Below are 72,089 nucleotides of genomic sequence, written 5' to 3' on the forward strand. Positions count from 1 at the left end.
TGGGGAATACATTATTGTGAACAAAATGCGACTACCAATTGCAATATTAAGCATGGACCATCTAATTTATGTATGAATTGTCTACCTAAACTAAGTGTAGCACAACCCATCAATTTTAAGCATGACCCATCTAAGTAGCAACAATTGTAGTACACATCAATATAGAGAATCATGGAATTTGCAATAATAAGCCACGGAATATCTAAGCAAGTATAGATTGTCTACCTACCTACAAGCATGAATTAAATTGTAGAACAACCCATCAAGCATAAGTATAATCCATCAAATTAATTGACAAACCCATCTAATAAAACCCATGTCTAGCCATCACTAAATCTTTAATTAATCACACATAGATATGCAACCAACATAGAGAATCTAGTGTAGAGATCAATTCCCCAAATAATCACACATAAGACAACATATAATTAAAATAGAGAATCATAAGGAAGAATTAAACCATATGAATCATGTGAGACATAATTCCTAATTTAATCACACATAGACATGTAAATAAACTAGAGAATTAATAGGAAGAATTAAACCAGAGAAATCATAGAAATATACCAAGATTCATTAAATTCACAAGGCTAGAACACTAATCACAATAATAAATATAAATCCCCAAAAATAGAAATATAAGAGTTTAAATTACACAAGACTTAGGGCTCATCCAAGCCCGAAGTGTAGATCTAGCCAATCATGGAGGAGGTAGATGTGGTCATAGAATCAAGCTCCAAATATGGCTCCATGTTCTTCTTTTTCTTCTTCTTTAGAGCTCTAGAGATGGAAAGAGAGAGTGGTCTAGAGATGGATCTTAAGATGTGCCTCCACTTCCCCCTTTTCTTCTAACCCTAATCTCTAACTTTGCTAGAGAGAGAAATAAAAAATACAATGTAAAAAATAAAAAGATAAAAAGCTTATTTACAAATGGGTCTCTTCCCTTTATATAGAAGGTTCTTTTCTTAGTCACTAAGTCAGGAATATAGCCCCAAAAATATCTAATCCCGTACTATATGACAGGTGGACTTTTAGGCACCCACGGATTAAGGCAGCTCGCTGCCAGCAATGTTCGATCGATCAAAGAAAAAGTTGAATCGATCAGAGGAAAAGTTGGATCGATCAGAGAAGTTGGATCGATCAGAGAAAAAGTTGGATCGATCAGAGAAAAAATAAAAAGTTGGATCGATCCAACTTGGCAGTTTTTCAGCATTAGCCTCATTTTGCTCCAAATCAGCCTCTTTTTGCTCCGGATCATCACTAAGACTTAGTTTAACTCCAAAAAGGCCTTAAGAATCCATTTTTAGCCCATTTTAACATTATTGACCTGAAATAGACAAAAACACAAATAAGTACTAAAATGGGAAAATAAGATAGATAAAGGACCTAGAACACTCAAGCTTAAGGGGTTTAAAAGTGTACTTTTCAGCGCTCATCATTAAGTTATGATTTTGATGGGGCTTCCTTGGGGGTTACGTTCATCGTGTTCTCCCTGACATAACCTAGGAGTTTCGTCGAATTCGGAGCCATTTCAATTTAGTGGGGATTTGAGATTTCATCTCAAAATGAGGTAGGGGATGTCTTAGGTTTATATTAATATTATATTGATTGTTATATAAGCATATACAACTTATAAGCATGCCTTTGTTCAAATTTTAGAATTTAATTTAATTATTTTCTATGATTAAGATTTAATTCACATGGATGTATGTTGCTTAGAATTAAATTGTGACATGCTAGTAATTTAGGCCTTGGTATACTTGTTAACATATATTAAATTTGGAGCATTTGAATAAGAATTGCAAAACTTATTTAATATTTATTTTTTATGAAACATTAATTCACATAGTTGTAACAAGCATGAAATCAACTTGTAATGTGATATTAAAGTAGACCTTGATGAGTTCCTTAACATATGTTAAATTGAGGGCATTTGGATAGGTTTGAAAATCTAGAGAAAAATTAATTAATTAGCTTAATTAATTTTGTTTTAAATGTTCTAGTCGATTAAATTATTTTTGGGTATAATGTATGTGAAGACCATGTTATGACTTTTAACATATATTAATTTCAGCCTAGTTGGAATTGACTTGAAATCTAGAGACTTTTCAAGATTAGGTTGATAATCCCTTGAAATGGAATATGTTTAATTACTATGTGAGCATGCTACTAACTTGTTGTAGAATTAGTACTTGTAATCTCTAAAGATGGTAATTTAACTTAGCAAGATAGGTGATATCATTGTCTTGAATAACTTGTTTAAATATATCTTGTGTAAGTATATAGTTTGTTAGAATATTACAATTGTTTATCTTGAAAGCTTGATACTAAATTGTAGCCTATTTAGTACTTGTGGCTTAGGAGGGTAATGTGGCTCAATTGTTGTAAAATATTCTTGTCTTGTGTATAAATTGCATATTAAGGACATGACATGTCATATGCTATTTAGACTTGAATTCTAGGACATGAATTGTGTGGATTCAACCTTATTTGTGCATGGAATGTGGTAACTTGCATTTGATTTTGTATAAGTTTTGAACTTATTGATTTTGGAAAGCTTGTGAGGACATAATTTATATGATGGCTAGGGTTTGGCTCTAGTACATGGACAAGTGTCCTCTAAGTCAAAAGTGCGCACTAGGTGGTACCTTGTGGGTCGTAATTACCCAAAAATACCTGCATGGTCTAGCGACCACATGTCCTAGTTTTTCGACTATTTGATTTCGCATTTAATTTCAAGTTGTTAATTATGGATTACTTGTAGCTTGAGAATTGATGCTTGCTTTGAATATTTGAATCCTATTTAGTATACTTGAACTTGTATATTTGTTCCGTGAGTTTAACTTTCATTTAGTATACTTGTGCCATGTATACTTGTTTTGTGTGCATTTTGTTTAGCTTAGTATACTTGTGTTCGTATACTTGATTTACGAGATTTCTATATAAAATGTATGCTTGGGTAATATGCTTAGCCATTGTGTGACTTGTCTTAATTTGGTTTAGTGTACTTAGAAATGTATGCTTGTATGTTGTATAACATGTTTGAACATTACTTAGTATACTTAAGCATGTATACTTGTATGCCGTTGTTCACTTTAAATTGCATGAGTAGCTTAAGATGATCCCTAAGTGTCATTTTGACATAGACGTTAGGTGGCATAAGCCCCTTTAACATGCTTCACCTTAAGGTGATAAAATTGTAAAATACTAGGTCGATGCATGCTCATCTCCTACGAGTAGCTTTATGTTACTCACCCACGTAGTAGGGACATTTTTCAGGTACAGGGACCTTGATTTGGGATGCACACTATGCTATGGAAGTTTCATAGACTTGAAGTATCATTTTCATGAAAGTGTTAGCATAAAATGCTATTAGTAGCTCATATGTCAAAACTTGTATTCTTTGAGTCCATATATGTAAAGTGTACCTAAGTACACTTTTTTCAATGTATTTGACATGTATGAGATGAGGCCGGAGGCCAATGACATTTATATTGCATTTTATGTAATTCTTGACTTCACGAAATATTATGAAAATATTAAAAAATCACAAGTCATTATCTCACCATGGTTGCATCGGGTGTGGGAATTCCATTTTTATTCTTTCATAGGGTCTTATTAATCATGTATGAAGTGTGGCCAAGGGCCAAAGGGTAATTTGAAATCATTTGTTAATTTTAGTTTTTAAATTTTTCATTTCTAGTTCATTTTTGCCTCTTTGGCCGTTGGGGGGTCGGATTTTGCATCGGTGTTATTTTTAAGCCATGGACCATTGTAGCGCATCCTAATAGGTATATTAGGTCTGTGTGCATGATCGTTTCTGGGAAAAACCCTTTCGTTTGTATTTTGAGCCTCCCATGGACTCATTTCACATTTTTGTTGAAAATTCTAGCTTAAGGGTATTTTGGGTATTTCCTTTGAGAAATAAATCCCATTCTTGACTCTATCATATAGAAAATGTGATTTTAGGGGGAGTTTCTTTTTTGTGTTTTTCCAAAAAATGTCATCTTGACCTCGTAAACCGCGTTGCAAATCCATTTTTCTGCATTTTTTTACTGTTTCTGCAATTTTCCCATGGGTCTGCCCATTTGGGCTGGTGCCCGCGGGTTCTGGGTGGGCACCCACATTGCTTCTGGGCTGCCCAGCACCTTTCCCACGGTTCTGCCCATATGGGCAGGCGCCCGCGGGTTCTGGGCGGGCGCTCGCTTTGCTTTAGGACCTTGTACATCCAAATTCAGATCGTTATATCTCACTCATTTCAACTCCGAATTGGTCAATTCTTGAGTCTAAACTAACTGCGTCGAAATAAGCTTTCCAATGGTACCAATTAGAGCTTTAGATTATATTTGTATCTCAAGATATTCAAGTTTTAGTAAGGTAGTGTCTGTTTTTGGTTCGAACTGTGATAGGGTTTCCCTTCCTTCGACTTCAAAACTTAATATCTTTGCCATCTGGACTCCGAATCATGTGATTCTTGAGTCCATCTTAGTTAATTTTTCATTGTCTATCCAATGGTGTACACGGGGGTACTCATTTTAGTTTAGAAATGACCGTTTTTCCCCTGGGGCTTAATTGTTATCTTTCCAATCTCCTGCTTCCGCACTTATCCATTTGGGTTCCATGACCTTATGGAAGGTCATCTTAGGGTCTTAGAGGTGTGTTGTGCCTTGGGAGACTATTTTCTTATTTCTAGCTTCTATATCTTGGATCCAGTTCGGGTCATCACTGTAATGACCCGGTCATTTTCTTCATTTTCCCTTTTTCTTCAAATTTTGCGGATAAATTTTTTTTTTTCATTATCTTTTCCTTTTCGGGTTCGATTTCCCGCCTCTTAGTGTCATCTCGAGTGCTCAGAAATGGTTTCTGAGACTCTTTCCTTTGGATTGACAACTACCTTTGAGGACTGAGTCATTTCCACATTTTTTTGTTTTTTGACACTATTCATTTTTCGTCTTTTCCTTATTTCGTCCTCTTCTCGTTTTTCACTTTTACTTGCATAACCTCATTTTTTGTGCTCGGATTTGATTCTAGTTTTGCATACGTTCATGATATTTAAATTCCATGACATCTACATTTTTACTTTTGTAGAAATGCATATTAAATGCTTACTTTCTTTGTAAAAGCCATGAAAACAAGACTTTTTGCAATTATCCATAACTTGAGGGGTTTTTGGGTAATTAAGTAAAGTAATTATTTTTCGTCTTAGGGACCATTTTGCAATTAAATTTGGAAGATATTTTTAAAAAGGACCTTTTTGTAATTTTTGAAAAGTGTGACAAGTGTCACACTCTCATTGGTCCACTTGTTGACATTTGTGTGGAAACACTTTAATGCATTGGATGATGACATTTGGAGGGTGAGGATTCACCCACTTGTTGTCCTAGGATTGGTGCACTTGTTGGCATGGATGGTTGACAAGTGTAGGGTTAATATTTAATCTTGGAAGCTTACTTGGATTCATGACAAGTGTAGGACTCACATTTACTCTTGCATTAGTGTGTGTGAGAGAGGTAGTGCAAGAGCGCCTAGTGAGTGGAGAAGCCCACCAATTTAGCTTAGGGTTTACACATTTTAATTCATTCATCACTTTCCTCTCAAGAACCCTAAGGAAGCCACCATTGGAGAAAAGCTTGACTAATAGCTTTGACTTCATTTTTGGTGCCCTTTCACTCACCTTAGAACTTTGAACTTGGAATACTTTTTGTTCCCCTCATCCTCCTCTTCAAAACCCTTGAAGGATCTAGCCTAACTCCCAGTTTTGCTTTGGTATCTAGATATTCAATTCTCTAGTGAGGTATTGATCTATTATTTTGAAGTATTTTTATGTCATTATTGAGTGTTTTATATGCATGGAAGAGAAGGACTTGTATTTTGCCCTTAAACTATTTTAACTTGAAATTAATCTTGTCAAATTAAATATAGAATATGAAAATATACTCAATTAGCTTTCATTTAGTTTTGGTTTCATGTAATTTGGATTTAAAATGAATTAGTTATGAATTTTTGAAGTTGCAAACTAGTTGCTGGAAATTTGAAGCTTTTCCTTTTCAGTCCGAAAATGATTTTTTTATATGGAGCTGTGTTGCTTCAATTGCCTTAAAATTTTTACTAGAACTTCCCCCATAGGTTTGACACTACTCAGAATTTTTTTACGATTTTAGAGCATTTCTAAATTTTTTTAAAAATCCGAAACTATCTGCTGTCCATGTTTTTATTGTAGCTGGAAAACATATTTTTAGATGATTTATTTCACTAACCTTTTGACATTGGATCATGGGTTAAATTTTCAGTTTTACACTCTCATATGTTTACTTCCAAAATAAATTAGGTTTGCCCAATTTGGATGTGAAATGAATTTTTCATGAATTTTCAAAGTTGGAAGCTACAGGCTGAAAATGTGTTTTCAGGGCAGAAATTGTTTCAAAGTTGTGGGGAAAAACTGTTCCAATTGGGAAAATATTTTATTAAACTAAATTGATATTATCAAATTACAGTGTTTAAGCTTTCATTGGGCTTTGGATTCATTCAATTTGGGTTAGAATTGAATTTTTTATGAATTTTACAAGTTGAAGGTAGCAAGCTGAAAAATCTGTTTTGCGGACCGAAAATTTGGGGCGATTTCATTTCGGTGGTAATTGGGATTTTAATTCCAATTGAGGTAGGGAATGTTTTAGGATTATTTGTGTGTTGTATTGTGTGTTTGCCATGATTATACAACATATATGTATGCCTTGTATCAAATCTAGAAAGTTAGTAATTTTTATTTCTTTGTATAAGATTTAAAATTTATGATGATGTATAACTTTGATTTGAATTGTAACATGCTATGAAATTATGCTTAGATATGTTGGTTAATATGTATTAAATTTGGATCATTTGATTAAGAATTACAACTTTTATTTAATATTTATCTTTAGTGAAAGTTTAATTCACATGATTGTATCAAGCATTAAATCAAGTTGTAATGTGGTATTTAAATAGGCCTTGGCATGTTCTCTAACATAGATTAAATTGAGGGCATTTGGAATTGTTTAAAAATCTAGAGGAAATTAATTAATTAGCTTGATTAATTTTGTTTCAAGTGTTTTAATCACTTAACTTGTCATTTGATGTTATATATATGATGACCATGACATGTCTTTCAATATATATTAAATTGAGTTTATTTGGATTAACTTGGAATTTAGAGAATTTAACTATTTATGTTTAATTAAATTCTACTTTATTACTCCATGGATTTAATTGCATTTTGGAAATTGTTTCTATATTTAAATCATGGATTTGGATTTGATGTATGTTCACTTGATTACTTTTGAGCATTGGATAACATAGTTGTTACTTTTATATTCATGAGAATAAGTTTTTCCTTATTGAATATATTGTTGCTATGTGTAAGGAATTGCACATTTTGTATTTGACATCTTACATGCCATAGTACTTGTGAATTTTGAGCATGTATTGTATAAGTTTCCAAAATTTGGATTGTGCTTGGTAAATAGTTGATATCTTGTATATACATGTTGATATATATACGTTGTTGCATAATTTGTTGATTTTGGAAACTTGGGGATGTCGTTGTTTGGCTACGGCTAGGACTTGGTTCTAGTACGGGAGATTGTCCCTCTATACAGTCTAGTGCGCACATAGGGAGGTTACCCATGGGCTAATAATCCTAAAGTAACTATGTTGTCGGTCTGATCCGGCGTGACGTCCGAGTATCCACTTTGTTTGATTTTGTATTTCATTTCAAATTGATAACTAGATGATATCGTAACTTGTTGTTCCTTATTTGATTTCCTATTTTGAGCTTAAGATGTAGCTTTCTGAAAGCATGCTTCATGCGTTGTATTGGAAGTTCCATTGTTGGTTAAATTACATCGATATCATAATTTGTGTTTTGATGTTCAAATGTAGTTTAGGAATGACCTTATAGATTCATTTTGAACATAGACGTTAGGTGGCATGACCCACACTTGTTTTCATATTTTGGATTTCAAGTTGAAGACTTTGAGAATCTATATCTTGTTGCCTTGTATAACATGTTTCCATATTGTTTGAATTGCATGAACAATGTGATTATGATATAAATGATCTAGGTAGCTTAGGATGCTCCCTAGGTCTCATCTTGACATAGACGTTAGGTGGCATGAGCCCCTTTAACATGTTTCACCATAAGGTGATAAAATTGTAAAATGCTAGGTCGATGCATGCTCATCTCCTACGAGTAGCTTTATGTTACTCACCCCTACGATACTGGGGCATATTTTGGGTACAGGACTCAGGATTTGAAGATTCCATTGCTCCTTGGATGGCTTACAGTTTCTAAGTTTCTATTTTATGCAAGTGTTAGCATACGATGCCTCTTTGTAGCCTTATTTGTTTAAACTTGTATTCGTTGATTCGTATATGTAAAGTGTACGTAAGTGCACTCTTTTCAATGTATTTAACATGTATGAGATGAGGCCAGAGGCCAATGACATGTATCTCGTTCTCTATGCACTTTTGTTTTCAAAGTTTATTATGAAAATATTGGAAAATGTTAAGTCATTGTTTCATAACTTTGGCATCGGGTGTTGGAATTTCATATCTTTTCTGCCCGGACTCAGAATCAGACGATTCTTGAGTCTAATTTTGTTCATTTTTCGTTGTCCTTCCAATGGTGTGCACGGTGGCACCCTTTTCAGTGAGAAATGACCATTTTGCCCTTAGTTCATCTCTTTTCGGGTTAGGCATTCTTGCTTCATTTGCTTGGCTCATTTGAGTTCTGTGGCTTCATGGAGAGTCATTTTGGAGCCTTAAGGATTATGTATATCTCTTGAGGTCATTTGGCTTCTTTCGCTTCCGTATTTTGGGTCCGTTATCGGGTCAACTTCCGGTTCATCACTAACGCACCGGGTTGAGAAATCTGAGTCGTTACAATCACAGGACACACTGGGTTGAAAAATCCAGGGTCGTCATAAGTGGTATCAGAGCTCCTAGGTTCGAAAACCTTAGGACGACGGGTTTTGGGTGCATATAATGCTTGTGTTGCCATGCCCCATGTTTTTAGTTACTTCTTGATAATATGTTTACGTGCTTATGTAGACGTATGTTTAGAAGTTTACTGTAACTGTCTCAACATGATACATGCGCTTGTCTGTCTGAGTACATTGTATATGTCTGTTTGTTTTAGCTTATTGTATGTACTTGTCTGTCTTAGCATACTGTATATGCTTGTCAGCTTCAGTACATTGTATTTGCTTGTCTGTTTTAGCATGTTGATTTACGCTTGTCTGCTTAACATGAGGGTTATGCTTGTTTGCTTTAGTGTATTGCATGTGCTTGTTATTCTTAGCATGATTGTATGATGCATACATCGACATGCCTATGTGATCCTTTACTACTTGTGTAAGTGTGTAAATTATTGTTATATTACGTGTCAACTGCTTACTTTTATGTCTTGTTTAGGCATTGTTGTTCCAGCTTGGTTGGTTGAGATTGATGCTAGGGCATCATCTCTTGGGATTTCGTGGTGACCTTGGTGTGATGACGTCATTGGGATCTTTTTTCTAAAGTCATGGGACGACGAGTCGGATTAACTCAAGTCTTTCCTTGGGGATTGGGAGGTTTGTTTTCTTGAGCCTCAACAGCGAGGTTCGCGTGTCTTTTCTTCTTAGAGTGATGGTTAGGGATTTGATAGGTGTGTTAACCTGGAATTCTTCTTGTTTTGGCTTGGACAGCTCTTACGAGCTTAGGTTGGGTGTGAGTGTTTTCGTGTAATTAATTGCATCTCTCCCTCGTCCCTAAAGACTTGGGATTTTGCGTTTATCCGATAGGATCCCATGGAGTTCTCATCGAACTCATTGGCGTCTTGAGTTGAGTTCTCTTGTTAGTGTCTTGTGATGGTTAGTATTGGGACTATCCATTGCATCATTTTGTTTGTGTGGCGTTAGGATTCCACCTTGTGTTGGGGCCAGTCTTGCGAAAGACTTGTAGACTCTTTGTTTCAGGAACCTTAGTATTCATTCTAGGAGGTGATTCATTTCCTCGCGGTGAGGGATTGGACTCATCCAAGTTTTTGGGATTCACTTTCGATGAGTTTGTCCTTCTGAGAGGCATTTCATCCCTTCTTGCTTATGATTTTACGGGATTGTTATTTGCATAGTCATTCTTTCATGTTTATATGCCTTGTTGTTTTGAGCATTCCTTAGAAACATGTTAGGGGATGTGACTATTTGGTGGTTGTGTAATGATATAGATGATGTGTTTTTCAATTACTACATCTGCTTGTCATGCTAGCGTCATAGGTGATGTGTAGTGTTTCTTTATTGCTTGACCCCTATGTGATAGGTAACATATTTGATTGCCCTTGTACACTATGTGTTTAGTTGTATGGTGCGTGCATTTTCATTTACGTTTAGTATACTTGTACCTAGTATGCTTGCACGTTGTTCATTTCATTTCGTTTTGGTTTAGTATACTTGAGCTTGTGTACTTGTATGCCATGGATTTAGTACTGCTTAAGTATACTTGGGAATATATACTTGTGTATAGTTATATATGTGTTTTATGACTAATTGTTCTAGTTAGTTCATTTCTTTTATCTCCTGTACTGTGCCTGGGGTTGTATGACCTTGGTTATCGGGATTGTATGTGAGCTTGATCTGGTGTCTCGATTCCTAGGCGTAGCCTTGTAGTAGGTCAGCTTTAGGATGACGTGGAGGATTTTGGGTGCATTGTCTTGTTAGGAGTCGTTGTGACTAGGTTGGAGGTGAGGTTGTTTGATTTTGTAAAGTCCGATCCATTGGCTTAAGGGAATAGACTTGTCAGGCTTTGGATTTGAGGCTGATGTGGTTGACAATGGTGTTTTGAGACTTGGGATTGTCAGTTTTTTTCCCAGTATTAAGGATTTAAGGCCTTAAGCGTAGCGATACCTATGACATTGTTGTCAGAGTTTTGGGATTGGACAGAATGGTCCGGCTGAACATTTTTGGACCATATCTCAACTCTCACAAAATGCCTGGTTTCCGTGGTGCTTTTGGTAATGATCAATTGACATTGATGTCATTTGTATCGATAGGTTTCACGAGTAAGCTTGTTGGGGGCAGGTGATGAATTAGGGCTTTATACTGTCATGCTACCGTACAAGTTATGTGTGGTGGGCGAGTGTTAGTTGTCGTCGATGCTACCTTGCATTACCTAGCTAGTAATGTAAGTGTGGGCGGGCGCTTGATGCTGTCAATGCTACCGTACCTTGGGTACGTTGTGGGCGGGTTCTAGTCAGTATTCGTGCTGCCATGTTGCTTCTGGTTGTGTTCCTTGTTTAGTTATATAGTTGTCTTGATCTCCTTTGGGTGGTTGACATTGGGTCAGTATGTCAATTCGTTGGGATAGGTATCTCACTGTTCGCGATTTTGTGTCTATTCGTTGATCTTGAGACATTTAGAGTTGTCCTTAGGTACTTTATGATCTGTTCCTTGGTGTAACCTTGTGTACGGTCCTAGTTTGGTTCTTCTAGGAATGTTCCTAATTTGGGGGACGAAATTTCCTTAAGGAGGGTAGGTTGTAATGACCCGATCATTTCTTTCCTTTCCTTTTTTCCTCAGAATTTTACGGATGAATTTTTTTCGTTGAAATTTCTTTTCTAAGTTCAGTTTCTCATCGCTTAGTGTCGTCTCGAGTGCGCGGAAATTTTTTCTGAGACTCTTTCCTTTGGATTGACAACTTCCTTTGAGGACCGAGTCATTTCCACATTTTTTGTTTTTCGACACAATTCACTTTTTGTCATTTTCCCTGTTTTGTCTTTTTCCCTATTTTGTCTTTTTTCCATTTGTCACCTTGTTGGCATAACCTCACTCCTTGTGTTCGGGGTTAGTTGTTGACTTCATGTATCTTCATCCTTAGTGGTTTCCACGAAATACGTATCTTTACTTTTGCAGAAAAGTACTCTGGTTGCTCCCGGTGTCCATAAGGGCATGGATGCAAAGTTCTTCAAGAATATTTTTATTTCTTGGGGTGTTTTTCGTAAATATCTTTTGGAGATATTTTATTTCAGGGATTTTTAAGAAAATATCTTTTAGAAGATATTTTCATTCCAGGCCAGTTGCGGAGTTCTCCTTTTGTGTAGAGGCCTTTGTGCAATTAATGAAAGTTAATTGCTAAGTGTTTTCTTGGGCTTGAATCCTCGTACGGGAGTCATTTTCACGTTCGTCGAGTCGTGTACTCTTAGAATTGTCTTGCGGTCGAACCCTACAGTTTTTGGGTTTTCGGCCCTAGTTGCTGCCAAACTTGTTTGGGGCATATCTTTTTGCTCGGGACTCAATTTTTGATACTGTTTCTTCTGTTGTTCATTTTTTCTCATTTCGGTTCTTTTTCATTCACAGAGTTTTGTTGTTTGAGCGCGTTTGCTCAAATTTCAATTTTCCGGACCTAGTAGGACCCCGTTCGGGGCACTTTTTGAAATTCTATAAATAGGGGGTGCTAGAAATAAAAAATCAAGCTTCTTCTCTCTCTCCCATGGCCGGTCAAGCTCCCTCCCATGGCTGCCATCTTCTCTCTCCTCTTTTGGACTCCTTTTCTTTGTTAAAAAGTGGTGATGCCGTAGGCTTTATTGTTCACCTTAACGAGGCCTTCAATTCCAACCGATTGGAATTCCGTTTTGCCCATTTTTCGAGTTTGGGTTTGAAGTCAAGTTGTGATTTTGATGGGGATTCCTTGGGGGTTACGTTCACTGTGTTGTCCCCTACATAACCTAGGAGTTTCGTCGGATTCGGAGCCGTTTCAATTCAGTGGGAATTTGAAATTTCATCTCAAAATGAGGTAGGGGATGTCTTAGGTTTATATTAATGTTATATTGATTGTTATATAAGCATATACAACTTGTAAGCATGCCTTTGTTCAAGTTTTAGAATTTAATTTAATTATTTTCTATGATTAAGATTTAATTCACATGAATGTATATTGTTTAGAATTAAATTGTGGCATGCTAGTAATTTAGGCCTTGGTACACTTATTAACATATATTAAATTTGGGGCATTTGAATAAGAATTGCAAAACTTATTTAATATTTATCTTTTATGAAAGATTAATTCACATAGTTGTAACAAGTATGAAATCAACTTATAATATGATATTAAAGTAGGCCTTGGTGAGTTCCTTAACATATGTTAAATGGAGGACATTTGGATGTGTTTGAAAATCTAGAGAAAAATTAATTAATTAACTTAATTAATTTTGTTTTAAGTGTTGTAGTCGCTTAAATTGCTTTTGGGTATAATGTATGTGAAGACCATGTTATGACTTTTAACATATATTAATTGCAGCCTAGTTGGAATTGACTTGAAATCTAGAGACTTTTCATAATTAGGTTGATAATCCCTTGAAATGGAATATTTTTAATTACCTTGTGAGCATGCTACTAACTTGTTGTAGAATTAGTACTCGTAATCTCTAAAGATGGTAATTTGACTTAGCATGATATGTGATATCATTGTTTTGAATAGCCTCTTTAAATATATCTTGTGTAAGTATATAGCTTGTTAAAATATTACAATTGTTTACCTTGAAAGCTTGATACTAAATTGCAACCTATTTAGTACTTGTGGCTTAGGAGGGTAATGTGGCTCAATTGTTGTAAAATATCCTTGTCTTGTGTATAAATTGCATATTGAGGACATGATATGTCATATGCTATTTAGACTTGAATTCTAGGACATGAATTATGTGGATTCAACCTTATTTGTGCATGGAATGTGGTAACTTGCATTTGATTTTGTATAAATTTTGAACTTATTGATTTTGGAAAGCTTGTGAGGACATAATTTATATGATGGCTAGGATTTGGCTCTAGTACGTGGACAAGTGTCCTCTAAGTCATAAGTGCGCACTAGGTGGTACCTTGTGGGTCGTAATTACCCGAAAATACCTATTTGGTCTAGCGACCACATGTCTTAGTTTTTCCACTATTTGATTTCGCATTTAATTTCAAGTTGTTAATCATGGATTACTTGTAGCTTGAGAATTGATGCTTGCTTTGAATATTTGAATCCTATTTAGTATACTTGAACTTGTATATTTGCTCCGTGAGTTTAACTTTCATTTAGTATACTTGTGCCATGTATACTTATTTTGTGTGCATTTTGTTTAGCTTAGTATACTTGTGTTCGTATACTTGATTTACGAGATTTCCATATAAAATGTATATTTGGGTAATATGCTTAGACATTGTGTGACTTGTCTTAATATGGTTTAGTATACTTAAAAATGTATACTTGTATGTTGTATAACATGTTTCAACATTGCTTAGCATACTTGAGCATGTATACTTGTATGCCGTTGTTCACTTTAAATTGCATGAGTAGCTTAGGATGATCCCTGAGTCTCATTTCGACATAGACGTTAGATGGCATGAACCCCTTTAACATATTTCACCTTAAAGTGATAAAGTTGTAAAATGCTAAGTCGATGCATGCTCATCTCCTACGAGTAGCTTTATGTTACTCACCCACGTAGTGGGGACATTTTTCAGGTACAGAGACCTTGATTTAGGATGCACACTATGCCATGGAAGTTTCGTAGACTTGAAGTATCATTTTCATGAAAGTGTTGGCATGAAATGCTATTAGTAGCTTATATGTCAAAACTTGTATTTTTTGAGTCCATATATGTAAAGTGTACATAAGTACACTCTTTTCAATGTATTTGACATGTATGAGATGAAGCCGGAGGCCAATGATATTTATATTGCATTTTATGTAATTATTGACTTCACGAAATATTATAAAAATATTAAAAAACCACAAGTCATTGTCTCACCATGGTTGCATCGAGTGTGGGAATTCCATTTTTATTCTTTCATAGGGTCTCATTAATCATGTATGAAGTGTGGCCAAGAGCCAAACTGTAATTTGAAATGATTTATTAATTTTAGTTTTTAAATTTCCCATTTCTAATTTATTTTTGCCTCTTTGGCCGTTGGGGGGTCGGCTTTTGCATCAGTGGTATTTTTAAGCCATGGACCATTGTAGCATGTCTTAATAGGTAAGTTACGTCTGCGTGCATGATCGTTTCCTAAAAAAACCCTTTCATTTGTGTTTTAGGCCTCCTATGGATTCATTTGACCTTTTTGTTGAAAATTCTAGCTTAAGGGCATTTTGGGGATTTTCTTCGAGAAATAAATCCCATTCTTGACTCCATCATATAGAAAATGTGATTTTAGGGGGAGTTTTTTTTTTGCGTTTTTCCAAAAAATGTCATCTTGACCTTATAAACCGCGTTGCAAATCCATTTTTTTGCATTTTTTTACTGTTTCTGCAATTTTCCCATGGGTCTGCCATTTGGGCTGGCGCCTGCGGGTTTTGGACGGGTGCCCGCATTTCTTCTGGGTTGCCCAGCGCCTTTCCCACTGTTTTGCCATTTGGGCGGGTGCTCGCGGGTTCTGGGCGGGCGCCCGCCTTGCTTTAGGACCTGCACCTCCAACTTCGGATCGTCATATTTCACTCGTTTCAACTCCGAATTGGTCCGTTCTTGAGTCTTAACTGACTGCGTTGAAATAAGATTTCCAATGCTACCAATTAGAGCTTTTGATTCCATTTGTATCTCAAGATATTCAAGTTTTAGTAAGGTAGTTTCTGTTTTTGGTTCGAACTGGGATAGGGTTTCCCTTCCTTCGATTTCAAAACTTGATATCTTTGTCATCCGGACTCCGAATAATGTGATTCTTGAGTCCATCTTTGTTAATTTTTCATTGTCTATCCAATGGTATACAGGGGTACTCATTTCAGTTTGGAAATGACCGTTTTGCCCTTGGGGCTTAATTGTTATCTTTTCGATCTCCTACTTCCGCACTTATCCCTTTGGGTTCCGTAACCTCATGGAAGGTCATCTTAGGGTCTTAGAGGTGTGTTATGCCTTGGGAGACCGTTGTCTTGTTTTTAACTTCTACATCTTGGATCTAGTTCGGGTTATCACAGGACACACTAGGTTGAAAAATCCAGGGTCGTCACACATATAATCAATTAAAATGTAAATTAAATAATTAAATAAATCATTTTTAAATTCTCAAAAAATTAGGGATATTGCATGCCCTTCAACACAAATGGCAAAACCGGGAGAGGTTCCTTAGCCCCAAAAACTCGACTCACAAAAAATTCTAAAAATGATCCCATAAATTCTAACATGCTTAAAATAATTAAAAATGTGTTTCTAAAACTCTCGGCTCAAGAAAATAACTTAAATGGCCCTAGAAGCCCGCATGGCACGTAAAATGAGGCACAAAAAATAAAAAATAAAGAGAAATAAAAAAATATACGGGACATTACACCACTGCCATTGGGGCCGTCGATGTAATCCAAACCTCTACGTCTACCTCTACCGCCACTGCTTCCCTCGTTGAAGCCACACCTATCACCCCCTCTTCCATCACCGTTGTGGGTAGTACCTTGGATTGGCAACTCGTTTGGGCCGGTGACGTCGACAGCTCTGATACGAGAGTCCCAACCATGGTTGACCAAACACTTTACCAACTCGCCTTGCATATGAATCTGAAAGCCCCCGGATCGGATCGAGGACTTGAGGAACAATAGATCACCGCTGCCAATGTCTAGTCTGAAGAACCCAAAGCCCCCCCTCTGTTGTGGTTTGTGGAGTCTAATCGCGTGTTGATTACGTAAAGGATTTTAGAGTTTCAAATTAGCTGATTTTGGTGTCTAGTTTTAGCTACTGGCATATTGGAATAGTTTCTGTGTAATGGAACGCGTTCTGCGTGTGGCGTTGCAAATTTTGATTTTGGCTACTAACAAATCGAAACAAGTTCTGAATTATAGAATAGGTTCCACTTAGAAAGTGAATTATTCTACGTAGGTGTATGACAACCGGAACATGTTTCATATAGTGTGGAACATGTTCCACTCAGTTAGGAAGTTGCGAAAAGTGTTTTCCTTATTGGTTTTGGACTATAAAAGGCAAGTTCTTGTAAGACAAGTTTGGTTATATTGTCTAGGACTATATATATACAACCATAATCAGATTTTAGGGTATTATGACTATGATGATCATTATTCTTAGGATATGAGAGGTAAGATTTGTGCCAACATAAGAGAGAGCAATTGAGATAAATTGAGAGAAAATTCTCCATTGTACTCTTTATCTTTTTCGTAGTAGAATTGTTCGGTGCGCTCCATGGATGCAGCCTTAATCTTTGGGTGACCATGTATATCTTGTGTACTTGTGTGTGATTATTTTTATTTTTCGTGTTTTCTTGTGTTTATTCCTCGAACAACATTGTTTTTTTTGTGTTTTTTCGCTAACAGCTAGTGTCAAAGCCTTTGGTATCAGAAGGTGTTTGATGAAATCCTAGAAGTATTTCATACCAGAAATTTCCGTTCGAGTAGGAGTAATGGCATCAGAAGATAAAACATCCATATCCATGATCGACAAGTTTGATGGCACAAATTTTGGATTCTAGAAGATGCAAATTGAGGATCTATTGTTTGAGAATAATCTGTATCAACCTTTGGGAGAGAAGCCAGAGGATACAAATGATATGGATTGGGAACTACTTGATAGGAAGACTCTTGGCACCGTCAGATTGACGTTGTCAAAGTTAAAAGCCTCAATATCAAGAATGAGAAGACAACGACTTCAAAGACGAGATTCGAGCACTGCTAATTCTAGGGCAATTACCCTAGAGTTGGAGTGGCACAGTTACAACGACCAGTAGCTCTGCAGGGAAGACCAAGTTGAAGTTTAATGAAGTTGTGAGCATGATTCTATAATACCCTTAATTTTTAGAGCATTTAATTTATTATTTTAACTGTATTTTAGTTATTTTAGTTGGTTAATTGTTCTTATTAAATGATTAAGTGGTTATTTGATTAATTTGGTTAATTAGATTATTTAAATAATTTAATGTGTTTTACTTGTCATTATTTGCTTATGTGAAATTTGCTTATTTAATTAATTATTTTATTTTATTTTAAGTAATCATGGTTTGGGCTAATTGAAGAAATTTTAGATAAGTTATTTAGAATTATGGTCCATGAAAAGGTATATATATTAATAAATATATAAATATATTTATATGTGTGTGTGTGTGTATATATATATATATATGTATGTATATATCATGTGGATATTGATTTGGTAAAATAATATGTATGGGGATATTAATATTACTATTATTATTTTAGTTAGTTTTAGGTTAGGATTTGTGGGTTGGTATATATATATATATATATATATATATATATATAGTGGTAGTTAGAAGAAGAGGTTTTTTACATATACGTGAGTTATAAAAGAGGCAAAGATCTAGAGAGAGAGAGGGGAGAAGAGGAAAAAGAAGGTGACTATATATATATGTGTGTGTGTGTGTGTGTGTGTGTGTGTGTGTGTTTCGCATTTTTTTCTATTTTTCTAGTTTTTTTTTTCTAATTTTTCAGATTATTTTATTTTTGTGCCTCGTTTTACATGTCATGCATCGGTTAGCGTACCACGAGGGTATCAATAGTTATTTTGAGTATTTATTTGAATTTAGGACTTTTAGAAATATATTTTGGATTATTTTTGCATTTTTTGAATTTTTGGTCTGTCCCGAATGGGTCCTATGCCTAGATTTACGTGTTTTGAATTTTTTTTTTAAACTTATTTAAATGTTTTATATATTATTTGAAATGTATTTATGTGGTTATGTGCTGAATGGTATCATTTTAACATATTTAGTGCATATTTTGGTCTAAAGAGCATTTTAGTCATTTGGTAATCTAAGGTGGATCCACCATTGACCAAGGCATTACACAGAGGACTGAGAGTCCATTTTCTGCATAAATTCTTCTCCTCCCAGCCACAGCCTTCTTCTCTCTAGAAAGCATGTTTAGTGCATTATTAGGCCCAGAGGGGCATTTTAGTCATTTGGTGGTCAAGGTGGATCCACCCTTGACCAAGCCACTTCATACGGTACCAAAGGAGTCCATATTCTCCAGATTTCTACTTCCTTCTAGCCGCAGCTCCTCCTCCTCCTCTCTTGAATTCTCTCTCTCTAGAACTCCATTTTCAAGCCCATTTTTCTTCCTTTTTTTCTTTAGTTTTTTATCTTGCCATTGAAAGCAAAATTGATGAGCTCATTGAGAGCTTCATTTTGATTGGAGCTGATTCTCAATTTGGCAACCTTGGATTTTCGAATTTGAGGGCTGTTTTGGGGGTTTTTTGCTTGATTTGATGTAAGGAATTTTCTAAACCTCAATTCCTTTGTTCTTCGTGAATTTTCTTCTTTAAATTTGCACTATAGCATGTTCAGATTTGAATTCCTCTTCCGGTTGTTAGGGTTTGAATGTAGTAACATGATGATTGTGTTCTAGGTGGTTAACGTGCAATTTACATGTTTAATTGAATAATAATTGTAAGAGGTGTGAATGTTTTGAATCAATACATGTTTTCTATGTTTAAGTTGCCATGGTTGTGATGCTGATTTTGTGCCAAAAAAAATGGTTATGTTTGCTATTTGAAAACTGCCATGTTAATTTACTTGCAAGGCATGAGTTACTTAATTGAATCATTGTAAAGAGGTATGAGTGTTTTGAATCAATACATGTTTTCTACGTTTAAGTTGCCATGGTTGTGATGCTGATTTTGTGCAAAAATGGTTCGGTTTGCTATTTGAAAACTGCCATGTTAATTTACTTCCAAGGCACGATTTATAGAAGTGGGTTTTGATTTAGAAAATTCTAACTGACATAATGGAGTAAATCACTTTTATTAGTGGAGGGGTTTTTTAATTGTAATGGGGATTTATGCATAAATTGAAAGTACAAGGGAGTTTTGTGATTTCCTCCCCCCACCATTTTTTTTTTTTTGACTTGTCTCCAATTTTGATTATCTAAAATATGAAATGTATACTAATTGACCCAAGTTTTTGAGTTTTATTTATTTTTCATTAATATATCCATGCTTACCACACAAAAAAAAAACTTGTATATATATATATATATATATATTGCAAACCATGTGAACAACTTTTATAATAATCTGTTGTAAAATATGAGTGGCCTACTTGGGCAAATTACACTAAATTTGACCTTAATCATGGGTTAAACAAAGCATTCAGGAAACAGACTATTCGGATCCCAAGAAAAATAATACTATTGAGATTAAAAAAAGAAAAACATAAAAAGGAAAATTAAAAAAAGAAAAACATAAAAAGGAAAATTAAACCTTAATCCTTTTACAAGACTGGTCGAAATAATATTGGATATAATTATGTAACAGCTCAACTATTTTCTATACAATTATTTTCCTATAAATTCTTCAACAGATCAAGTGTCCAAATAAATAAACTATAATTGAGTGTACGTTGTTGAGTTTATGTTCTTGATGAAATAAAAGTCTAGCAACAATCAGCACAGACTTAATAGTAACTTCAGGGCTCCCAATCAAAAACATTTACTATTAGTCTGTAAAAGGAGTTTATGTTCTTGATGAAATAAAAGTCTAGCAACAATAAGCGCAGACTTAATAGTAACTTCAGGGCTCCCAATCAAAAACATTTACTATTAGTCTGTAAAAGAGACTAATTTCATATGTTTTAGAGTTTATAGCATAAACGAGAAACTAAGTCACTTCAATACTGACCAGGTCTTGGAAAATGAATGGCCCATTACCTATTGCCTACAGAAGATAAGCATACTTCATCTATTTCACTTGATCACTGGCTGAATCAAAAACATCAACATCGAATTGCCCCTCTGGTCCTTCAATGTTTGTTATGCCTATTGTAGAGATATCCACCTGGAATAGAAATATCAAGCAATTTACGATAAGCATGCAATCAGTAAAGCAGCATGATGCAATCTAGGAATATTTTTAAAGCTTCAGAAGCAGGTCATACATCTAGTAGGTCTTTGGCAATCAAGTACTCCTTTATTGTTCTCGCGTTCTCTAATATCTTATCAGCAATTCCCTCTGGTGCAGGTCCACCATCTGCGGTGTTGTATTTAATTCCCAAATCCTGTATAAAAATGACAATAAGAAACAAAAAAAGTATTAGAAAAAGAATCAGAGATTAGCTATCTGAAAACTCTAATTGAAATTTTTTGCTATTTCACTGCTCAAACGGCAGATCAAACATCATTGTTTTCTCCTTAGAATAGACATTCTATCTTTCAACATCAAATGTGTGTCAAATATAGATAGATGAATAGACATCAAATAAATAATAGATATAAAAATACAATCCACAAATAAACAAAAAACATAATATAACCAACAATATGGCATTGTATCATATATGGATTTATGTTAGGTATATGAGTCATGTATTGGCAATTTCACTCAAAACCTAGGTTGCATTGTGTCAAAGAGTCATGACCTTAGATAACCTAGCTTTGATATTAGTGAGGCCCAGAGTGTTAGTTCAAACTTGTTTTTGAAAAATGACTTTTCAAAGTATTGAAATCTGAAGAGGAGGTTCTAAACTAAAGTCTTTATTGAAGAACAATGAGCATTGAGCAGGCAATTGACAAAAACACAAGTGCTTGGGCCACATTTTTTCTTGCCCCCCTATGAAGACCATTACTTTTCTCCGATCATAAAGCTCCCTGATCCCTTTATTTGTCTTTCATCCCCCCTGAATAAATGTTCTTTCTAATTCAAAAAAGGATAATAGGGGCGCAAGATCTTAAACTAAACGATTGTTTAGTTCTCTTGGGATGCGGTCCCCTTTTGATCGCTTTTCTATGCAATCTTACCTACCAAAAAAAAAAAAAAAAAAAAAAAAGGATCTTAAACTAAACTAAATGACTCCAGTGTAAAAGTATTTCATACCACATTAATCAAACATTTTGAAGTAACCATAAACATCCAAACAGAGGTTTTCAAGCAAAAAATTATTGGCAATGACATAACTCAGCAAACAAAGAATGTAAGTTGCATGCTGATGTTAAGAAGTCTACTTTAGGAAATAAAAATTAGTCCATTAACGTGTTATTTGACTTACAGATAACGTGTAAAACAAATTAAACAATAGATGCCTTGTATAAAATATAAGGACCAGAAAAAAATTATTGGCAATGACATAACTCAGCAAACAAAGAATGTAAGCTGGATGTTAACAAGTCTACTTTAGGAAATAAAAATTAGTCCATTAACATGTTATTTGACTTACAGATAACGTGTAAAATAAATTAAACAATAGATGCCTTGCATAAAATATAAGGACCAGAAAATTAAATAAAAGACATTGTTCTCCCAGCTGTGAAACGTGACAAACATGGAGCAATTGTTTTCAATTACTGCACCCTTCAAGATTTTGAATAGACAATCTTTGCATCCCCTAATCCAGAACATAATGTGACAGAATGTGCTAAATGCGAGATGCATTCCACCACTATCTACCACCAATGATAGATCACCAGTTTCGCCATATAAAAATTAATGAATGAAGCAAATTTGGCTAGTAGTACCTTGGGACCACCTGGGTTATGAGTTGCTGTCAAAATGAAAGCTTTTATTGGCTTAGATCCCTGCATTGAAATTTACAGAAGTTCATAGGTTGTGACTTACTTTTTAAAGTTGCAAGATTCAAATCCAATAATCTTACATTTGAACCAATTCTTTCACGTATAACAGTTGATGCAGCAGGAGTGGAGAGCAACCCATTATGACCAACCCAAACATGTCTCACTCCATTAGCAGCTGCCATCTTAATTATAATCTACCATTTTTTTCAAAACAGAATAAGTAGATCATATGACAAGGTCAGGTCAATAACCAAAGGCAACCATTATTCAAGGAAACAAGGTCTATTAAAATGTAAGTGAAGGGCGTGATCAAGATAAACATTGTTTTGAAGTTATACTGTAATTAACACCATAAGCAATGGAGAAAAAGATTGTACATGTATATATATATATATACACACACATATATATTTATATTAGTGTAAGAGGGACCTTTATTCTAAGAGAGTGGAGTTGCAGTTGTAAGAAATACTTTCTCCAACCTTCTTTGACAATCTCAGACATGGTAATATCAGTTTTCTCTCTCTCTCTCTAACTAAAAACACTCCTGACTTTATTATATTGCTTCAGCAGAGAAACGATAAGAGAAAAGAGGAGAGGGGTTCAACGAACCAGAAAAGCGTTCAAAAGAGGAACGCGTCCCTAATACAAAAAACGAAAGCTGAATCTAAGGACCAATAGAGTCCAAAAGATCAACTAAGTCATCAGTCGAGGAGCAAGCGTTACCTTTCACATAACAGAAAATAGAACGAAGAATATGAATTTTTAAGGTCGCCAAAAACGATTCCTTTCCTTTGAAATTTATGTTATTCCTCTCTCTTCAAATACACCACCAAACACAGTGTGGAGCTATCCTCCAATATTCACGAGCGTGACTTTTCATTGAGCATCTTCTCCACGCGTTAATCAGTCCTCCATAGGACTGAGGCATTACTCAATGTACGCCAAAAATGCCGAAGATGAGGTTCCAACTATCATACGCCACAGGACAGTGCATAAGAATGTGATCCACAGACTTGCCATCTGTTTTACATAGACAGCACCAATTGACAATAGTGTTGCCCCTCTTTCTCAAATTGTCCAACGTCAAAATCTTGCCCCAGACGTCAGTCCAAACAAAGAATGCGACTCTAAGTAGAGCCTCAGAATGCTATATAGTCTTCTATGGGAAACCATGACCAACGAAATTGGACAGACACAAGAACATGGACTGAACACCAAATCTACCATGGGTGGAAGGGACCCACAAAATGTCATCACTACCTCTGCCAACATCCTTCTACTACCGATACAAAAAATCCAAAAAAACACATATCTCGTCCATCTCCCAATCCTGAAAAGAACGCCTAAAACGCACATTCCACGTAACCCAACTGCTATCAAGCCAATAACAATCAGCTACGCAAGCGTGCCTATTTTCGGCAATACTATAAAGTCTAGGAAAAGAATAAGACAACAACTGATCTCCACACCATAAATCCTCCCAAAAGCAGACACGCCTGGCGTCACAAACCTTGAATCTGATGTGTGAGGAAAAGACATCCCAGCCTTCCGAATGAATTTCCACACGTCGACGCCTCCCGCAACAGAGACTGGACTGGAGGACCAGCCACCACTCTCCTCTCCAAAACGACACAAGACAATCCTTCTCCACTGGCGATATCGTTCCCTACCAAATCTCCATAACCACTTTCCCAATAAAGCTCTATTAAAAGGAACCAACTTAAGGATGCCTAAACCGCCTAACTTCAAGGGTTTGCAAACTTGCTCCCAGTTAACAAGATGATACTTAAACTCCTCTCCCCTTCCACCCCATAGAAAGTCCCTTTGAATTTTTCAATCCTTTTAGCGACAGAGCATGGGATTTGAAATAAAGATAAAAATAAAAAGTAAGTGGGAAGGGACGAGAGAGTACTCTCATGGGATTTGAAACAAAGATAAAAAGTAAGTGGGAAGGGATGAGAGAGTGCTCTTAATGAGAGTGACCTTCCCCCCCCCCCCCCCCCCCCCCCCCCCCTCAACAGATATTGTTTCTTCCATCCTGCCAACCTCTTCTCATACCTATTGATCACTGAATCCCAACTCTTCACCCTCCTAGAGAAAACCCCTAAAGGCAATCCCAAATAAGGAAGAGGAAAAGCACCCACCCCACACCCAAGAACTGCAGCTAAGGAGGAAATATCTAGAACATCCCCCACTAGGACAAGCACACTCTTTCCAACATTGATTTTTAGCCCCGAAACCGCTTGGAAACAAACAAGAATGCACCTCAAATATCTGAGTTAGGAGACATCGGCATCAAAAAAAAAACCAAGGTATCATCTGCAAACAACAAATGGGACATTTCCATCTGATGAGCTACATCCCTGCTGACTCTGAACCCCTGATATAACCCAAATCCTTTGCTCTCCTCATTAATCTGCTCAAACCCTCCATAACTATAAGGAATAGAGAAGACGACAAGGGGTCTCCTTGTCTTAAACCTTGAGAGCTCGCAAAGAAACCAGCAAGACCAGCCACCACTCTCCTCCCCAAAACGACACAAGACAATCCTTCTCCACTGGCGATATCGTTCCCTACCAAATCTTCATGACCACTTTCCCAATAAAGCTCTATTAAAAGGAACCAACTTTCGGATGCCTAAACCGCCTAACTTCAAGGGTTTGCAAACTTGCTCCCAGTTAACAAGATGATACTTAAACTCCTCTCCCCTTCCACCCTATAGAAAATCCCTTTGAATTTTTCAATCCTGTCAGTGACAGAGTATGGGATTTGAAACAAAGATAAAAAGTAAGTGGGAAAGGACGAGAGAATACTCTCATGGGATTTGAAAGAAAGATAAAAAGTAAGTGGGAAGGGACGACAGAGTACTCTTAATGAGAGTGACCTTCCCCCACTTTGACAGATATTGTTTCTTCCATCCTACCAACATCTTCTCATACCTATTGATCACTGGATCCTAGCTCTCCACCCTCCTAGAGGAAACCCTTAAAGGCAATCCCAAATAAGGAAGAGGAAAAGCACCCACCCACAAGAACTGCAGCTAAGGAGGAAATATCTGGAACATCCCCCACTGGGACAAGCACACTCTTTCCAACATTGATCTTTAGCCCAGAAACCGCTTGGAAACAAACAAGAATGCACCTCAAATATCTAAGTTGGGAGACATCGGCATTAAAAAAAACCCAAGGTATCATCTGCAAACAACAAATGGGAGATTTCCATCTGATGAGCTACATCCTTGCCTACTCTGAACCCCCTGATATAACCCAAATCCTTTGCTCTCCTCATTAATCTGCTCAAACCCTCCATAACTATAAGGAATAGAAAACACGATAAGGGCTTTCTCAATGTCAAGTTTGCATAAGACGTCAGGGACCCCACTCTTTAACCTGGAATCTACACATTCCCCTCCTATAAGAACAGAATCCAAGATTTGCCGTCCTCCAACAAAAGCATTCTGGGACTCCGAAATAATTCCATCCAATACATTACTTTTCCTAAGAACAAGAACCTTACCAATGAGCTTGTACATGCATCCCACTGAGCTAATTGGCCGTAAGTTAAAGACTAAACTCATTGCATTCAAGATCGACTTCTCTCTCTAGTCATCAGCCAAAGTCTTCTAACAAAGATTATAAGAGAAATGGGTCTTCCTATAATTTCCTACCCTACCCACATGGTAGGAGATGATAGAGAATGTAGAAAATGCAGCCAATAATATACATCAATAATACGTTCAAATGTTTAAAGTGAGGAAACCACAAGGTTGAAACCCAGTTCAACTGAGTCAATGGTTGAGGTTGAACCAGCAAGTTCGGTCTCTGTCCTGAAGAAGATGTTGCTTTGTGTCTCATGATGCTGTCAAGAGATACTTGGAGTACTTCATATGAATTAGACGGGTTCAAACTGAGTCAGACTCGGGGAAAGTACCAATGTGAGAAGTGCAACAAAGTGTTTAGATCATTTCAATTTTCAAGCATTGGGTGGTCACAGAACTAGTCATAAGATCTTGAACAGCTTTCAAGACCATGAAGATGAGTTGAAACAACCAGAAATGATAATGCCTATAATGCTGATCATAGTTCTAAAGTGTTTGGGACAGGTTAAGCACTTGGTAGGTGCCCAACTTATGATACCCATTGATTTCAGAATCTTATAATTTCATGCGATGTGATGTTAGTATGTACTCCCTCCCTCCGTCCTATACTAATAGTCCAGCTTTCCATTTTGAAATGTCCCATAATAATTGTCCTATTTCAAAAATCTTTCACTCTATTTGTAACGTTTCTAATTTACCCTTTTTTGCATTGAAAGGATAAAAGTAAAAATAAAATTATTGTGGGCACCCCCGAGTCAAAATAGAAGGTAAACATGGAATTCCATTCATGCCAATGCAATAAAGTAATATTAAAAATCATTCTTTTATAAAGTGGAAATTTAAAAAATAGACATGTAAAGTTGGACAGAGGGAGTATCACATTAGGAGTGATTCATAAGAGCATAAAAAATCATATTTGTAATTCAGGAAAGCATATAACAAGACATAACTATAATACTCCCAATTAAGAGGGAGGGGGGGGGGGGGGGGGGGGGGGGGGGGGGGGGAGGAGTACTATATAAGGTACCTGGATGGCATCTTTTGAGAACTTGTGACCGTCACTAGAAACAACTAGTGTGGCACCTGCATTAATGAAAAGGCAGTTATCCAATGAGAAGCAATGATAACACATGATACACATTGTTTAAGGAATTATAGTTTTAAAGCAACTTGAATAACCTTTTCTTTTTTATTATTATTATTTTTATATAAGTAGGAACTTGTATAATTTTTTACTTTGAATCATATACTTTAACTACACTTTGAACTCATTCATTGCATACCATGTAAAACTAGTGTCTTTTCAAACATACAGGAAAGCCACATAATGACAAAAAAATATATATATATATATGATAATAATAAAAAAAGAAAGAAAAGCAAAGAAACATTATTCCTACCTCTGACAAAGTCGACTGAGAGAGCATTGAAAGTTGACTGAATAAAGTTATGCCAATAATTAGTTTGCCCGAATGCTTTCACCTGAAAATTCAGCCAACATCTTTATTTATTAGACTAAAGATTCCATTGGTAATAAAAATTGGCTAGAAAAATGTTCCTCCAACATAGGTAATCTAATGATCTCCTCTCAATGTTTAACAAAATAAAAATTGGAAGAAATATTTTCCAAAAAAATATCCATAAGACGACATCATGTATTTTTTTAATTTTTTTATAAGTAAACATATATTAACAAACCGGAAAGCAATAACACACCTCCAGAGCACAGACCTTTCACATCTAAATCTCCACAACCATTTTTCAAACAAAGCTTTATTAAACATTTCCAACCTGCGAATTCCCAAACCTCCTCTTTTAATAGGGGTGCAAACTTTCTCCCATTTCATAAGATGGTACTTGAACTCCTCCCCTAAACCCTCCCACAGAAAGTTCCCCTAAATCTTGTTAAGTTTACTGATCACTGTTCTAGGAATCAGAAACAGAGACATAAAATATGTAGGAAGATTAGAGAGGGTGATTTTGAACAATGTGAGTTTACCCCCTTTCGACAAGTATTGCTTCTTCCCCCCGAATAACCTCTTTTGGAAGCGTTCCACCTATCCCAAATAGAAATTCTCGTCGTAGAAGAACCCAAGGGCAGCCCCAATGGTATCATATATGAAACCATAATAATATTACAAACATATTTTGTACATTATGGCTTGCAATTACATGCTATCAGATTATTGGTTTCCTTCAAAGTATTCAGGAGTACAGCAAAGACCACATTTTGAAAATAAACTTATGGTCTGGATTATAGATACTACAACAAAATAATGAATCAATGTTTTATTCCATATAACTATGATGACAGTTGTAGGTGTTGAATATATCTCACTTCACATGGCCCACATTTCTTGGTTAAACGATCAACAGACTATGCCACATCATCAATAATGGCTCACAAAGCTTGGTCAAATGGTCAACAAGCGACGCCACATCAGAAACGAGGGCCCACAAGTCAAACGGTCTAAATTACGTGTCACTTACCACATCAGTATACCTCGAACAGAAGATCGAAGACTTGAAGACCTGAGTTGGGAGCAAGACTCAGGATTGCTTGGGATCCGAGGAGGTTCTTGTTTTGGTGGATGAAATTTAGGGCTCGTCAAGTCGACCCTCGACCTAACTCGTAGAGAGATACCATTTTGACTCCCGTACATTTTTTACCCATTTTAATTAACATTATTTTATAATGCTAATGGGCCCACATGTGATGTCATGTGACATCACCCAACCACTCACTTGGCCTATGTAAGGAGGTGATCCAAGGCAAGTAGAAGGTAGAGCAAGAAGGGAGGAGGAGATAACCTCTCATGCTTTCTCCTTACACCTTCATTAAGGGAGTCAATGGTGTACTATTACACTGCCATCTTCACCCTCTCTCTCGAGTTTGCCTGTGCTTCCACCTCTATCAGTCATACACAAATCTAAGTGATTCGGACAATATAATAGAATCCAAAGGTGGACTGAGAGAGGAGGAAGCACAGGCAAACACGAGAGAGAGGGTGAAGATGGCAGTGTAATAGTACACAATTGACTCTCTTGATGAAGGTGTAAGGAGAAAGCATAAGAGGTTATCTCCTCCTCCCTTCTTGCTCTACCTCCTACTTGGCCTTGGATCACCTCCTTACATAGGCCAAGTGAGAGGTTGGGTTATGTCACATGACATCACATGTGGGCCCATTAGCATTATAAAATAATGTTAATTAAAATGGGTCAAAAATGTATGGGAGTCAAAATGGTATCTCTCTACGAGTTAGGTCGACTCGACTCGCCCTGAACTTCATCCACCAAACCAAGAACCTCCTCGGATCCCAAGTAATCCTGAGACCTGCTCCCAACTCAGGTCTTTAAGTCTTCGATCTTCTGTTCGAGGTATACTGACGTGGTAAATGTCACGTAACTTAGACCGTTTGACTTGTAGACCATCGTTTCTGATGTGGCATCGCTTGTTGACCAAGATTTGTGGGCTATTGTTGATGATGTGGCATAGTCCGTTGATCATTTGACTAAGAAATGTGGGCATGTGAAATGAGATATATTCAACACCTACATTTAGTCCTCTTGTGCAAGTGAGCTTTGTAGAATTCGTAGAACGTTAGCCGTGCATAAATGACTCAAAAGTGGTGCTGATGCAAGGTTTTGCTTGACTTGGTGCGATACCGGGGTTTGGTTACTTGGAGTGATAACAGGGTTTGGTGACCTAGTGCGATACCATGGCTTGATGATCTGGAGTGATACCAGGGTTGGGTGACCTGGTGCGGTACCGTGGTTTGGTGACCTGGAGCGATGCCAGGGGTTACTAGCGAGTGCGAGAGTTCAAGTGTCAAAGAGTGTGCAAGCCAAGTAGATGACGCGAAACACTACGAAACAAATGAGAAGCACGAGTTAATCCATGCTAGCACAATCGAGTGCGAATGAGTACTGGCACGATTGAGGGCGATACATTAATGGCACGAGCGAGTGCAAATGAGTACTGGCAAGAGCGAGTGTAAGTGAGTACTGGCATGATCGCGTGCGATAGAGTACTAGCACGAGAGAGTGTAAGTGAGTGTGTAAGCCAAGTAGATGGCATGAAACACTACGAAATAAATGAGAAAGCACGAGTTAGTCCATGCTAGCACGATCGAGTGTGAATGAGTACTGGCACGATTGAGTGCGATACATTAATGGCACAAGCGAGTGTAAATGAGTACTAGTAAGAGCGAGTGTAAGTGAGTACTGGCACGATCACATGCGATAGAGTACTAGCACAAGCGAGTGTAAGTGAGTGTGTAAGCCAAGTAGATGGTGTGAAACACTACGAAACAAATGAAAAGCACGAGTCGGTCCATGCTAGCACGATCGAGTGTGAATGAGTACTGGCATGATTAAGTGCAATACATTAATAGCACGAGCGAGTGCAAATGAGTACTGGCAAGAGCGAGTGTAAGTGAGTACTGGCACGAGCGTGTGGGGTAGAGTACTAGCACGAGTGAGTGTAAGTAAGTGTATAAGCCATGTAGATGGCGTGAAACACTACGAAACAAATGAGAAGCATGAGTTAGTCCATGCTAGCACGATCGAGTGTGAATGAGTACTGGCACAATTGAGTGCGATATATTTATGGTACGAGTGAGTGCAAATGAGTACTAGCAAGAGCGAGTGTAAGTGACTACTGGCACAATCATATGCGATAGAGTACTAGCACAAGTGAGTGTAAGTGAGTGTATAAGCTAAGTAGATGGCGTGAAACACTACGAAACAAATGAGAAGCACGAGTTAGCCCATGCTAGCACTATCGAGTGCGAAAAAGTACTGGCATGACTGAGTGCGATATAGTAATGGCACGAGCGAGTGCAAGTGAGTACTGGCAAGAGGAACTGCGAGCAAGTGTGCAAGCCAAGTGGCCAACTTGAAACATGACAACACAAGTGTGGTATGTGTAGTCTCAATGCTTTATATAGTCCCCCTGTATAGGTGGACTTTGTAGAAGGTAAAAGGCTAGTTGTGTATAAATGATGCGTCGGCCTGGTGACCTAGGTTGGAATGTTTTATTTTTCAAAGTTTCTAAGTGTTGTAACTCGAGAAACGTTTGAAATGAAAACATTTAATGAGAATCCAGTCTTTCTAAGTGTGAGAAATCAAGAAAGGTTTGAAAGGTCGGGCTTGTGGTCATTGGTTAGAATGCTTTATCTGTCCAAGTTTCTAAGTGTTTCAACTCGAAAAACGTTTGAAACGAGAGCATTCAATTAGACTCTAAACTTTTTAAAAGTGTGAACTCGAGAAAGATTTGAGGGTCAACCTTGTAGCCTTGGTTTTAGTACTTGAGGACTAATTGTTCAAGGTTTTAGCACTCGAGGATGCATCGCATCGCTTAGGTTTTAATACTTGAGGACAGATTGCTCAAGGTTTTTGTACTCGATAATGGATCGTATCACCTGAGGTTTTAGTACTTAAGGACGGACAACCAAGGTTTTTGTAATCGAGGATGGATCACATCGGTTGAGATTTTAGTACTTGAGAACGGATCGCTCAAGGTTTTGGTACTCAAGGATGGATCACATCGCTCGAGTTTTTAGCACTTGAGGATGGATCGTTTTGGTAATCGGGGATGGATCAAATCGCTTAAGGTTTTAGTACTTGAGAACGGATCGCTTAAGGTTTTGGTACTCGAGGATGGATCTCATCGCTTGAGGTTTTAGTACACTACAAGAAAAATGCTCTTTTACGACTTTTAATTAACGACATGCATAAAAAGCAAGCCTTGCTAAGTACTATTTAAGGCTTTATGTTTTGGGCAAGTCGTTAAATGTTATATTCACGGCTTATACTTAATTGCCCATTTAATTTTCTTTTAAAGGCCTATCTTTTTTATTATAACGACATGTTTGTTACATCGTCGATATTTGGCCCAAAATTACTTCAAATTAACACCATTCCCTCGGTATTTACTTAAGGGGAAAAAATTCCCTCCCTATAAGCCCACTAAAACAAAATGATAGGCTTGTTAGCGCTTGAGTTATCAGTTATCTCCCCATTGTAAACCCTAAATTTCAGCCGCTCATGGTTGATCCCTTCCAAACAATAGAACCAGAATCCTTCCTATGACCCAAGAATCCTTCTCCGTTCCAAGGGTAAACTCTGTTGATCTAGATGCAAGGAGTAAGCTTGGCTATGGCTTCCATTCCTATTGTTTTCACCGAGGTAGGGAAATCAGATAGAGAGGGGAGGGCGGAGTATCCCTTGGCACGGCCTGCAAAATGGAATGAATGAATTCTAACTTCCTTAGCTCTCTCACGCTCGGGTAATAGGAAAAGGCTGGATCAAAAATGTTTTCGAAAGGCGCAATAAAAAGCTAGACCTTGGAAAACAAATGCTCAAAGATAATTATATTGAGTCAATACACTGAGAAAAGAGGCGATTTTAGTGAATTACCAAGCATCTGGCAAGTAAGAAAGTGAAGTGAGGACCAAACCTAAGCAAGTTAAAGTATATTATTCTCCAACAAGAGCTGTTACACTGCGGAATAGAAAATGGATATTCCAAAAGCAGGGGAGAGACCAGCATCAGCAAGGCAAGAGTTCAATTCCTCCAATAAGGCCAAGATCTTTCCCACCCATTTTTCTTGACCGAGGATCATTCTGACCCCTTTTAATTCTATTTCTTTTGTTAGAGCGAGGCTAAGACCCCGAGGTTCCACGACCCGAAGACAGAATTGGACTCAATTTCATCCCTAATTATGAGTTTTATTTGACTTTCTACTTTCTTTAAGTTTTGATGCTGTGAGACAGATTAATATTTTGTTGCTGAACCTTTTTTTTCCTTCGGAAATTAATGTTGCTGAAGTTACTTCAATAATGTTGTAGATAATGATAATTCATGGTTGCCTCTCCCTTTTTTTTTTGATAAGTAATAATTGAATTAAAAAGGCGTTCAAGAGAGAAACGCATCCCTTATACAAAAGTGGAACCGGGGTTTAAGGCCCCAAAGAATCCCAAAAAATGATTAAATCATCAGGAGAGGAACAGGACTTCCTCTTCACGTAACTGAAAAGAGAGCGAATGATGTGAAGTTTCAGAATCGCCGTGGACGACTCTTTCCCTTCGAACATTCTACTGTTCCTCTCCTTCCATTTGCACCACTAGATACAATGTGGTACAACTCTACAATAATCGCGAACAACACTTCTCACACGACATCCTCTCCAAACACGAATCAAATCCTTAGGATAACGAGGCATAACCCAACGCATACCAAACCGACAAAAGATAAGATTCTAACAATCGCTTGCCACAGGACAATGCATGAGAATATGAGCAACTGACTCACCATCTTATTTGCATAGGCAACACCAGTTAACAAAACAGTTGCCCCTTTTCCTTAGATTATCAATCGTCAGGATCTTACCCCATATAGTGGTCCAAACAAAGAATGCCAACCTAGTTGGAGCCATAGAACGCTAGATAGTCTTCCACGGAAAATCAACGATATCAAAATCAGAAAGACATAAGAATAAGGATCGAACTTCGAAGCGACAATGGGAAGAAGGAATCCATGTCATGTCGTCACAACCTCTGCCAACTGCCTCCTGTCAATACAACAAATTCAGAAAAACACATACCTCGTCCACCTCCCAATTCTGAAAAGAACGTCGAAAGTGCATGTCTCACGTAATCCCACTACTATCAAGCCAATAACAGTCAGCTACGTAGGCATGTCTATCAACTGCAATACTGTATAATCTCGGAAATAAACTAGATAAAGGCCAGTCTCCACACCAAAGATCCTCCCAAAAGCGAACACATTTACCATCACGAACTTTGAATTTGATATGAGTAAAAAAAGCATCCCATCCCTTCCGAATGGATTTCCACACCCCTATTCCTTCCACGAGAGAAACCGGACGAGTAGACCAACCACCACTCTCTTCCCCGTACTGGCATGAAACAAACCTTTGCTAAGGGCGATGTCTTTCCCTTTCGTACCTCCACAACCATTTTCCCGAAAGAGCTTGGTTAAAGGGAACCAGTCTCCTGATACCAAGACCACCAAACTTCATTGGCTTGCAGACTTGTTCCCAATTGACAAGGTGATACTTAAACTCTTCTCCTCTTCCATCCCAAAGGAAATCCCTTTGAATTTTTTCAATCCTAGCAGCAACAGAGCATAGAATTTGGAACATAGATAAAAAATATGTGGGAAGACTCGATAAAGTGCTCTTTATAAGCGTCTCCCCCCCGCCCCCCCCCCCCCCCCCCCCCCTCTCCCTCTAGACAAGTATTGCTATTTTCATCCTATCAATCTCTTCGTATACCTATCAATCACAGGGTCCCAACTCCCCATTGTTCTATAGGAAACCCCTAAAGGCAAACCCAAATACGGAATTGGAAAATAACTTACCCTACACTCAAGGACTGCCGCTAAAGATAAGATATCCTGAACATCCCCAACCGGAACAAGTACACTTTTAGCCACATTAACCTTCAGACCGGAGACGGCCTGAAAACAGACCAAGATGCACCTCAAATATCTAAGCTGAGACACATCAACATCACAGAAAACCAGGGTGTCGTCCGCAAAAAGTAAATGAGAGACCTCCATCTGACGGACAGGATCTCTTCCCACCATAAAGCCCTTAATAAGATCAAGATCCTCTGCCCTTCGCATAAGTCTGCTTCATCCCTCCATAACAATAAGAAAAAGGAAAGACGACAGGGGATCTCTTTGTCTTAAACCCCGAGTACACCCAAAGAAGCCAGCAGGAGACCCGTTCACAAGAACAGTGAACTTGACAAACGAGAGACATGTCTCAATCCATTTCCTCCATTTACTTCCAAACCCCATTCTCTGTAGCAAATAAAGCAGGAAATTCCAATTCACATGATTATATGTTTTCTCAATGTCAAGTTTGCATAAGATTCTAGGAACACCACTTCTCAATCTAGAGTCCACACATTCGCCTACAACAAGAATTGAATCAAGAATTTGCCGTCCTTTGACAAAATCATTTTGGGAATCCGATATAATCCCATCCATCACTTCCCTCATCTTAAGAGCAAGAACCTTAGCCATAAGCTTGTAGATACAACCCACTAAGCTGATAGGTCTGGAGTCTTTAATGTCAGAAACACCTACCTTCTTAGGGATAAGGGCAATGAATGATGCATTTAGCGACTTCTCAAAGGCATCAGTAGAATAAAACTCCTGAAAAGTGCCTATCACCTCGTTTCTCACAACCGCCCAACTTTCCATTAGAAACCGCATAGTGAACCCATCAAGTACCGGAGCTTTGTCCTTGTCCCCATTACAACTTGATAACGCCTTTAGAACTTCTTCTTCAGTAAAGGGAATCTCAAGCCCCCCCCCCCCCCCCCCCCCCCCCCCCCTATCGATCTCAAAAATAGCCTCAAAATGTAAACCATCAAGTTTAGGTCTCCAAGCTAGCGGCTCAGTATAAAGCTTTTGATAAAAAAGAAGCAATCCCATTTTGCACATCTTCCTCCCTCCAAATCTCTACACCTTCCACCCGAATACATCCTATAGGATTACTTCTTCTATAAGCATTAGCGAGTCTGTGAAAAAAATTTGTATTACGATTTCCCTCTTTTAACCAAAGAGCCCGGGATTTTTGTCGCCATGATATCTCCTCCATATTAGCAATCTCAGCAAGAGCTGCCTGACAAGAAGCTCTTCTAGAACGCAGTAACTCCACATCCCCACCCGCCTCTTCAAGGCGATCAATCTCATAAAAATCAGCAAGGACTCTATTCTTCCTCCATTCAAGATTCCCAAAAACATCAATATTCCATTTCTTAAGTTCGAATTTGAGAGCCTTTAACTTCGTAGTTAACATGAAGCTAGACGAACCTGTACCAACAACTCCATCCCACCAAGACTGAATTTTCCCTTGGAAGTCCTCCGCTCTTAGCCACATATTCTCAAATCGAAACGGAGACCTTCAAGAATACAAACCTCCATAATCTAAAACCAAAGGAATATGACTAGATGTGACCCGTGCTAAAACTTCTTGAACGGCATCCAGGAATTTCTCTTCCAACTCCTCATAAATCAAGAAACGATCCAGCCTTGAAAAAGTGACTGGGTCCTACCATTTGACCATGTATAGGTTGCGCCTTCCATTGGTATCAATGAAATCAGAAAACTGATCCATTTCAAAAGACCACCTTCCTCCTGTGGACCTCTCTAATAGGAATCTAACAGAATTGAAATCCCCACCCAAACACCAAGGAAGAGACCACATTTCTTAAGCATGGTTTAGCTCCTCCCAGAAAAAAGGCCGATCAATATCAACAACCGGTCCATAGACCCCAGTGAAAACCCATCTGAAATTGTCCTCTTCCAATTTGAACTTGCAAGGCATAGAGAATCTCCCCACCCACACATCCATTCGAGACAACCATCTACAATCCCACATAACTAAGATACCGCCCGAAATACCAATAGCATTCAAGGCTTCCCATTCCACAAACCTTCCTCCCCACAAACTCCTAACCACCCCATCAGAAATGGATGCCAACTTGGTTTCTTGCAAACAAACAACCTAGGCCCCACTTCCTTAACGCTACCTTTACCACCCTCCTTTTATTTGGGTCGTTGAGACCATGAACATTCCAAGTTACAGTTCGTAGCTTCATTAAAAACCAAATAAGATGATCTCCCCTCCTCCCTTCCTCAAGCTACCTCTCTTCCTTCCACTATTGCTTGAAGAATGGATAGTGTCAGGTCACTGTTCCCCTCTGAAGAAACACCCAACAACTCACTAGTAGATCCTATATTTTCAACCACCCAGTCCTTACCCAAGTCAACATCTGTTCCTGAACAACCAGGTCTCTCAACTGCCAATGGTTCCTCCTCTATCACTTCAAAAAAATCATTCTCCAGCCAAGGAACAAACTCATTAGAGCAAACTTGTTGGATGGAAACCAGATCAGTTGCCTCCTCCTCTTCACAATCTCTTCCTAATTCGAATGACTCTATCAATGAGTCAGAATCTGTAGTGTAGTCTCCCATTCCACTACTCACGAAACTGACCAATTTATTCTCTTCAGCCCCTACAGATGACATGCAGTTAAGGCCTTTCAAGGCTACATAAAGGAAGAGTTCTTTGAGCAGAGCCACAGCTGACTCATTAGAGAACTGAAAGTGAAGGTCTCTCCTTACACAGAACAAAACCCCATTTGATAAGTCCTGAACTGCACAATCATGTGGGTCAGCTTGCCCTGAAGTGACATACCATCTAGTAGCCTTCCTCTCTGTAACCAGACCATCTGCAGGGGCTGAAGGCACAACTGACATAACACTGCTCTTCTCCATTGTCATCTCAACATCGCCTCTCACCGCCCCACAAAAAGGTGAGGACGAAGAAGAAGAAGGAGCTGTAAGGGAACTCTGGGGATGAATAACAGAGGACATACCTGGGTCAGTGTTGGTCCATTTCTGTTTATCTTTTCTCGACCATCTATAAACATGGCTATGTCTGTGAGAATCCCAAGATGAGAGTCTAGAGCTGCTTCCCTTTATCCGAGTTGTGACGGGTAGGGACTTATTTGAAACATCAGCACAACACTGTAGATGACGAAAGGCCTTCTTGTCTATTCCCACACCAGCCTCGTCGGTACTAAATTTCATCCATCTCCTCTCCTCCGGCGAATTCCAAAAATTTACAGAGATAGCATGATGAGGACGACCCTGTAATTGATCGATGATGGGTTCGGTAGCTGGATTGGGCTTTGTTTTAAGAAAAGAAACAGAAATCTGATTTTTGGCCCCCAATAAACCTTTCTTTTTAAGTCATCTAGTGGCCCATTTCGTAACTTATCATTGTCTCAGCTGGGCTTGGGCAACTGTGGGATGGGCTTATCATTGAGGAATGAAATGGATAACTGATTACTGGAGCCCACATGACATTCCTTTTATTTGTGACTTGTGGCCCATGACTGATTAACAACCCACTATTCAGCCCAGAAGATACAAGCCCAAACTTACGCCCATATGAATCCGCTGCATGAAAGGCTCTTGTGAAGCCACGTAATTGTCCACGTGGTTGGTTACCGTCAAGGCGATCAAAACAAGGATTTGAATGGCGTTGATGACAGGCGCGTTACGTGCACGTCTCGGAAATCTGCTTCCCCACTCACAACCGGCACGTTGACAGAAGCTCTTCTCTTTCCTAGAGTACCCAGATGAGTCTGCAAATGCCGGCGACGTCCACCATTGAACTCTCTATCAGATGCAAGGAAGGAAGCCTCACCAACCCCATAATAGGACTTTGGAAGGATGCAAGGTGAGGTTTCCTCAATCAAATTGATCTTAAAGGCCACTTGTTGGTCTTCTACAAAAACATACTCACCACAGCTCCGGCAAAGACATAAAGGAGAACTCTCTCGCCACTCACTTGATCATCCGCCTCCACACCTCTGAACCCACCACAGAGGTCTCTAATGGCTTCGAACAATTTGTGGCACCAGAGATGAAGGGGCAACCCGAATAACACCACCCTTCGTAACCTATCTCAATCAACCACGACTGAGCAACCCACCGCAATGTACCACTTGTCGATGTATAAGGAAGCTTCACCCCATCTCTTCCTCCTTACATCCAAGACCCTGTACGCTTCGGCCTCCGATGGCAGAACAGGAAAAGGCCGTTAGGTAAGGTTGATACTTTTACTCCACACGAAATCTTCCAAGACTTCGTCCCACTCCTCAATCCCTTTAGTACACCCCACATCATGATCAAAATGACCAACCAAGCAAGATTTCAAGACGGATTCACGTTCTGTAATACTTCCTACGTCCCAAAATAGTTGTCCATCTTTCCATTTTGGGATGTCTCAAAAAATGTCCTATTCCAAAATTGAATGTACTATTTTTTATAACATTCCCAAACTATCCTTTTAACTAAATAATAGCACTAATTACGGAGCACTATTTTGTCTTTTAGTAAGGGCATATTTGAAACTTCACTCTTATCAATACAATAAAAAAACTATTAAAACTCCACTACCATAAAAAGTTGGATTCCACATCTCTGTCAATTGAACGGCTTTTGATCTTCCCATGGAGATTAAGACATGGTAGGGTCGCCACTTTGAGATACGAACGTTGCATGACACTGATCCCTGCCAAAACCAGAAATCCAGCACCAGAAAAAGAAAAAAGAAAACGATGGATGCCGGAGTAGAAGACCCCGGCGTCAAAGAAGAAAGGAAAAGTCGAGAGAAAAGTCAACCATCAGTCAACGTTGCATATTGTAGTTATTGTCTCCAGTCCACGGTTCCCTCTACTTTGATAATAGGATTTATATTAATATGACTCGTATCAACATAATTACTTTGACAATCTTGAATATTAGTATTCGATTATTCTGGTGCATATGTCTGTAAGTAAGAAGCTGCTTTGGGAATTGGGACTGTTATAATCTGACAGTAACAAAATATCCAAGATTATTGAACTCCTCAACTATGAGGAGTTTTGGCGCTGCAGGATTTCTTGACCGAGGATCATTCTGACCCCTTTTCATTCTGTTTCTTTTCTTAGAGCGAGGCTGAGACCCTGAGGTTCCACAAACCGAAGACAGAATTGGACTCAATTTCATCCCTAATTGTGAGTTTTATTTGACTTTCTACTTTCTTTTAGTTTTGATGTTGTGAAATAGATTACAAGAATATGAATCTGATGGTGAGATTGAGGTTATATATATATATATATGCATTATTAGGGTTTATATATATGTAGATGTATATTTATACACATGTATATATTTTTTCTATTGACAAGATTTTAGTTTTCGAAAATTGGTGGGTTGGTGGTGGGAAAGATTAGGGTTTTCAGGGCTACCTTATGATTGGGAGAGCTGGGGGAGCTTGTGTTCTATTTGTTCTGTTTTTGTTTATTGGCTTTGGTGCTTGGTTGTGGTTTTGGTTGGCTTCTGCTGCTTACGGTTCTCAGTTTTAATTATTACCCTGTGTTTGTGTTTTGTTCTTCAAGAAAAGCAAATTTGAACAAATATCGAAATTGATTTGATTATTTAAATTCCTTGGCTACAGCGGAAATTTTATTTTATTTTTTAGACTCAGCTGACATGAGATCTTATATTATTCTATTCTAACCATTGTTGATTCTTACTTTATGTTTCTTTTTTAAGTCGGATGCTGCTGGGGAGTTTTCTTCTACATATTACGAGTCAATATTTTTGTAGTTTTCAATTTTGCTGGACATAGCCAGTGGCTATGGTCCATGGGTCATCTTTGGATTAAATTATGGTATTCGGTCTTCACTAATGAATTTCAGTAGCTTTTATATGATTCTAGTTGTTAAAGCTTCCTAGTTTCTACATACAAAGTTAAAGTTATATAATTGTGTAATTTTGAATTTTAATTATTACTTGGGATGGTTGCAAAAGATAAGTTTCCTGGATGCTATAGTGAGGCAACTTTAAATAGTTTTTTTTTTTTTTTTTTTTGTAAATTGCCAACAAGGCAGGTTTAACTATAGCAATTGCCTAGATTGAACATTACCTAGTTTAAATTTCTTCATTCTTCACTACTATTTATCTATAATAATAGTTTGCTCAATGAAAAAAAATGACAGGCCATTAATTAAGGATGAGAAGACAAGGTAAGTTTAGTTTTTCTTTCATTTGTTTTTACTTTATTAACTACCATTAAAAAGTAATGGCAAAGATTTGCATTTTTATTTGTGGTCCTTTAAATAAATGCAAGCATATGTTCATTTAACTCAGACAGACCAGAGGGTTTCAGTTTCTTAGACAATATTGGGAAATAATTTTGAATAGATGATGGAGTTTTTGGATAGCTCTCTCTCTCTCTCTATATATATATTAATTTATTTATATGTTACTACCCAATCTCCAATTAATTCATTATGTGAGCTTTTATTAATATGTGGAAAAGATAACCTTCCGGGAAAAAAAAAAATGTGGAAAAGATCATTAATAGTTTCATCTACACACACAGGTTCATAACACGTATATTTCTAGGCTTCTATTCTTCACAAGTGTAATAATGCCATGTGCTACTTTTGTATTCTCCCCTAAAATTGTTCCTAGTACTCTTCTATCTCAACCTAGCTAATTTTGCATCTTAGAGATGAATAGATGACTACGCATATGTGGCATTAATGATGGGTTGGGTCAATTGATTTACATTAATGATGGGTTGGTTTAATTGATTTTCGTTGTTGCGTTTTAGAAAATGTGTATATATTTGAATTGGTTTAATATTTTAAGCACTTTGTGGTAGTAGTACTCTTTGGTTTGCTAATCTGGCAGTATACCTTGAATGTGTTGTTCATGAATTAGCATACAAAAGATTGGCTCATTAAATTCTTCCTTTTATGTTAAAAAATCCAAATCTATAATTGCCATTGTGATTGATTTAGCTGAAGAGGCCATTTTTGGCATATCATCTTTAATGCATGTTCAGTATCAAGAAACATTAAGATTGAAATTTGTTGAATTTAATTATTAAATAAAAAGCAATGAATCTATTTGCAGGTTTTTGGGTAGGATTGGAGTGATTTTAGCTTCTAAAGGGGATTTTATCTTTCTTTGTAGACATAAATCTTCATAGTTAAGGTGAGTGTTTGTTCTAATTTTTTTTTTTTTTTTTAAGTAAAAATATATTAGAAAAACGTTCAAAAGGGGAACGCGTCCCTAATACGAGAAGAAAAAAGATCTAAGGACCAATAGAATCGAAGAGATCAACGAAATCATCAATCGAGGAGCATGCATTTCCTTTTACATAACAAAATAAAGAACGAATAATATGAATTTTTAAATTAGCTAAAGACGATTCTTTTCATTCAAATGATCTGTTATTTCTCTCACGCTACAAACACCACCAGACACAATGTGGAATAATCCGCCAATAATCACGAGCTTATTCTTTAACAGGACACCTTCTCGCGTTAATCAATTGTGAGGAGTGCTTAGGCATTACCCAAAAAAAGCCAAACATGCAAAAAATTAAAGCTCCAACAATCATACACCACAGGACAATGCAAAAGAATATGATCCACAGATTCACTATCAGCTTTACATAAACAACACCAATTAATAATGATGTTGGCTCTCTTTCTCAAATTGTCCAATGTCAAAATCTTTCCCAATGTGGTAGTCCAAACGAAGAATGCAATTCGAGGAGGAGCTTTAGAATGCCAAACAAACTTCCAAGGAAACTCGTGACCAACGAAATTGGACAAACACAAGAACATGGATCGGACACCATACCCACCATGAGCTAAAAGAACCCACAAAATATCATCACACCCTCTACCAATATCCTTCTGCCTATACAACGTATTCAAAAAAATACAAGCTTCCTCCATTTCCCAATCCTGAAAAGGGCGCCTAAACCGTACATCCCACGTAACTCCATTGTTATCAAGTTGATAACAATCAATCACGTACACATGCTTATTGGCTGCAATACTGTAAAGTCTAGGAAAGGAGTGAGACAACAACTGATCTCCGCACCAAAGGCCCTCCTAAAAACGGACATATCTGCCATCACGAACTTTGAATCTAATGTGTGTGGAGAAAACATCCCAGCCCTTTCGAATGAATTTCCACACACCAATGCCTCCCGTAATAGTGACTGGAAGAGATGACCAGCCCCCACTCTCCTCACCAAAACGACATGAGACAACTCCTCTCCACTGACGATGGCATTCCTTTCCAAATCTCCATAACCACTTTCCCAAGAAAGCACGATTAAAAGGAAAGATTTTTCAAATGCCTAACCTGCCTAACCTCAACGGTTGGCAGACATGATCCCAATTAACAAGATATACTTAAACTCCTCTCCCCTTCCACCCTAGAGAAAATCCCTCTGAATTTTTTCAATCCTTTCAGCAACAGAGTATGGAATTTCTTATGTACTTTGTTTCAATTCTACTTTGGAATTTTGTATGTTTAACATTTCTCCCAATGGAAGTAATGGTTTTATTACTGATGCATTTTATTTTCTCAAACTCTTTACACAATATATATACATATATATATATATTATATGAAATCCAAAAATTAGCAAGTTATGAGCTAAGGACTTTTCAATAAGAATCAAAGGAGGCTACAAGAGTTAATAGAAGCATCGATCACTATGACTTTTCATGCTGAAGTAAGTTTCAAATTCGTTCAAATATTATTTTTTTGCATCGTGTCTTAGTAATTTTTTAATAGAGCCAAGTGCTGAAATCATTAAATGTAATAAACTTTTTTTTTTTTTTTTTTAATACAGAATGTGATTGAAGGATCGATTGTTGCTGTTAAGATTTTGTACAAACGAGGGGTGCTAATGTATGTTCAAAATTTATGGCTATGTTCTTATTTTGCAAAAGATGTTCGTTCAAATATTATTTTTTTGCATCGTGTCTTAGTAATTTTTGGTGCTGAAATCATTAAATGTAATAAACTTGTTTTATTTATACAGAATGTGATTGAAGGATCGATTGTTGTCGTCAAGATTTTGTATGAACGAGGGGTGCTAATATATGTTCAAAATTTATGGCAATGTTCTTATTTCGCAAAAGATGTTTGTTTCTTTTTGAATTTAGTGATTTAGTTGGGAACTTTTTTAATATTCATGGTGGCTTTAAATATTTTGTAAACACGGTACTAGACTTGAAGTTTTTTGTTTAATGAAAAGTAATGGAATTTTGTTATTCTCATTAATAGTCTTATGTTGTATATGGTGATATGATATGATGTGTGCATTTTTTTTCATATTGAAGACATGCATCATTTATGTATTAAACACAGGTGTAGTTCCGTTAGAAAGAAAATGGATTTTATATTTTTTTTTTAATAAAAAATATCACTTTTAACGACATTCAATGCATGCCGTCAAAATAAATAAAAATATTAACGACACATTAAAGGGTAAACACAAACATAACATGATTTACATGTCATTAATGCATGAGTTAACGAATTTCAAAACACGACTGTTTAACAAGTGCGTATTGACGACACACGGGAAGAGTCGTAAATATTTAAAAGAAACAGTCATTTGGTTGTTTAACGACGTCACATTTTATCATTAAGGACTTATAAAGCACATCGTCAATAATATAAACTTTTCACGGCTCCTTCAGTAAGAGCATGAGTCTGCATATCGTGAAAATCCTGTAACGACTTGCATCGCATGTCGTCAAAAGCCTTTTTCCTTGTAATGGTACTTGAGGGCGGATTGCTCTAGGTTTTGATACTCAAGGATGGATCACATCGCTCGAGGTTTTAGCACTTGAGGACGGATCGCTCAAGGTTTTGGTATTCGAGGATAGATCCCATCGCTCGAGGTTTTAGTACTTGAGGGCGAATCACTCAAGGTTTTAGTACGCAAGGATGGATCGCATCGCTCAAGGTTTTAGTATTTGAGTGCGGATTGCTCAAGGTTTTCATATAAGATTAGTATATGAATGGGGTTTTGTAGCCTAGCAAGGTGTTTGGGTCAAGTGGATAGTGAGATACACTATTGCATATATGATGGGTAACACAAGTGAGTGCGAGAGAGTTGGCACCAGTGAGTGCGAGAGGGTTGGCACTAGTGAGTGCGCAAGTCTAAATACGAATAAGTGTGCGAGCCGAGTAGGATAACGTGAGACACTACTACATAAATGATGGTGCGTACAAGTGACTGTGAGAGTGTTGGCACTAGTGAGTGCGCAAGTCGAAATGCGAGTGAGTGTGCGGGCCGAGTAGGATAACGTGAGACACTACTGCGTAAATGATGGTGAGCACAAATGAGTGCGGGAGCGTTGGCACTAGTGAGTGCGCAAGTCGAAATGCGAGTGAGAGTGCGAGCCGAGTAGGATAATGTGAGACACTACTGCAAAAATAGTTATAAGGACAATGCTGCTAAAGAGAGTTGGGAGCGATGCATCTGTACCTTGTTTGGAGGCAATAGTTGAATTAATATTATTATTATTATATCAAGTCTTTTGTAATGACTAAGAAAAGAAACCAAGTCTTTTGTAATGACTATGAAAAGAAACGTGCTGGTTAATACACTTAGACTAACGGGTTGCATGGGTAGTTATAGGTAGATGGCTATATTCATGAGTTTTAATAGGTGATCAGTAATTGAGCATGCATATATATATGCCAGGAAATACACAAGGGTGTTTGTATATAGTGTTCAAGCCACAAAGAACAAAATGGCCAGGCCTTTTTTCTGAGCATAGCTCCGGCTGTTGGGACTTCTATAAAGGAGCTGGTCTAGTATCCATAGAATGAGAATGAGCACTGTTTACTATATGTTCTGCTTCGAGAGTTTAGTTCCATAGTGGATGATGTTGTGCGAGCCATCGGGCGCCTTACCCATGTAGCGTTATGCTACCGTATTTTTAGTGTTTGGGTGGGGAATTTCAAACCCATGTCGAGCCATTTGTTTATAAAACAAAATGGACCACACTAGTATTGTGTATTATAAAGTGTATCGTTGACCCAATACTGTAAGAGTAACCTATATGATTATATACAGAGGGGAGTGATTGCCCATTGCAAACAGTGTAAGAGCTGTGCTCGTTTAAGAGCGTGAAGAGGTGCTAAGCTTGAGGACTTGCGGGGCAAGGCTCGCATTGATAGGTAGAGGCTCAAAGGAGTTCAAGGGACAAAGGTCCTTTATCATGTGATGCGGTAATAGATTGAGGGTCCTGAGTTTAGCGAGGACCCAACTAGTTCAAGGGGTGGAAGAGGGAATGTATGAGTTTGAGGAGCATGGTACTGCTATGAAAGAATGCATTGTTGAGGTCGGGCTCAAGGGGTGAATGACCGCTTTGTTTTTATTTTTTATTTTTTTTATAGTCTCAAAGGTGATATGTCTCGAGAAGTACTCCTCGGATAAGAAACTTTTCCAAGTATTTTGTAGTCGAAGTTGCTAGGAGCTTGAGAGAGAGAGTGTGCACGAGTTAGCCAGTATGGGATTGATTTTGAGGGGCTTCAAGTGCATGGGTACAAGTGTGGTATGAGGTGTACCGTGTATGTCTAAGTTTGACTTCGACGAAGAAGCAAAAAAATATGCCCACACATCTTGAGCCACCTCAACTATTTTTTGAGACCCAATACCCATGTAATAAGGCGGGCTCGGCCAGTAGTAGCGAGCACCATTTCTAGTAATAGCAAGCATTTGTTAGTCCTCAAGGGGTATAAAAGCGTGTGGGTTTGGGTGGAGCACGTGGGTTCCATGTTGTTTATTCGAAGTGATGTGAGTGAGCTTGGAGACAAAATGAGTTGCAAGGTTTCTCGAAGCTATGAGTGAGCTTGGCAACAAATTTAGTTGCAAGGCTTCACTTTGAGAAAGGTATCGATGTATTGGTTCGAGACACTGAGTAGCTAAAAGGTGTCTTGATAGCTAATGTGTCAAGAACATATAACAGTTACAACAAATAACAAAGAAACAGTATATGGATCTTATACAAGGCAATTGAACTAATCGAACAGGTCAAAAAAAACTCAAAGATCATGAATTACCTTCTTCCCAAGTGCCGCCTGTTTTACAAATGGATTTTCGAAACCCGTCATTGTCAGAAATGATGACTGAAAACTGACTCCACGCAATCCCGACTCCATCCCACTTATTTTAGCTTCGGAAAAACAATTTTTTGTTGGATTATAAGACACCAAATGCCCTTTCCGGGCTGAAAACAGAATTTGCTTGTCTTTCAATATGGTGACAGGATGCAGCTCCCCGATCCCATTCGGAATTATCTTTTTCGATATTTTGTAACTTTGGGTCCAAGACTCCCCGTTCCCATACTCTTTCATACAATAGATCTGCAAGTATGAGTTTGAGACAAAAACCAGATACAGGGTATTTTGTATGCTCTCAACAATCATAGTTTTCCGGCTACTCTGTTTTAGAGCCTTCGGGGGTGGAACTGAGTTAAAGGTTTCATCTTTCACATGGAAAGAACATATGAATTCAGGGATTCCATCGTCGTCAACTATCCAATGCATCATCCCATTCACAACTGCCCCAAGTCTTTTATGTCGATCGAGTGGAAAAGGTGCATTCCCCACATTTTTCCAATGGTCTGACCCTAGGGAATACACTTCTGCCACTGAATTCATGCGTTGCTTTTTAATCCTCAAGATTTTATATGCATTATTGTCAATGTAACACCCAAACCCAAATGCATATTTCGATCCTGATCTGGAGAGCAATTCGGGTACCCCAAAATACTCACCCAACATGGGATTAGTTACGTAGATGTGATCCCTCTCACGGTCAAAAATGCATATTATTCCATTTGATGATCCTATCAAGCTAAAGCACTGATCTGGGAGGAAATATTCCTTACTCACCTTAACTGGCCAGTATGGTTGATTGTCTTCGGTATCAATTATATTGAAACTGCCAGTTTGGTATTGTATGATTACCTCGCTAGAGCTTGCAGCTATGTCGAGTCGAGCACAATTCAAAGCCATCCCTGAAACTATACCATTCCATTTTTTGTTAACCAGTCGACAATTCATGAGTCCCCGAGCTGGAAGACGTTTAAGAATATTAACCACTATGGCATCATCCGTAAAAATAGCATGAACTTCTCCCATTATCTTCAAACACACTAGAAAGGTCGTTCTCAAATTTAGTAAAAGATTGATCGCAGTGAATCGTCCCTCTCTCTGATCTTTCCAAACCCTAGGAAATCCTTCATAAATATTCAAAAAGAAGATAAGATGCCTTAATAGTGTCTTACATTGATTCCAGTTAAACCTAAGAGAACACAATGTAAACCTAATCTCCGAATAGTTAAAATAATCTTTCAGAGTAATTCAAGATTCATTCCAGTAAATAATTTAAAAAACTCAGAGAGAGAGAGAGAGGGAAATTACCTGATTGACGCTGTTGACGGTGAAATCTGATTGCTGCCACTGTCAGTGAAAGTATTCAAGCGCCGTCCAGTATCGGCAATTCCATGCCGAAGGAACTCGTCGCTGTGTTGCTGAATTGTGAGTAGGTGAATTAAGAGGATTGAGAGGCTTGGACTTCTTGATTCACATAACTGGGGTGTGTGAGAGATGAAATCGAGGGAAATAGTAAAGTAAGAGTAGGATCGACCCGCCCCATTAGGGAGATTTGGTACTGGGTTTGAGAATCCAAAATGGGTTAGGGGCGAAAGGGTGATGAACTCGTCTCGTCCCACTCAAGTTCCTGCTTATGCCCCTATTATTTAGGCTATGTTCGGTAGGGTTGGTTTGAAGGGGAAGGATAAGATTAATTATGAGGAAAAGGGAAAGGATAATTTTAATTTGGTACTGTGTTTGGTTGATTAAGGAAGGAAAAGAAAAGGAAGGATAATAATCATATTTGGGGAAAGAAAGGGAAGGAAAGTATTTCAGTAAATTTACTATTATACCCTTTTATATTTTAAAATCAAAATTTATAAACTTAAGTATGTAATATTTGTAAAAAAAAAAAAAAAAAAAGTACATGTAATATAAATATAATATTTTTAGGGCTAATCTATTTAGCGTCCCCGCCTCCATCTCTATTCTCGTTCTCTCTCTGCAACTCTCTCTCTCTCTTCTGCAAGTGTAAACTACAAAACTACAAGAATCCAAGTTCCAAACCCATATGTTTATCTATCTGTCTGCAAGAATCAAAGGTTCAAAACCCATATCGGCATATTGTTTCATATTGTTCCAAATATCAAAACCCATATCTTTCAGTTTCCATCGCCCGCTGTTCCAGTTCGGGTTCGCCGTTTCCATCGCCAGCTGTTCCAGTTCGGGTTCTCCGTACGCAAGTTTCAGCCATTGACCCGCTATAAGCTTCCCCCTCTTTCTTTCTATCTGCAATGGCTAACTTATATGTATGGGTTTTGTTTTGCTAAATCAACCAATCAAGGTCTGTAATTCTTGTTTTGCTAACTAAATCCTTGATTTTGTGTGGGTAAAATTGGCATCACAAGTATCACATGTGCCATTGCCTTCCCTTTCCTTCCATTTCCTCCCATTTTTGGGAGGATAAGTAAATTACTGTGCAAAGCTATACTTAAACCCTCCTTAGCCTTCCCTCTCCTTCCCTTTCATTTCACCCATTTTACCCAAACACAACTTTTTAATCACCCTCCATCACCTTCCCTTCCCTTTCCTCCCATTTCCACCCTACCAAACTGAGCCTTAAGTACCGTTAGAATTTGTATATGTATATATATATATATATTTAATATTCTTAAGACTGTTATTACTTTGTCGGTTAATATATTATTATTCGCTATTTGGTAATTTAAAAACTGGATAATCTTATTTATCAGTCCAATTTGAACACATTAGGTAAGTATTTTTTTTTTTTTTTCTACATAATCAAAGTGTACATAACCTGCCTTACTCCGTAATTAAACAGAGTACATGGGGCGGACTCGGTACTTTATCTATCGAAATAGGGATGAGGATGGTATATCAATTAAAAACCCGTCCCGACTCCGCCTGTTACCATCCCTAATCAAGAGAGAGACACATGAATGGAAGCTATCCTTTAAACTCATGGACCCTAGTTAGACAAGCGAATACGTGAATCGGTCAATGGTCAACGGTCAACGTGGAACCTTTATTAGTTCAGTTCTAAATCACATAAAGCGAGAGCGGAAGAAAGAGCGAATTCGAAAGTGTGAGCGTAAAAGCGGCAAAATTAAATCACAAATAGTGAAAATGGGAGTGAGAGCGTGCGCAGAGTGTAAGAGCAGAAGCGCGCTCGAAGCATGAAAGCGGAATCGGTTGAGAAGAATTGTGTGACTGAAGTTCAGTTTGCACAACGAGGCTATCCAAGTTCATTCACTTTTCACTTTTGAGATCCACCTAGGATTAAGGCTGCAACTCGGGCGGGTTGGGTAGGTTTGAGATATAACTTGAGTCCAACCACCATATAAAATATTAAACTCAAGCCCAAGCCAAATCATAACCCTATCCTCAACCTTAACTACTCAACTCTAGCCCAACCCATCCTTCTACTTTTAAATTCGGACTTACAACTCTGACTTAGATTTCGAGTTAATTCGGGTTACTCATATGGTTAATCTTTATACCAAAAATTTAATATGATCTTGAATTAGTTTTAGATTAAATTACTATTAAACAAGAAGAAGTTTAAAGATTCTTTGTAGATTTTTAATAAATTACAAACAAATTTTTAGAAAATTAATTCTCCTTAATACTAACATACAATAAGTCAAAATTTAACAAAAAAAAAAGTTGAAAAGAAAAAAAGTAATCATAGTTTAAATTTTATATATAATATATTTAAAAGTAAAAATATATATGAAAATAATATTATAATTCGGGTTCGGGTTGGCTCAGGTTGCTAGCACTCCAACCTAAGCCCAACCCTAATTATAAAAAAGATTGCCCAAACCCGTGAAAAATCGGGATGGGTTCGAGTTACCCAACCCAAGTTGTACCCCTACCTAAGATGGCAAAATACTAGTCCGTCGGGTAGCCATCCCACCCGCCTCATTTAGAATGGTTATGGGGTAGTTAAATAAATTTTAGAACCGAAATGAGGATTATAATTGAAAACTCGCATAGTTATGGAGAGGGAATGGGAAAAGGTCACCTCCACTCCACCCCGTCCTGATAAGGGCTAAATGTAGTACTTGTGCTATTTTTTTTATTTTTGTCATTTTTAGGTAATCTCCAGAAATTCAGCCAATTTCATTGCTTTTAGGGTTTGAGTTCAATCAATGGATGGAGATCGCGAGATCTAGAGTATCCAAGGTGATCCAATAGCAAAGATCATTCAAGGATAGGGACGGAAGGAGTTAACGGCTGGGGTCATGTGCCCCCTGGATTTTCTCCCTCTCTTATATTATATATATATTTTTTATAATAATATATATATTTATGAAAATATGGAAAATGCCCCACCTGAATTTTCTCATTCCTTCGTAGAATTCTATATATGTTTTATATTACTTTCTCCTAAATTGTTTCTTTAATTCTTATATTCTATAACTGTGAATTAATTTCATTCCAAAAATATCACTCTTTTTTTTTTTTTTTTTATTACCATTATATATTATTAACAGGGAATTGACAAAACTAGACATGTTTTTAATAGAAATAAACTAAAACCAAAATTGTTAGGCTTTTCTTCTATATGCATACAAAAATTCTTTCCTATCCGTTCAGCTAGGAAATTCGCAAAGCATACCAATTAAAAAAAAAAAAAAAATTTATTTCCCCCTTCGACCAGAAGGTTGAAACATAGAAGGCAACCATCATCTGAAAATAATAAAACCAATAGCGTTTGAAAAAATAAATCCATTCTCTTAAAACCAATAGTGTTTGAAAAAATAAATTCATTCTATTCTGTAGGTGCAAAAATTCGTCAATTACAATAAATTGAAGAATAAAAACAAAACGCTCAAAATAGTAAAAACAATAAACAATAGATGTTTAGAGAATTTGTCGAAGATCTTTATTGAAAAAACATGCCTCTATATATACAAGATTTTAATGGTAAATTATGGTAAGAATCATCTTGCTTGTTTGTCACGTTTGATTCACCATTATCCTTTGTCATTATATTCCATGTAAGGCATTTTTTCTATATAAGATTCTTTTTTCGTATAAAATTCTTCCATGTAAAGCTTTTCTTCTATGCAAGGTACTTGCTTCATATAGATTCTTCCTTATGAGGTTCCCTTGATAACGTAATTGACTTGATCCGAATCATGGAAAATCTTTATCCTAGCTGCATATTTGACTGAGGATGGATAGAGTTAATTGGTGTTGGGCTGATGATAATCCTTCCACAGTTTACCCCCAATTCCCTCCTAATTTGAGTAACGGTCTCTAATTAGAAGGAAATTGAATTTGCTCAGTTTCCAAAAGTGTAAGAGGCGGTTTTGGAAGTGACTATTAACATTCTGACCACAAAACTTCTCTAAAGCTTTCTCTTGCCTTCCCTGTGTTCGCAGCCTCGTCAATTTCTCAAGTCAGTTTATACTTTTATTGTTGCTTTCATATCACGAACACTTCACCCAATCACGATCAAATATAAATTATGGATTCTGAAACTACCCCTTCGGCATCTCCTGTTCTTCTTAGAGTTCCACCACCTAGGGTTTCTAACCTTATTGAGGTTACGAGTGATTCTACAGAGAGGGAAGATAATTCTTCACCTCAAGCGGAGGAATGCACTTCTGGATCTACCGATATCTTTACCAAACAAGAAAGAGAAATGATTTTGTCAATCCGATGCCTTAAGTTCACCATTGATTCAGTAATGGAAGAATTTGAGATCCCCGAGGGAGTAGAAATAGTTGAGTACCCCACCAGCTCCGATTTCAGTTCTAGTGAAGGGGTAGGCGAGAATGAACTACTTTTATCTGTCGAACATCTTAATGCCCTTCGTTTTACCCTTCATCCCTTTTATCACTTAGTCTTCAATAAATTAGGTATTGCCCCTCTCCAAGTAAACCCTAATTTTCTTAGAATTGTGTCGGCTCTTCTTATTCGCCGAAGATTAGAAAGTATTGACCTGAATCTCACTGACTTATTGTTTAGCTATACCATTTCTAGACACCAAATCAAACTTGGCCGCTATTATTTCATTTCTTCTCTTTAATAGAGGATATGCAGAGACCTTCCTACTTCTGAGAAGAGATGGAAAGAAAGAATGATTATTGTTAAAGGAAGTGGTCTATGCCTCAGTCAAAGAAACTTCCTATTCCTCCCAAATTTGGAATCCTAGGTATAGAAGACCTTTATTCGTTTAATCCAAAGTGTTCTGGTTGTTTCATTTGCCAGGTTTTGCTATTTCGCAGTATTTATGAATTTCTTGGTGTTTTTTCAGCATCATTTTGACGGTGCCCTTTTTTATGTGTTTAGAAAAGGGACTTTTTAATGCAAGAGGTCGCTTCGCAAGGTCAAAATATGAATGTGGTTTTGGAAGCCTTTCTAGTCAAATTTATATTTATAAAAACCACAACTACAACTAATGAAGTATAGCGAGTAGGGATCATCCGTAGAGATTATACGTGTTGGCATTTAACTTCGATTCTAGCGTATCAAAAGATTGCAAAGGAGGTTTTGGTTGATTAATTACTCTAGAAAACAATTAAATTAAAATGAAATTAAAGTAAACTAGTGAGAGATAGGGATTTAAGAGATATGAAGATAAGTCTTAAGGTGTTGAAATCACCACTAAACTCATGTAATTAACCACTTGCTTTCCATTAATGGGGAATACATTGTTGCACTATAGATGCGCCCACAAACATAAACAAATTTTGCATGTAAAAGTGGGAACTATCTAATGCAAGAGTGAATTGTCTACCTAACCAACAAGTAAATTAAGTGTAGAATAACGCACCAAGATAAAGGCATAATCCATTAATTAATTAACAAATGGGTCTAATGAGAGCACACATCAATCTAGAGAATCATAGAATTTGCAATAATAAGTGTGGAGTATCAAACCAAGCAAAGATTGTCTACCTACCTAAATTAAATTGTAGAACAACCCATCAAGTGTAAGCATAATCCATCAAATTAGTTTACAAACCCATTTAATGAAAACCATGCTTAGCCATCACTAAATCCTTAATTAATCACACATAGATATGCAATCAACGTAGAGAATCTAGTGTAGAGATCAATTCCCAAATAATCACACATAAGACAACATGTAATTAAAATAGAAAATCACTAGAAAGAATTGAATCAACAATCACAAGGCTAACCACTAATCATAACAATATATGTAAATCCCCAAAAATAAAAATATAAGGGTTTAGATTACACAAGACTTAAGGCTCATCCAAAACCTAAGTGTAGATCTAGCCAATCATGGAGGAGGTATATGTGGTCATGAAACCCTCAAGGGCAAGCTCCAAACATGGCTCCATCTTCTTCTTCCTCTCCTTCTTCTTCTTCTTCTTCTTTGAAGCTCTAGAGATAGAGAGTATGCGGATATAGAGATGTTTTCTTGAGATGTGCCTCCACTTCCATATTTTCTTTTAACCCTAATCTCTAACTTTCTAGAGAGAGAAAAAACTACAACAAAATAGAAATTACAATGTAAACATATGAATCTCTATACAAAAATGGTTCAATCCCTCTTATATACAAGGCTTTTAGAGCCCAAAAATGTAGGATCTCCCCTTTCAAGCACAGCCCGAGTTGGTTTGAAATGAGCTTTAGATATGTTTTTTAATAACTTCTACAAACAATTCGATCGATCCAATCAACAGTATGATTGATCAGAGGTATGGTGTGATCGATTAGGGTTCGATCGATCCAACTTGGCTTCAATTGATCCAACTTGGCTTCGATCGATCCAACTTGGCAATTTTCAGCATCAGCCTCCTTTTGCTCCAGATTAGCCTCCTTTTGCTCCAGATTTTCACCAAGACTTAGTTTGACTCCAAAAAGGCCTTAATGGACTGAAATTAGCCCGTTTGAACCTTATTGACCTGAAATAGACAAAAACACAAATAAATACTAAAACAGGAAAATAAAGATAGGTGAATGGACTAAAATACCCTAACTTAGGTGCTACAATGCGTCACATTTGAGCACTCATCACACCCCCAAACTTAGATATTGTTAGTCCCTAGCAATGAACTATGAAGTAAAGAAAGAAATGAACAACTAAACAACTATGAACTAGAAAACAAAAAAATGGATAATGCCACTTTTGTGGGGAACACGATTGCATTTAGCATATGCAACAAGCCTTTTAAACCCCTAGGTTACCCCTAGTGGACGAGTGAAGTCTCGTGAGGGTTCCAGAAATGATACCCACAAACATTAAGTTCTTTCTCACTAAAGAGGCACTAATATTCCAAACAACCATTAGGAGAAAACTACCTTAAGTATGCAATTTTTCAACCATTTCCAAGCAATCTCCCAAAATTTCAACATCAAGCAAGCAAATACGATCCTCCACACATCAAGAAAATGATCATACAAATCAAAACAACTCTAGAATCCTTTTTAAGTGAACTGGCATCAAATATGTTGCTATCTAAGCCAACTAAAGAAATGATCACATCCGGCCTCAAACTAGAACACAAATCTAGTACCGATCATCAAGACAAAGACTAGACCTTTTATTGAAGCTTTATTCAACTAGGTGCACTTATTCTTTTAACTCGATTTATTTATTTATTTATTATTTTTTTTTGGTACTACCCTAAGGATTAAAGATGGATGCATGGTGTAATGTGTTGATCTATTAAGCTCTCTAGCGATCCATGAGGTCGAGTGTTAGGTCAATGACTTCCAAACCAAACGGCTTTAGGGCATTAGGTGTTTAAACACCGCTAAGGACTTACAAGCTAAAATTAACTAGGCTACAAATCAACACTACATCCATCTAATCATTTCCCACTTCGCACATTTGGGGAGAAGTCCTTACTTTTTTTATTTACTTTTACAATAACATTTTTTTTTTTTCAAGTTATTAACCTAAAGTTTGGGCCCTCCACCTTTCAGCGTGAGAAATTCAGTGCTTGATGAGGCTAGAATCTCGGCTACTTAGTGAAAAGGGTTTGTTATCCACCTTTATCAAGAATGAAAGTTTTCAACGCACTACTAGCTCAATTGAGATATAATCAAATCAATAGTTAACAAAGCATGTACCCCACAAATGAATGCTAGTGTGCACCTGTGCTAGTGTAGAATCCTAGAGTGAATCTCAAAACAATCACAAAATCAAGATGATGTGGACTACAAGTGCGAGTAAGATATCAATCTTTCAAAAAATTTACTCCTAAATGGCATCCACAAGGCATATAAGGAGTATTGGACTCTCAAGTCAAACAATTTTTAAATTCTAAGGAATATAGTCCTCAAAAGATCAAAATCATAGCTAACATAAATCTCTAATCTCAATCAAGCATTTAAAGATCAATTTTAAGTAGAATGCAACAAAGACAAAGACACCTTACCCCCAAACTTAAACCGCACATTGTCCTTAATGTGCAATGAGAACAATGGAAAAGATGGAAATGTGGCGAAAACGTGAAGCTCGGTGATGATCCAATATGAAAGGGGTCTCCCCTAAACTCTGAATCAACAACCTATTTGAATAACCATACTAGCAAACTCACATCAAATATCAAATGGGATAAGAATAATCAAATCATGCATTCTAAGGCAATATAACACAAAATAAAAGAAAGATATGAGATCAAGCCCTAACTAAAGTATAAAATATGCATGACTATACACAAGGGCACAATGGTGAAACAAATTTTTGTATTTTTGATTTTTTTTTATTTTAATTTTTATGAAAGTATGTACAATGAAACAAAATACAAGAAATATGCACAATGATTACTAAGTTTAATGTCTCTAGCAAGACGGAATGCCACTTTGAAAGATTGCTTCTTCTTTTTTTTTTTTACAAGAGAGAAGTAACTAAATAAAATGAAAAATAAAATTAAAAAAATAGAAAGAGGAAAAAGTCAAAAAGTCAAAATGGCAAAGCTGTGATCGATCCTGACTTGGATTGATTATACCATGATTTATTTCTATGCTCGCACGATGGGACAGAGAGCATGAAATTTACAGAGCTTCGAAAATCTTTCTAAGTATGGAAGTAAGATCGATCACAGGGACAACCGGATCGATTGAAGTGCATTTGGAACTATCGAACAGAAAGTTCGAACGATGGACAGAGACTTGAAATCTGCAGAGAATTGACTGCAGAGCGGTTCGATCGATCCAGGGTACACTTGTGGTCGATCGAGTTGTGTAATACCCCTAATTTTAAAAGGATAGTCCTGGTATTTATTCTATTAATGCATTTTTACTTGTTGACGTGCATATATGTTAATTTTGTTGCTTTAATTGTGGTTTATTATTTACTTGTTTTCTTTGTTGGGATTCTTTGTTGTGATTTAATTGAATTTACTTATTTAAATTGTTCTAATTTAGTTGGTGTAATTATAGTAATTATTTGGTTGTTTTAATTAAATTAATTAGTTGGTTGTTTTAATTGATTTAAGTCTAACTGATGAATTGTTTAAATGCATTTATTTTATTAAATATAATTGTTTTCTAAACTTAACGTGACTGTAGGGTTGGTTGCATGTATGGTATACACATAAGTAGCCGACATTGATATTATAAACTAGTTGGGTTTTATGGGCCGAGTTTTAGTTTAGGGTTTAGGTGGACTTAGATTTAAGGTGGCCTATAAATACATGTAGGGTTTTAGTTTAGGGTTTAGAACCCAATTCATGGCATACAGAAAACAGAGAGACGTGTAGAGGAATCTAGGAGAGAACAGAGAGGGGAAAACCAAAGGATTACCGGAAAAGTTTAGAAGGAAGACGTTGAGATTTTTGAACCGAATCTCACAGGCAAGTTCTAATACTAACTCTATCTCTTTGGCCTATGTTCTTTGCATCCCTAATTAAATTTCAGGATAAAATAAATTTAATTTAATTTGTTTTAACTTGGTTTGCACGGTTATTTGATTTTTAAAACAGTATGTGTTTTCTGTATCTGAAACTTGTTCGTTTTTAAACAGTTTTGCATAACTCTTGTTTTAATGTTAATTGATTAATGTTTAATAAGTTTAAATAGTTCTGGAGGACGGTTCTGTGCATCGTTAATACAATCCCGGGAGGAACTAAACCGTTAAATTAATTTTTGGTTACATAGAAATTGTTCAACATCGTATGTGTTATGGATTGGGTTTTTAGGCTTGTTTTAATCCGTTTGCAATAATTCTTGTTCTAATTACTATTGATTAATGAACAATGAATTTAATTAACTTTGGAACACTCTAGGACTAAGTTTTAATCAATAATAAACTTGGGTTTGAGGAATACAGTTGTCGGACCTCGCCGGAATTGGAAACGAAAACACACAAGGGAAGAGCCTTCTCTAATTAGAGTAGAGCAGGCTCAACAAAAGGGTAGAGCCGGCTCTTTGGGCTTTAGAGGTGGCTTCACCATGTGTGGAGCCGGCTCTACTAGGATGTGGAGGCGGCTCCACCTTGGGTGGAGCTGGCTTCTTCGATTTTCCTTCCAGTTTTGATTTCCTGCGAGACCTGGGCTACGGGGATTGAACTCTTCTCGTTCTAGGTTGAAAATAGAGTGTTTTTAAAGGTATTCAGAGAGGTCTAAATCTGTATTAAATTTTCAGAAGGCCTGGTAATTCATAATCTTCTATACGAAGCTAAGATAGGGAACAACAGGAAACTCTTAGGAAAGAGATCAATATTACTGTAATGCGGATAATTCAAGTTGCTTGTTTTAAAATTAGCAATTGAATTAGGAATTTTATGTTTAAATCATATGACAGTGGTATAGGATTAAGCATCTCAATTTATATAATGTCAGTTATGCTTAACAGGAAATTAGTTGATGTTTACAAGTTATTATGTATTATCAACTTACCGGATGATATGGAGTAGTTTAAACGAGCATGTTAATTCTGATATTGATATTAGTATGTTGATAGGGGATTAAAGGGTGGATTACACTTATTATCTGTGTTCTTAAACTATTAGAGAATCATGTATTGTTCATATATGACAAGCATGCTATTTATACATTCTTATTGTACTTGTTATGGATGTATGGATATTGATATTTATAATATCATCTGTATTATTAACAATTGGATGGATGGTGATATACTTGCTATGGATTGGTTGATATTGATTTTTATTTCATCATCTGTATTATCAACACTGGATGGATGGTTTGTATGCACCAGTATGGGATGGTAACATACTAGGGGGATTAGCTCAAAAACGCTAAGTCCTACTTACTCTGGATTAAGGAATGGATTAACTACAAAAGTTAAGTCCTACCTGTATTTTGTGTTAAATCACTAAATAGTTGAGTGACACTTTTGGTTTGGAACGGATTTTAAATATATTTTTATGGTGCCACGATATGAGCCTGAGTCTCAGAGTCGTTGGCTAGGGAGCGTATATGCATTGGGATGCATAGCTGGCTATGATGGTTGGATGTGTACCCTGTTAGGTCTAGGTAGTCATGCCCACCTCAGGTGCGTTTTGCATGGTGCCTACTAGTCAGGTTGAGACGGGCCTGTAGTCCAGTGAGAGTCCTGTAGTGTGGTTATATATATATGTATCTACGGACTATTTAGTTATTGTTGGATTGGTTAGGATGTACATGCATATCGGGTCTCTGCTTGGGTAGTAGTAGAATAGAACTTGCTAGTGGGCCTGACCCACTTATCATTTTTCAGGTATTGGACGTTTGAGGTCTTAAGGCTTATTCGAGCTGAGCATAGACGATCTTCCATTCTACCGATGACGTAGGACTTCTTTCCAGATATTAGTTTTGGGTTTTTATCTTCTGTTATTTATTTTCATTTGGTTTGGGTTTTTAATAGGGGTCCACTAGAGATGGATTCCCGAGTTGTAAACTTATGGAGTTTGGATTGTCAGAGTTTAAATATTTATATTTGAGGATTTTTAATTTAGTATTCTTTCAGCTTATTATTGTTATTTCTTAAATTCATTTTGTACTCTATTTTCGTTTAAATATTAATTGTTTGATATCCTTTGGATCTGTGCTCGGACTTGATCACCCATGGCTCTAGAATCGAGGGGTATCACAGTTGGTATCAGAGCACTCCAGGTTCAAGTGTCTCTAGGATTCTATTGTATAGGTCTTCCACGTAGTGTTCTCTCTTGTTTAGAGCTTTAAGATTAGGATTTGTTGAATTCCTTTACGGTCCGTTGACAATCATATTGATGTTTGTCTTTCTAGGTTAACAGTATGGTTAACGCTAGAAGAGGACAGAACATGAACAGTCGACAGAGGAGACTGGCATGTAGGCAGCAAGAACGCTTGCGGCGGCGGCGTCGGCAAATGGGGGAAGAGCAGCAAGTGCCTAGGTTTCAGGAGGAAGATGGTCAGTTACAGATAGAGCATAAGGAAGTTCAGCATACTCAGGAGTCTTAGCATCAGGCCTACAATTAGGGCAGGGATCCAGAGGATTCTCCTTAGTTAGTATACATCATTGTTCAGGCTGTAGCTGCAGGCATAGTAGCGGCACTTCAGAGTCAGCTACATGTGTAACAAACACTTGAAACAGTACCAGTGGTGCAGAATGTGGTTAAAGTTCATTGTTCTGGCTGCGGAGAAGATGGGCATACATCCAACCAATGTCCTGAGTTAGCTCAGAGACAGCAGATTGGGGTTCCATAGGCAGAACAGGATCAATTACGATCTAATCAGCAGAGGAGGCCGTTTGGTACTTTTAGGGGTACTTGCTATACATGTGGAGAGTACGGTCACACTGCTAGGCAGTGTCCTAGACGAGGGGGTATCGGGCCGTCCCAGCAGGAGGGTACCAAACCACATAGAGGATGGCTCTTTTATGAATGATTTTTGGTTATTAGTAATAGAGGAGATTTTAATAAGAATGTAGTACGGATTTAATCACGTACACTAGGATTATGTTAGAGAATATTTACGATTATTCGTTTGACAGTTTTGGTTTGAAAAAGTTATTAATAAAGTAAACTTGTGGTTTTGGCTATCTCTATTATGTTTAATGGAAGTTGTGTTGTGATGTATACATAAATGGTTTTATTAAAATTTATTGGAATATGTACATTGTGATAAGGGAGGAAAGTCATAGTAGAGTGATTTGTAATTGAGCAAACACACAAAGCTTTGCTTATAGGTTCGTGGTGAAAAAAGTGAACAATTACCAAGGAGTTTATAAAAGAACTGGTAAATCAATATAGTAGGTTTGGTTTGGAAGGAGGATTTCCTAGGATAGAATGAAAATCTAAAAGAGAAGATTGCGGAGTATTTTTGTCTACTTATTGTGTTCTGCTCTACGGAGTATTCAGAAACAAGGAATCTTCATAGATCGATTGGTGATACACTTACACAATAGACCTTAGGATATTTTAAGCAATACTGCCTATATAGGATGGACCTGTGACACTAGATATTGGTAGACTCAGATTTCTAGCAAATCTTTTGGTCTTGAACAGGCACACTTATGATGTGATATTTGGGATGGATTGGTTATCACTGCCATGCTCAAGTTACCTATTTTGGATAGGTCTATTGTTTTCACTATCCTTGGTCAGGATATGTACGCCATTGCTATGCCATGGTCTAATGGAGACATTAGCATCTATTTGTTTCATGTGGAGGAGGAAAACGAAAGAGGGGACTACTGTATCATTGGATAGTATACCAATTGTACAGAATTTCCCGGATGTATTTTAGGAGATTCTAGGGTGCCACCTAGTCGCGAGATCAACTTTGTGATAGACTTGGCTCCAAGCACTACGCCTATTGCTAGGGCACCTTATAGGCTGGCACTAGTGGAGATGTGTGAGCTGAGGGATCAGATTCAGCAGCTACTCAACCAGGGTTTTATTCGCCAAAGTACTTCACCTTGGGGAGCACCGGTCTTGTTTGTGAAGAAGAAGGATGGTTCGCTTCGCCTGTGTATAGATTACAGGGAGTTTAATAAGGTTACGATTCATAATAAGTATCATTTGCCCAGGATCGATGACTTGTTTGATCAGTTGAAAGGAGCTACCTATTTCTCTAAGATTAATCTGCGGTCTGGATATCATCAACTTCGGGTTCGGGAGCAGGATGTTTCGAGAACGACGTTTCTCACTAGATATGGATCTTATATGTTTCAAGTGATACCGTTTGGGTTGACTAATGCACCAGCGGTCTTCATGGATCTGATGAATAGAGTCTTCCGGGCTTACTTGGATCAATTTGTCATTATCTTCATGGATGACATTTTGATTTACTCGAGGTCAGAGGACGATCATGCTAGACATCTTCGGATAGTCTTGCAGACGTTTCGTGAGTACCAGTTGTATGACAAGTTCGAGAAATGTGAATTTTGGCAGCGAGAGGTGAAATTTATGTGTCACGTGGTGTTAGAAAGGGGAAAAGCGGTGGATCCAGCCAAGGTTTTAGCAGTGGTTGAGTGGGGACAGCCTACTTTACCTACTAAGATTCGGAGTTTCCTTGGTTTGGCAGGATATTACAGGAGGTTCATACAGGGGTTCTTCAAGATAGCAGGACCTCTCACTCATCTGACTAAGAAGGGTGTACGGTTCATGTGGGATGAGCATTGTCAGAAAGCTTTTGATGAGCTGAAGACTAAGTTGACTTCTGCACCGGTTTTGTCTACTCCATAAAGCGGGATACAGTATCTTGTCTACACAGGTGTTTCGTTGCAGGGTCTTGGCTGTGTTTTGATGCAAGAGGAGCAACCGATTTCTTATGGATCTCGGAAGCTCAAGCCTCATGAGCTTAATTACCCAACACATGATTTGGAATTGGCAGCAGTGGTCTTTGCCTTACGTATTTGTAGGCATTATCTGTTGGGTAAGTCCTTCAGATTATTTAGCGATCATAAGAGTTTGCAGTATTTGTTCACTCAGTGGAGCTGAATATGAGACAACGGAGGTGGTGAGAGTTTGTAAAAGACTATCACTTTTCTATACAGTATCATCCAGGGAAAACGAATGTGGTGGCAGACGCACTCAGTCGACGACCTGTTGGTAGTCTTTCTGCCTTATTCACCACTAAGTGGAACGCTTTGAGGAATGTGGATGAGTTGTCAGATGCTTTTATGGCTTGTATAGTGGTTACACCTTCTATTATTTGCTAGGTGTTGCAGGCACAACTCACGAATTAGCAGTGCATTGACAAAGTTGCAGAGATAGCTTATGGGGAGGTTCCATTTTACTATATTGGGGCTGACGGAGGCTTGCGGTACAAGGGACATTTGGTGTACCTTCTGCTGATACTTTGAGGAAGGATGTGATGACTGAGACTCATCACTTTGAGTTTTCTGTTCATTTAGGAGGAGACAAGATGTATCAGGATATGAAACGGCGGTTTTGGTGGGCAGATATGAAGAGGGATATTGCTTTATTTGTCTCTCAGTGTAGTACTTGTCAGATGGTCAAAATTGATCATCTGAGGCCGCCAGTAGCTCTACAACCACTACCGATATCGGGGTGGACATGGGAGAGCAATTCTATGGACTTTGTGGAGGGATTGCCCACTTCTTTCAAGGGTCACAATTTCCATTTGAGTCATCATGGATAGGTTGACTAAATCGGCTCATTTCCTACCTATTCACATTGACTTCACTTCGGAGCAGTTGGCAAGGCTTTACATTGCAAAGATTATAAAGCTATATGGTATTCCGTTATCTATTATATCGAACAGGGATTCGAGTTTTGTGTCTGGATTCTGGAAGCGTTTTTAGCAAGCCTTGGGTACAGAGTTACACCTTAGTACTACTTATCATCCTCAGACTGATGGACAGACTGAGCGGGTAAATCAGATTATAGAAGATATGTTTCGGTCGTGTGTTCTTGATTTCAAGGGCCACTGGGAGGATTATTTACCTCTTGTTGAGTTTACTTATAACAATAGTTTCCAGAAGACTATTGGGATGACACCATTTGAGGCGTTATACGGTCGACCGTGTCAATCACCTATTTGTTGGATGGATGTTGGCGAGAATAGATTCTTGGGTCCTGAGTTCATCGAGGATACTTCTAAGAGGATTGCTCTTATTCGGGATCGCATGCGCACTGCCAAAGTAGGCAGAAAAGTTATGGGGATCATCGCACATGTGCTTTGGAGTTTTAGGGTTGGAGAACAGGTGTTCTACTCAAAGTGTCACTTATGAAAGGTGTTATGCGCTTTAGGAAGAAAGGGAAGTTGTCACCGCGGTTTATTGATTCATTTATGATCACAGATCGTGTTGGAGCTGTTGCTTATCGGTTAGCACTTCCAGATAATTTGGATCGCATACGCAACGTATTCCATGTTTCCATGTTGCGGACATTTCTGCGAGATGAGGATCGCTATCAGTATATCAATGTTGGGGAGACGGAGTTGTCGTCGGATGTAATTTATTTGGAGCCACCGTGTCGTATTGTAGATCAACAGAATCAGGTTCTTCGTAACAAGGTTACCCCTTTTTATTTCGTGTCCAGTAGCGTCATCACAATGAGGCTGAGTCTACTTGGGGATGGGAGGACGTCATTCACTCGCAATTTCCTTAAATTTTGGAAGAAGGTAAGAGCGAATTCCGAGGACAGAATTCCTTTTGTTAGGGGGAGAGAATGTAATACCCCTAATTTTAAAAGGATAGTCCTGGTATTTATTCTATTATTTCAAATGCATTTTTATTTGTTGACGTGCATATGTGTTAATTTTGTTGCTTTAATTGTGGTTTATTATTTACTTGTTTTCTTTGTTGGGATTCTTTGTTGTGATTTAATTGAATTTACTTATTTAAATTGTTCTAATTTAGTTGGTGTAATTATAGTAATTATTTGGTTGTTTTAATTAAATTAATTAGTTGGTTGTGTTAATTGATTTAAGTCTAACTGATGAATTGTTTAAATGCATTTATTTTATTAAATATAATTGTTTTCTAAACTTAACGTGACTGTAGGGTTGGTTGCATGTATGGTATACACATAAGTAGCCGACATTGATATTATAAACTAGTTGGGTTTTATGGGCTGAGTTTTAGTTTAGGGTTTAGGTGGACTTAGATTTAAGGTGGCCTATAAATACATGTAGGGTTTTAGTTTAGGGTTTTAGAACCCAATTCATGGTATACAGAAAACAGAGAGACGTGTAGAGGAATCTGGGAGAGAATAGAGAGGGGAAAACCAAAGGATTACCGGAAAAATTTAGAAGGAAGACGTTGAGGTTTTTGAACCGAATCTCACAGGCAAGTTCTAATACTAACTCTATCTCTTTGGCCTGTGTTCTTTGCATCCCTAATTAAATTCCAGGATAAAATAAATTTAATTTAATTTGTTTTAACTTGGTTTGCACGGTTATTTGATTTTTAAAATAGTATGTGTTTTCTGTATCTGAAACTTATTCATTTTTAAATGGCTTTGCATAACTCTTGTTTTAATGTTAATTGATTAATGTTTAATAAGTTTAAATAGAATCGAGGGGTATCACAAACTGGCACTAAATGCCTAATTTTGAGCTAAAAGTGCAGAAAATCCTATGCTAAGCCCCAATGATGGTAATAAGAATGGAGATTGAAAAATGGATGGAAGAATGTACACAAGAACGAAAAATAAAAAGAAATAAGGGAGGAATAGTGTTTTGAAACTCTATGAATACTAGTATTTAACGTCTCTAGCAAAACATTGGGTTAACTCACTAATCAAAAGAATCAAAAACCGGATTTGAAACATCCTTATTAACCCTTTTGTTAATTTTCCCAAGTGGATCCTCTCTCACAACAATGTAAACACCTCCCACTAGAATGACTTGAAAAGAAATGATGAAAGATGCAATTTGTTTCCTTTCATCCACGGTCTTAAAAATGAAATCAATAAAGGGTGGCCTTGCACTTGGCAAGGCAAAGTCTTTCAAGGACTCAATTGGATTAATAGGAATTTCACTTTCTTCATTCCCTTTCTCTTCTTCAATGATCATCATCTCCTCACTTTCCAAGTTAGCTAAGGAGTCCATTAGAGAGTTCACTTCATTTTTAGAGCTTTCAAGGTCAAAACTATAATTTTTATACATTTCAAGAAGACATGTCTCAAGAGGGTCTTTGGAGGTAATAGAAGGAAGGCTCACTTCAACAAGTTCCTCCTCCTTCTCTCCTACCTCTATAGTGGTCACCGTCTCCTCACTCTCTAAAGTAGCAATGTTCGGGATAAAATCATGATCAAAATAAAGAAAGTCCTCATTAATCATGTTGTACTCTATTGGATTAGCCACAAACTCACTTGCTACTTCCTCCTCTTCACTTTCATCATCCTTATCTATATAAATTGAAGTTCTCGCCATTTTTTCATTTGCTTCTTCCTCCTCCTCTTAATGAGAAAGAGTACTTACAATTTGCTCAACTTGAGCTTCAAGCTTGGCTAAAATTTGAGAATGAGAATTAATATCTTGAGTTTGTGAATTAAGCCCATCAAGTAGAGTTAACACTTTTTCTTGAAACTCAGGTGAATAAGGTGATGGAGGTGGTTTTTCACAAAATAGTGGGGAAGGGTAATAGTAATAAAGAGGATTAAAAGAGTGATCGAGTCCATAATAAAATGATGCATGTTAAACATTGGACTTAATCTCATAAGGATTAAAATATGATGGAAGAGCATAAGGTGAGGGGAAGTAATTTTCCTCCAAACTTGAGTCAAACAATGGTTCTATCCACATCCAAAATCCAAATGCAACAAATAATGGCCTCCACACGGGCCGATGCTTGGATAAAAATTTAAGAAATATAATGAGCCTCAACAAGGGCTATCACAAACATACAAAGAAGTGAAACAATTAAACTACGAGATTTTCAAGAAATGGTCACAAAGGTCCTTAAGCAACTTCAAATTCCAATGCTAGCTTTAAGTTCCAATGATTGCTTTAAGATCCAATGTTTGCCTTCCTTATAGTCAAGTACTTGATTGAACAAATAATATCAAGAATGAGAAAAGAATATACAATGGAAAATAAGATAAAAATAGAAGCAATCAAATGAACATTATTGTCTAGTCCAATTCCAACAAAACCGTTAATCCCCGGCAACGTCGTCAAAATTTGATGGTGCCCCTTCCTATGTGTTTAGAAAACGGACTTTTTAATGCGAGAGGTCGCTTCGCAAGGTTAAAATATGAATGTGGTTTCGGAAGCCTTTCTAGTCAAATTTACATTTATAAAAACCACTATTACAACTAATGAAGTATAGCGAGTAGGGATTATTCGCAGGGATTATCCGTATTGGAATTTAACTTCGACTCTAGCATATTAAAAGATTGCAAATGAGGGTTTGGTTAATTAATTACTCAAGAAAACAACTAAATTAAAATGCAATGAAAGTAAACTAGTGAGAGATAGGGATTTAAGAGATATGAAGAGAGGTCTTAGGGTGTTGGAATCACCACTAAGCTCATATAATTAACCACTTGCTTTTCATTAATGGGGAATATATTATTGCAATCTAGATGTGGCCAGAAACACAAGCACAATTTGCAGGTAAAAGTGTGAACTATCTAATGCAAGAGTGAATTGTCTACCTAACCAACAAGTAAACTAAGTGTAGAACAACCCACTGCTGTGTGTCAAGCACTAGTTGCAATGAGAGTGTAGTGTGGTCAAGTTTGAATTTATAAAATGCCATTACCACTACTAACTATAAATGTAGTTAGAGTAAGTAGGGATCGTCCCAAGGTATTACATATGGAATGTATTTTTGGTTGGAAATCAAAGTCGGATTAGTAGGTCGAATGATTAAAGATGGTTTGTTGGTTGGATTAAACTACAATTTAAGCTAAACAAATACAATGGAAAATAACTAAAGTAAGTAAGGTGTAGAGAATAAGAAAGAGGAGTCTTGGGTCATAGAGTTCACCACTAAGCATTATCTTCCTAGACATTCAATATTTGATACATTAGGGGGATTATGCGTTATAAATGAAAGTGTGTGTCATTGATTAAATTATTAGTATGAATGGCCAAGTAAGCATATATTGTTTAGCCAATCTAGTGAATAGAATAACATATCAAATTAAGTCATTAATCCTTCTATAAGCCCACAATCAATGCACACTCAATAAATTAGAGAAATATATTACTTGCATTCATAAACATGGAACATCAAACAACAAATATGGATTGTCCTCCCATCTAAGAAAGTAAGGCAACTACACAACAACTAAGGTAGAGACATGAAAATTAAACTAATTAAACTAAGGAGGAGGCACAATCCATCAATAAATAAGTATGAACCATTAAATTAACTACAAGAGTATTCCATTTAAGCACCATGCCTTGACCATCACTAGATTCATAATATTAACACACATAGACATGCATCAATGTCACAAAATCTAGAGATAAACACATGAGCATCCATTATAGCATATATAGACATATGAATAGAATTAAATGATCAATTGAAAGTATTAAACTACACAAATCATTGTAAAAATAAGATTTATATATATCAAAAGTCAAGACAAGAAATACAACACTAATCCCCATTAATTACAAAATATCAAGGTCTAGGAGGCATGTTTAGGGCTTTCTCGAGCCCCAAAAGATGGTTTAGCCACTCATTAATGTTGTCATCCAACCCTCGAGGGCTATCTCCATGGTAGAACTCATCTTCCTCCTTGGTAAAAACCCTAGATGAGAGGAAGAACTTTCCCAATTTGTATATTTTCTCTCTAATGTCTAGCCAAGCCTCTCTAACTAACCAACCTCCTTTACTCAAAATAGCCACAATCCTTATATAGGTAGCTCAAATGTCACACCCATGGTCAGTCTTTGTGCACTAGGACCTCCAAATAATTTCACCAGGAGCACACATTTAATTTGGCTTGAAATCAACTTTTCACGCAACTTGAGGCAGTTCGATCGATCACAAGGTTGCTTGGATCGATCGACCCTTGGCGACGTACTTTTTGGATAATGACAAGGCTGAGATATTTTTGGGAAAAGGACAAAAGTGATAGGTGAGGATAAGATCAAAGGGGTCGATCGATCGAAGGAAATGTTGGATCGATCGAAGAAGATATTTTGCTGAAGATAAGGACAAAAGGCTCGATCCAACATGGCATGGTTGGATCGATCACTGTGAGATCGATCGGAGCTTGAGTTCGATCGATCGAAGAAGGTTGTTTTTCACCACTTTGCTTCCACTTTGCTCCTTTCTTCCACTGAGCTTGAGATTGCATCTTTTATGCTCTAATTCAGTTGAATTGATTTATTTTGGGGATATGTGCCTGAAAAAGGAAATAACATGAAATTAAACTAAAACGAGAAAATAAGATAGATTAAAATCCTAGAACGTTCAAGCTTAAGGGGTTTAAATGCATACTTTCAGCGCTTATCACACCCTCAAACTTAAATATTACTTGTCCCTAGCAATGAACTACAAAGTAAAGAAATGATATGAATAACTAAACAACTATAAACTAGAAAGCAATAAATTGATAACGCCACTTTCGTAGAGAACACAATTGCATTTAACATATGCAACAAGCCTTTTAAACCTCTAGGTTATCCCTAGTAGACGAGGTACCAATATTTCACAAACATTAAGCTCATTCTCACAAAAGAGGTACCAATATTTCACACAAGCATTGGGAGAAAATTACCTCAAGTATGCAAATTTTCAACCATTTCCAAACAATCTCCCAAAATCTCAACATCAAGCAAGCAACTATGGTTCTCTACACATCAAGACAATGATCATGCAAATCAAAACAACTCTAGAATCCTTAAGTGAATTGGCATCAAATATGTTGCTATCTAAGCCAACTAAAGAAATGATCACATCCTTACCCTCAAACTAGCACACAAATCTAGTACCGATCATCAAGACAAAGAGTTGACCTTTATTAAAACTTAATTGATCTAGGTGCGCTTATTCTTTTCACTCGATTTTTTTTTTCTATCCTTAAGGATCAAAGATGGAAGTATAGTGCAATGTGTTAATCTATTAAGCTTTCTAGCGATCCATGAGGTCGAGCGTTAGGTCAATGACTTCCGGTCGGCTTTAGGGCATTAGGTGTTTAAACACCCCTAAGGATTTAACAGCTCAAATCAACTAGGCTACAAATCAAAATAACCTCCATCTAATCATTTCCCACTTCTCACCTTTTGGGAGAAGTCCTCACTTTTTATTTGCTTTTGCAACTTTTTTATTTCTTTCTTTTTTTCTTCCTTTTTTTTTTTTTTTTTTTTTTTTTTTGTTAAGTTATTAACCTAGAGTTCAGGCCCTCCACCTTTCGAAGTGAGAAATTCAGTGCTTGATGAGGCTAGAATCCCCGCTACTTAGTGAAAAGGGGTTGTTATACACCTTTATCAAGAATGAAAGCTTTCAATGCACAACTAGCTCAACTGGGATATAATTAAATCAATAATCAACAAAGTATGTACCCCATAAATGAATGCTAGTGTGCACCTGTGCTAGTGTAGAATCCTAGAGTGAATATCAAAACAATCACAAAATCAAGATGATGTGAACCACAAGTGCAAGCAAGATATCAATCTTCCAAAAAATTTACTCCTAAATGACATCCACAAGGCATACAAGGAGTATTGGACTCTCAAGTCAAGCAATTTTTAAATTCTAAGTATCATGGTCCTCAAAAGATCAAAATCATATCTAACATAAATCTCAAATCTCAATCATGCATTTAAAACTTAACTTAAATAGAATGCAACAAAACCACCTTACCCCCAAACTTATACCGCACATTATCCTCAATGTGCAATAAGAACAATAAAAAAGATGGAATGAATATATCGTGGTGGTAATGACATGAAACCTGGCAATGATCCATTGGGGGAAAAAGTGCACCCCCAGACTTGGAATCAACAATCTACTTGAATAACCACACTAGCAAACTCACATCAAATATTGAATGGGATAAAAGGTAAATTAAATGATACACTCTAAGGCAATATAGCACAAGATGAAAGAGATAAGAGAGCAAGCCCTATACGAAGCATAGAAGTATGGATACACACAATGGCACAATGGTAAAAAGTTTTTATGTTTTTATTTTTTATTTTTATGAAAGTATGTACAATGAAACAAAATGCAAGAAAAATAAAGAAATAAGAATGAACATGAACATGTATGCTACAAGAGATAAAAGACACAATGTGTCATGTGGGTGCTAAGTTTAATGTCTCTAGCAAGACGGAATGCCACTTTGAAAGATTTAAGTTTTTTTTTTTTTTTTTTTGTAGAACTGCGATCGATTGAAGAATGATCGATCAAACTTAGATCGATCTAAGACCTGAAAACCTGCAGAAAGCGTCGAATGATACACAGAGAGATGATTTTTTTCACAGATCCAAAAATTTTCTAAGTATAGAACACAGATCGATCGAAAGGGAAGCTGGATCGATCGAGAAAACTTGTATCGATTAGGGAAAAAGTTTGAATGATACACAGAGAGATGAAATATGCAGAGTGACGAGGCCGCTTGTATACGCCAAAATAATGCAGTGAATGTGCGGTTCAAGAAAAGCCTTTTAGGTCAAGTTTAAATTTATAAAAACCACTACCACCACTACTACTAACGTAGCAAGAGTGAGTAGAGATCGTCCCAAGGGATTATACGTGTTGGAATTTAATTTCAACTCTAGTGGATCACAAGATTGCAAAGAAGAGATTGATTATTTGATTACACTAAAATTCAATTAGTTAAAATATAATTAAAATAAACTAAGTTGAGATAGGGATTTAAGAGATGAGAAGTGAGGTCTTGGGGTATATTGGAATTGCCACCAAGCTCGTTCACCAAACCACACACTTTCAACTAATTTAGGGAAAAGATTCTTGTGAATAAAATACGACTACCAATTGTAATATTAAGCATGGACCATCAAATTCATGTATGAATCGTCTACCTAATCGACAAATAAACTAAGTGTAGCACAACCCATCAATTCTAAGCATGACTCATCAAACTAGTTACAATTGTAGCACACATCAATCTAGAGAATCATGAAATTTGCAATAATAAGCCATGGAATATCAAATCAAGTAAAGATTGTCTACCTACCTACATGCATGAATTAAATTATAGAATAACCCATCAAGCATAAGTATAATCCATTAAATTAATTGACAAATCTCTCTAATAAAAACCATGTCTAGCCATCACTAGATCCTTAATTAATCACACATAGACATACAACCAATATAGAGAAACTAGTGTAGAGATCAATTCCCAAATAATCACACATAAGACAACATGTAATCACAAAGAGAAGCAATAGGAAGAATTAAACCATATGAATCATGTAAGACATAATTCCCAATTTAATTACACATAGACATGTAAATAAACTAGAGAATTAATAGGAAGAATTAAACCATAGAAATCATAAAAATATACCGAGATTCATTTTATTCACAAGGCTAAAACACTAATCACAAGATATTATTCCCCAAAAAGTATGAAAGAGATAGAGGTTTAGATTACAAACTTGGGGCTCATCCA

General features: G+C 37.1%; 1 protein-coding gene across 1 annotated transcript; it reads right to left on the bottom strand.

Moving 5' to 3' along the window:
• Positions 1 to 20,157: 20,157 nt before the first annotated feature.
• On the bottom strand, positions 20,158 to 48,164 carry LOC132306576 (F-box protein At3g07870-like). The gene is made up of 8 exons (XM_059804012.1): positions 47,957 to 48,164; positions 46,592 to 47,772; positions 27,493 to 27,574; positions 27,120 to 27,175; positions 22,572 to 22,685; positions 22,435 to 22,494; positions 20,862 to 20,981; positions 20,158 to 20,761 (listed from the first exon to the last, which is right to left on the bottom strand). Exons 2-8 carry the CDS (start codon positions 47,672 to 47,674, stop codon positions 20,666 to 20,668), a joined length of 1,611 nt encoding a protein of 536 aa, XP_059659995.1. The 5' UTR covers positions 47,675 to 47,772; positions 47,957 to 48,164; the 3' UTR covers positions 20,158 to 20,665.
• Positions 48,165 to 72,089: the final 23,925 nt, after the last annotated feature.

The sequence above is a fragment of the Cornus florida genome, unplaced genomic scaffold (genome assembly GCF_030987335.1).
Source record: "Cornus florida cultivar Cherokee Brave unplaced genomic scaffold, ASM3098733v1 CherokeeBrave_3.0.0_Hap2_Chr05, whole genome shotgun sequence".
NCBI classification, from domain to species: Eukaryota; Viridiplantae; Streptophyta; class Magnoliopsida; order Cornales; family Cornaceae; genus Cornus; species Cornus florida.

Bases quoted from the DNA above. Each gene is read 5' to 3' on its own strand.
- LOC132306576 (XM_059804012.1), bottom strand. From the start codon at position 47,674: ATGGGAGAAGTTCATGCTATTTTTACGGATGATGCCATAGTGGTTAAT. The intron at 27,176-27,492 runs GTAGGAATAATG...TCATTAATGCAG, and splicing joins CTCAGTCGACTTTGTCAGAG to GTGCCACACTAGTTGTTTCT. The intron at 20,982-22,434 runs GTACTACTAGCC...ATTTTTATACAG, and splicing joins ATAACCCAGGTGGTCCCAAG to GATTTGGGAATTAAATACAA.